The 69,233-nt window shown below is 50.8% G+C and overlaps 2 protein-coding genes across 5 annotated transcripts; both read left to right on the top strand.

Annotated features, from left to right (window-relative positions):
- Positions 1-10,689: 10,689 nt before the first annotated feature.
- Positions 10,690-44,066, top strand: SLC25A33 (solute carrier family 25 member 33). Of its 4 annotated transcripts, XR_016389087.1 has the most exons (9): positions 10,690-11,008; positions 20,035-20,214; positions 31,850-31,927; positions 33,479-33,547; positions 34,087-34,187; positions 36,155-36,221; positions 39,129-39,409; positions 41,129-41,197; positions 42,639-44,051. XR_016389087.1 is itself a non-coding variant. In XM_089901835.1 (8 exons), the coding sequence occupies exons 1-8, from the start codon at positions 10,953-10,955 to the stop codon at positions 41,131-41,133; spliced, it is 837 nt and encodes a 278-aa protein (XP_089757961.1). In that variant the 5' UTR covers positions 10,690-10,952; the 3' UTR covers positions 41,134-44,066. The 4 variants fall into 4 exon arrangements, 3 of the variants coding, with proteins under 3 accessions (XP_089757961.1, XP_089757955.1, XP_022454277.1); XM_089901835.1 differs by having other exon boundaries at positions 41,129-44,066; XM_089901829.1 differs by lacking the exons at positions 41,129-41,197; positions 42,639-44,051 and adding an exon at positions 40,599-41,094 and having other exon boundaries at positions 10,693-11,008.
- Positions 44,067-44,457: 391 nt separating this feature from the next.
- Positions 44,458-68,962, top strand: TMEM201 (transmembrane protein 201). The gene is made up of 11 exons (XM_022598559.3): positions 44,458-44,627; positions 51,491-51,611; positions 52,269-52,463; positions 53,690-53,866; positions 55,015-55,367; positions 55,848-56,051; positions 61,405-61,637; positions 63,737-63,808; positions 64,486-64,785; positions 65,606-65,743; positions 66,891-68,962. The coding sequence occupies exons 1-11, from the start codon at positions 44,515-44,517 to the stop codon at positions 66,986-66,988; spliced, it is 2,004 nt and encodes a 667-aa protein (XP_022454267.1). The 5' UTR covers positions 44,458-44,514; the 3' UTR covers positions 66,989-68,962.
- Positions 68,963-69,233: the final 271 nt, after the last annotated feature.

The raw sequence follows: 69,233 nt of genomic DNA, 5'->3' as shown, positions 1-69,233 counted from the left end.
AGGGGCCCCTGCACCCTTATTCCTTCAGTCTCCTCATGCCAAACATCCTGGCTACAAAGTTCAGCCAACAACTGAAGGGCAGTCGTGATTCCCTCTCCATAGACCCCCTGGAGTAATTTCTCGAAGTTTTATGGAAGACAATATGGCAGTTCCTCAAATAATTAAAAATAGAACAACCACATGATCCAGCAATTCCACTTCTGTGGAATACCCAAAAGAACTGAAAGCTGTCTGCAATCCTAAACAGACATTTATTTATACACCCACATTCAGAAAAGTCTTATTCACAAAAGCCAAAAGGTGGAAGCAACCCAGGTGACCATCAATGCATAAATGGGTAAACAAAGTATGGTACCATATTGTTCAGCCTTAAAAAGGAAGGACTGGCACTGCCCTGGGGGTCCAGTGGTAAAGAATCCACCTTCCAATGCAGGGGACACCGGTTCGATCCCTGGTCAGGGAACTAAGATCCCACATGCCATGGGGCAACTAAGCCCATACACCACAACTACTGAGCTCGCACCACAACTAGAGCCCGCGTGCCTCAAACTACAGAGCCCACGCGCTCTGGAGCCCGCGCTACAACTAGAGAGAGAAAACCCTCACGCCACAACTAGAGAGAAGGCCACACGCCACAATGAAAGATCCTGCGTGCCACAACTAAGACCCGACGCAGCCTAAAATAAATAAATAAATCTTTAAAAAAAAAAAAAAAGGAAGGACCGACAAAAACAACATGGACAAACCCTGAGGACATGATGCTGAGTGAAATAAGCCAGTCAGAAGAAGACAAATAGTGTAGGATTCCACATATAGGAAGTACTTCGAGCAGTCAAATCCATAGACAGAAAGTAGAAGGGTGGTTGCCAGCGGCTCTGGGGGGAATGGAAAGGTAATGTTTAGAGGAGACAGAATTTCTGTTTGGGAGGATGAAATAGTTCTAGAGATGGATGGGGGTGATGGTTGTACAACAAGGTGAATGTATTTAACGCCACTGAACTGTATTCTTGAAAAAGGTTAAAATGGTAAATCGTGTGATGTCTATATTACTACAATTAAAAATAAATACAGAGAATAACTTGGTTTTGTGTTCTAAACGTTATCCTTTGTGTCTTATCTTGGATTTGGAGGAGTTTTGTAGCAAAAGGTGTTTTGGGGACCTCAAATCAGCCGTATTTCCAGAAACAGAGGCTCTGGGACCAAGGAGTGAAGGGCCTTGAGGGTCCCTCGGTGTCCCTATCACCATCCCCTTTATAAACTGTAAACACGGTTGGTTTGCTTTGCGAGCCTGTTCCTCCCTGACTGTGTGATTCAGCCATGTCTGTACTGCTACAGACTCACGGGGCTTGAATCGGTGAAGTTTCGGCGTATGAACTGGGATGTATTCAGAATGTAAGTTGCTGCAAGCCAATCCCCAGACTCAGGGGGAGGGGGTGGGGGTGGGGTAAAAACAGGTCCTGAAGGTTGGAGTCCGTGTCTGTGCACACAGCCTGCCTGGTCTGGTGAGGACCTACCTCTCCATCCCCCGGCATCTCCCCTCCCCTGCTCACCAGCCCCCAGCCACACAGGCCTCCTTCTTCCAACTTCTCACACAATCCAAGCTCACTCCCACCTCAGGGCCTTTGCACCTGCTATATCGCTGGTGGGGACACTCACCCCAGGTCCTTACATGTCTAGCTCCTTTGCATCTTCCACATCTAGCCTAATGCCACTTCTGCAGACAGGCCTTCCCTGACCACCCTCTCCAAAGGAAATGTTAGATACTTAAAGCATTTACCATCACAGTGCTCCACTTACTTCCTTCGTGGCATTGGACACGAGGTTATAGTTTATTGTACCATTTGTTCCTTTGTTTATTGATGGTCTTGCCTAATGGAATTTGAGCTCCATGATGGGTGGGGACCACTTCTTGTTCTTATCTGAGTCCCTAGAGCTCAGATCAGAAGGAATTCAGCTAGAAGCTGTGAAAAAAGAAAAAAAAAATCAGACTTTTCATGATTCAGTGACTCCATTAAGTCCTGAACTGATTCCAGGCCTAGAAAGCAACACGTGGGTGGCGATGTCCTTCTGATGGAGACCATCCAGTGGGGCAGGTGAGGTGGGCTGGGGAGGATGCGCTGAGGAATCAGTAGACGGGCTTTGTCAATGTTCGTCCCCACCTGCCTATTCAATCCCCATCTGGAAGTGTCAAGTAGGTGGATATACCAGAACAAATCTAGGGAAAGGGTGGAGCTGCAGAGAGAAATTGGGAGTCAACACAAATGTCATATGGATGGTTTTTTAAGTCTTGGAACTTGATGACGTCACCTAGAGAGAGGGTTTGGCCCCCAATCACAGCATTGGGTGGCTTGGCTGTCTTTGAGCGGTAGGGACCACATTTAAAACACTTTGTCAACCACCCAGCACATAGCCTTCAGTGATGGGCATTGGGATCCCATGGAATCGGGAATGATAAGACTCAGGTCTCCTGTTATTTCTGTCCCTTACAATTTGTAGAGCTATCGAGATGCAACGTCTCTAAGCCTCAGTTTCGCCATCTGTAAAATTACTGTGGGGCACATGACTTACTTTATTTATCAATAATCCAACTACACTCCCCCAGTGCCCTCGCATGCTGGTGTTGGGAACGACCTGTCCCTGTCCTGGACCCCACAGTTTAGTGGGAGAGCTACAAGGAAGGAGTGGGCTGAGTCCCAAGGAAGCAGGAGGGGCCACTTCTAACTCTGAGAGAGGGTGTGTGTTGGGGAGATTCTGAATACCCCGATGAAGTAAACATTTTAAGCATCTTTTTATAAAAGAGGAAAGTCAGGTTCACTGCAGGTCACACAGCCCGTAAGTGGCAGAGCACACAGTGACATGCTCGGCTATCATTAGCTTTGATGCTCATGGCCATGGCCGTGGCAGCCAAAGCCCTCTGGTAATGAGAACCCAGCTTGTCTTCTTTCCCTACCCCTGCCTTCCTCTCCCTTCACTAGTAATAGATTTACAAATCAGCACAAAGAGGGGTGATCGATGGCAAGGTGGCTTACAGATCAGGGAGAAAGAATAACTATGCATTCTGCTGAGAGCCCCTAATCCAGTCCTGGGAGGTTGGAACATAGAGTCTGGAGCCCAACCACACTGGTTCAAAGCCTCTGTGCCTCAGTGTCCTCATCTGTAAAATAGGGACAAGAATAACATTCTCCCCTCACGGGGTTGTTGGGACAGTTGAGTGAGTTAATACAGGCACAGGTGCTCTATAAAGGCTACTAGGATTCTGGCTCCCTTTTGTACACCTGCCCCCTCCCTTGACCTGGGCCCAGGGTAACAGCAGCCCAGCTCTGCCCCACTTAGACTGTGGGGCTGCCAGGCCTGCAACCAGAGCCAGCTCCCCCTGGGAGGACAGCAAACGTGGGATAATTGCCAAGAGCTAATGAAGCCTTCAAACCCTGGTGCCCTGGTTCCCCCTCCCTGGGCCAGGCAGCCCAGGAAAAAAGCCCATTGAGAAGTCAGCCGTCAGAGCCTGAAGGACAGACCCAGGATACACAGGCACCTGTGCCCTCCTGCACGTCTGCAGGGACCCACCAGGACTCCACCCCTACTCTCATGTCCCCTGTCTACCAACTCCCCTGTGGTCCTACAGAGAGCCAGAGAGAGCTGTAATTTCCCCCAGTTCTGTCAGGTACAACTGAGCTGAAGCTGCCCCAAGAAAAAGAGCCCTTCTCCACCCAGCTTCCCCAAGGCAGATCCTCAGTGCCTTTCTCCTGTTTTGCTTACACGGGTGGGTGGTTTTCGGAGCAGGGTGAAGGGGAACGCTGGGGTCGTCACTGGGCTCTGACATCCGCCATCATCAGCGTTGGAGTTGGCACGAGCACCCTGGCTCTAGGCCATCTACGTAGGGCCCACAATTTTTTTTTTTTTTTTTTTTTTTGGCCCTGCCGCGCGGCTTGTGGGATCTTAGTTCCCCCACCAGGGATCGAACCCTGGGGCCACAGCAATGAAAGTGCTGAGTCCTAACCACTGGACCGCCAGGGAAGTCCCTGGGCCCCCACTTTAAAATCATAACTGGTTCAGGCTAGGCCAGGAGGGCCCAGCGTGACAGTCAGCAAGTTGGAGGAAGGAGGTAGAGGAAGCCATGCCCCCGCCAGCCGAAGGCTGTAACGGGAGTGCCCCCCCACTCCATTATATGTGGGCTCAGAAAACCAGCTGTCTGCCACAGGGACCACGGTCTGTATCCCCACCTCACAGCCATCCCTCACATGGTCTGTCATCTAAATAAATGCACAGCCCTTTCCTCTGCCCCCTATGTCCTGACCCTGCTCTAGGCTACCACTCTTTTCTTGTCTGCACCATCCAAACATCTCTCTGATTCTAATCTTCCGCCAACCAATTCTTTGACCACACAGCAGCCAGAAGCATCTTCTTCAGACGTCTTCTCAGGTCGTACCACTGCCCTTTTGAAACCACCACCCTTCAGTGGCTTCCCATTCCCCCCAGGATAAAGTGCAAAATCCTGGGCCTTATTGGTCTGACCTGGCTGCCCTCTCTCCCTGCCATTCTCCGACCCCATGGGACTTGTTTTCTCTCCAGGCCTCAGGCCCTTTGCCCCTGCTGCTCTTCCTCCATGGGCCATTCTCCCCCCTCCTTTTAGCCTGGTTCATTCCAGGTCAGTCTTCAGGTCTCCAAGAGACTGAAGCCCCAGGCATGCAGGACCCTATAAAATTCATCCACTAAGGATGCCGTGTGCCAGGCTCAGGTTTGCAACAGAGAAGCGGGCAAATCAGTATTTGTTGCATGAATGCATGAATGAATGAATGAGAAGTGTCTGCCCTGTTTCTCTCTCCTGCTCAGCCCCGTCCGCCTCAGTGGTTGGAAGCTGCTTTGGGTCTAGACACCGTTGCCTCTCCCTGTGGGATGGCTGCATCCACGCTGATGCTCCTGGCCCAGAATCCCTCAGATGTCAGCACAGTCAGCACTGGGTACCAGGTTGAGGAGAACAAGGGGCCTCTCCCCAGTTCAAGGCCCCACCCTGTGGACAAAAATCCAGACCCCGCTTCTCAAAGTCTCTCACCCAACAGCCTTGCCAACTGCCGGCAGCAGCCCCCTCCCCAATCAGTGTAGCTTAAACCCATATCAAGGGGCTGGGGAGCCAAAAAGCATGATAATAATGAGACTTATGTTTACTGGCAGTTTCTCTGGCCAAGGCACAATTAGCTTATGTAATCCTCTCCACAACCCTGAGAGGCAAGCACCGTTAGTATCTATCTCCTCTTTAGAGTAGGGGAACAGATGCTCAGAGAGGTTAAGTGACTTGCCCAAAGTTCTGGAACTTGAACCCACATGGCCTGACTCTATGTGGGTATGGTTAACCTTTGCCACCACTTGGTGGTAAAGCACTCCCATTCTGCAGGCAGGGTAGCTTGCTTAACCTCTCCTAAGCTCAGTTTGCTCAGCTGCAAAATGGGTATAATAAGAGGTCGTGGCTTGTTGGGAGGATTAAATGAGATAGCACTGGACCTGGCTAGCATGAATGCTCTTGCCATTGTCTCAGGGCTCTGTGACCTCAGGCAAAGTCCTCAGCCTGGCCGCCCTGGTGAGATAATACCCACCTCCCAGGCTTGATGGGAGGATGAAGTGAACCACTCCTCCACAATCCCTCATCCACCATCCTAAAATGCAGAAGGCCCCGCAAATTGGAAGCTAACTCCCTCGGCAGCAGAAGCTGACCTGGAGCCACCTCATGTGGCGGCAGACTCTGACCTTGCTGGATCCTGAAGCTATTTACACGGTGTTTTTTAATCCCACACGGTGTGACCATCCAGAACGGTTCTGTGCTTGCGGATGGAGTGCTGTCCTGGGCCTGGGGTGTCATCTAGCATGCAGTATATGCACCGTCCAGTGTTTCTAAAATCATCAGAATAGCTCTGACTTGTGACACACACCCCAGCGTTTTGGATAAGGGGTTGTGTTTATAGCAACCTCTGCACAAGGCTGGCATAGAGCAGGTGATCAGTAAATAACCGTTCTCTCTTCTTTTAGGGTTACACACGTCCTTAACCCTTCTCTCCAGCCTGCTCTGCTCTTTTAAATTGGAAATGACAGTTCTTGTGCATTTCAATGGATGCAAATAGATACCTGGTGAGAATCCTGGTCATAACTACTGTGTATTCAGTATTGATCATGGGTAGGGCTCTAAGCTCTTCATGTGTCCTACCTCAGACCACGTAGCTGGGTGGTTAAGCACATTCTCTTTGTTCAAATCCCAGCTCTGTCACTTATTAGCAAGGCCTGCTGTGTGATGACCTCCCCCCACCCCATGACATAATAAATGGGGATACAGTCATAGTTCCAACTGAAAGTGTCCTAGAAGGACTTAGGACAGCATGTAGCACATACTCAGTGTTAGCAGAATTATTATTATTAATCATTTTGAAGTACATACCATAACTAGCCTGGTTGAACAAGTGGGGTGACTGAGGCATGGGAAGACTGAGTAACTTGGCAGTTAGGTGACACAGTGCTATATTCTACTGCCTCTCAGAAGTCAGGACAAAGGGAGGAGTGGGAGGGAGGGAGGAGGGAAGAAAAAGGGCATTATCCACCCCGGCAGCGTCTGCCCAGCCGGACAGACTGTCCAGTCAAGTCCCAAGCTTTATTCAAAATATATCTGAAGCACAAGTCTGGGCCTCCGAGAATTTACATTTTACCGAAGGCGCTTTAAGGAAAGCGTCAGGAAAGAAACGGTCAGGAAAACGTGGGGTCGGGAATAATGAGCTCACAAAACATTTGGAAAACAGGTTCCAGCCTGTGGACAAGGAGAGGGAGACCCACTGGCAGTGGCTTATCCTTGCAGGAGCCAGAACAACACAGCCTTTCATTAATGAGAAGGCTTGGCTTGCAGAGCCTCATTAGGACTGTAACCAGAAACCCGGCTCAGGCTGAGTCTGGTAAAGAGAAAGGAAAGGAGGGAGAGAGGCTGCTGGCCTGTGTCCTTTGCCCCCAGTCACACCACCTGCCCCTGCTTCCCTCCAGCCCCCAGGCAGGCACAGGCCTTTCAGCATCTCCTGAGATGTGGGACCCCTCAGGAGAGACTTGTCCCTGCCCCAGGCTTAGACTCTGCGAACCTGAAATGCTCCTTACGAATCTCTGCAAAGAAATGAAATCTCAGGCCCTGGGGGTGGGATGGGTAGTGGGATGTTTTCTCAATAGTGTCCCTTTTGCAGAAAAACAAGGATTAAAGAAGCAATTAAAGGTTTGACAGCCAACTGTCAGATGAAGAAAGCAAAAAGAAACTGGTAACAGGTCAGCAGGAAGCCTCAGGACCTTCAAAACCAAAACCTCAGGTTTGGTTACCAAAAACCCAAGCAAGTCTCTCCTCCAGACCCCACCAAGTCTGGGAGCAGTCCACGTCTGAAACTAAGCAATGCCTAAGTGGATCTCCGGGGGGAACTATCTGTCTGTGCCCTTCCACATTTCTAAACTCGATATGATGTACACATACGCATTTATGTAGTCTGCCTTACTTTTTTCTTTTTAATGAATATTATTGAGATATAATTTACATACAATAAAATGCACCCATTTTAAGAGTAAGTTTTAATGAGTTTTGACAAGTGTGTATACCCTGACCAGAATACAGAACACTTTCATCACCCCAAGAAGTTCCTCTGGCCTCTTTGTAGTTAATCCCCTTCCCAGCCCCAGGCTCAGCCCGAGCCCCAGGCACCTACTGATATGTTCTCTGTCACTGTAGATTAGTTTTGCCTTTTCTAGAATTTCATATATAGAATCATGTACTCCTTTATGTCCAGCTTCTTTGTTGTTATTGTTGGGGTTTCCTGATACTATTGTAAATAAAATTTTTTTAAACTTCATATTCACACTGTTTGCAGCTAGCAAAAGAAGTATTTCTTTTTTTGTATATTGACCTTGTCTCCTTTGAGCTTGCTAAATTTACTAATTAGTTCTAGCAGTTGTTATATAGATTCCTTAGGATTTCCTAGTAAACTATTACATCACCTATGACTAAAGACAGTTATAATTCTTCCTTTCCAATCTTTATGCTTTTTATTTCTTTTTCTTGCCTCATTGCACTGACTACAACCTCTAGTACCATGTTGAATAAATGGCAAGAGCAGACATCTTTCCTTGTTGCCAATCTTAGGGGGGCAGGCATGCAGTCTTATGCCATTAATTATGATGTCAGCTGTAGGTTTATTGTGACACCCTTCAGCAGGTAGAGGAATTCCTTGCTCCAGTTTGCTAAGAACTCTTTTCAGGAATGGGTATCCTGTGTTGTCAAATGCTTTTTCTGCACAGAGTCGATACTCAATAAAAATGTCTTGAATGAATGAATGAATCAGATAGCTTCCTTGACATGGGGATCAAACAATGTATGCTTTTCAACATTTTGTCAGAAATGTCCAGACTTCCCTCTGAAAATGTCCCAGTCTTCTCTCCCACCAACACATACATCAGGGAACGAATGCTGGTCCAGCTCATTGCCACACGGCACAGCAACATGGCCTGGTAACCACAGCCACAGTCCCTTGGCTGAGCCATGAGGGATAGGAGAAAAAAGCACTCCATTTCCCCAGGAAGCAGGGGGTGGCTTCACAGAGAAGGTGACTTCTGAGCTGGTCTCAGAAAAGGTCCAGAGGAGTCTGGCCAATGGAGGAAGGGGACATCCTAAGCAACTGCATGTTCCAAGGCAGGGAGGCATGAAAGATTGTTGCATCAGCCACTAACTAGATGTGTGACCTTGGGCAAATCTATCCTGCTTATCCATAAAAAGGGAAGGAAAACAACAGGGCTGCCAAAGAGTGTGAGTATCCAATGAGATAAATACATGAAAGACCTTGCAAAAACTCTTAACATGAAGGCAGCATTACTATTAACAAGGGGATGGGGAAGCCTGTTTATGTGTCCAGCACAGCCTAGACTGACAGTCCTTAGGGAAAGAAGGAGGGGGCAGGGTGCTGCTGTGGTGTGAGAAGCCTGGGTCCCAGTCTCAGACACCTCTACGGGAGCACAGCCAAGATGGAGGGCTGTGCTCCAAGGATGGAATCTCCTTGGGTTTAGAATCCCACCCGGATGGGAACAGCTCCCTCCTGGTTAATAGGGTTGCATTACTCTCTCCTGTTTCTACTCATGCCTCATAAATCGTCTTCAGCTAAAACCAGCACTGACTTTCTGAGCAACTGAATCAAGGGATTTGGGAGATCCAGGAAGCATGAAGAAAAACCTTTCTTTTTTCCCTGCCTCCCTCATTTCCTTCCTTCCTTCTTTTTCCCCAAATATGGAGCACTAGTATGGCTTTCCCCCTTCCCAGGGGCAGTAATGGCTTTAATATACAGCATTCACTGTATTTGTATTTTGGATGACTGCTCCTAAGAGCTGTTTTTAAAGAGTCCTCCCAGCAATCAAATACCTAGCTGCTGTGTTTGCACACAATTTCCCTTCTGCTCAAGCTCTTGTTGTGTTTACACACAGGACATCTAGCAGCTTGGTCTGGTCAAGGTACTGCTTTTAGAAGCTCCGGGAGACTGAAAACAAAGTGTTGGTATATTCTGTACCTGGTGCCTCTGGAGAGGGGTGAGAGTGGAGGCCAACAGACTCAAGGGTTGGCCTGTGAGAGCAGGTAGAAGAGTTTTGTTACAAGAGACATGAGGACTTGAAACCAGCAGCAGCAGGGGAAGGAGCACAAAGAGGGGGATACTTTGGGAGAATTCCAGGAAACAGAAGTGCCAGGTGGACTGGGGTGGGGGGGGGTAGGGGAGAGACAGAGGAGTCCAAAGTAACAGGAAAGTTTCTGGCGTTGGTGACTGTGCAGATGATGGTGTCACCATCTTCCAGGACAGGAAATACAAGAAGCAGACAGGTTTGGGGGAGGGGAAGAATTAAGTCACAAGGTCTGTTCAGGACATTTATTCATTCGTTTCTTGGGCATTGCTAGTGGCAGATACCTTGTCAGGAAAAACCGTGAACAAAAGAAACAAAGTCCCTGCAATCCTGAAGCTTACACTCCAGGGGCGGAAGGACAGTTTACACAAATAAAACAACAAAGTAACTGCAGAAGCCTATGTGAGGAAATTAAGCAGAGTCGTGTGGTTGAGTGTGCTGCAAGGGGGGCCAAGGAAGGCCTGTGTGTCCAGACTTGGAGTTAAGTTGCCAGGCTGAGTTTGGCGGTGACCCAAGGACATACAAGCAGAGAAGCAGCTCGGATAGAGAAGCTCAGAAATCTGGGCTGGAGATGATCAGAAAAGAGGCCAAAAACCGTATCGCAGCATATAATGCTATTTCTAGAAAAATCAAAGATACACAAAATGATACCACGGGTACACTGGGGGTTAAGGCTATTTGGATCTTGTTTTTCCCCTAAACTGGGCGATGAATACAGAGCTGTGAGATGTCATATGTAATTTATATACTTTTTTACACAGCGTATCACAAAGTAAACTTGACTAAAAAAAGGGAAAAAGGCCAGGCGCAGGGTCTCACAACGCTCAACGAAGACCCCGTTTCTGTACCTCCCTCATCAGGGACCAGGCAGCCTTGGCCGGTTCTCGCTTCACGCGCATTGGCTCAGGCAGTCTCCCCGCCCATGTCCGCCCGCCAGCCAATGGGCGTGCGGGATCCGGGTCCACACCCCCGCCGCGCACCGCCCCGGGCCCGCGCCGCCTAGTGACGTCACGGCCCGGCCCCCGCACGTGACAGCGGCGCGCCGGGCTCCCGCTGGCCGTTGGGCTCCCGCTGACTGCCGGGCTCGCGCCGCAGAGGCAGGTGAGGCGCCTGTGGCCACGCGGCAGAGGGCGCGGGCCGAGGGAGCCAGTCGTGGGGGCGCGCGCGCATGGAGGCGGTGCCGGCGGCCGCCTGAGGACAACCGGGAGAGCGGAGAGGCCGCCTCGTGCATCCGTCAAGCCGCCTCGAGCCCGCGGCACCCGGCGGCTGCGGGCCGCGGAGCCGGCGCGGCCATGGCGACGGGCAGTCAGCAGAAGGAGAACACGTTGCTACACCTCTTCGCCGGCGGGTGAGTGTCCCGGCCCGACTCCGCGCCCCCGCCCCGCGCCCTCGGTGCGCCGGGGCCGGTTACCGGCCCTCCCGGGGCTGAAGCTCCGCCTGCCGAAAGAGGAAGTCCCGGCGTGGGGGTGGTGGGGAGCCCCGGGGGGAGCAGGGCCTGTCCCACCTCCTGGCCGCATCCCCAGAGGGTGATTTTACGCCGCGTGCGCCGCGCCCACGCCCACCCCCACCCCCATCCCCATCCCCATCCCCACGGCACCTCCAGCTTTTTCTCCTTTTAAACAGTTAGTGGCTGGTCTGACGAGTGTCACTCGGGGGCGGTCCTGCCTGGCCACGCTGCACTTAACGACCCTCTGCCTAGATTCTCCTCCTGGGCCTTTTCCCGAAGGCTCTGGGCGGTCTTGGGGATGCTTAGTTTGGCCCGGGAGTCCCTCAGGGTAGCGCAGGGGCGAGTTCAGATGGTCGAGAGGGCTGCCGGTATTGGGCATCAGCAGGGGCCTGGAAAGTGCTAGTGAACCGTGATGCAGCGGTCAACAACCTGTGGGAGAGCTGATGGGGGACCTCGGGACTAAGTGGAGTCGGGAAGGTGTGCTGAAATGCTTCTCACCTGCTGGTTGAAGCGTCCAACGTCAGAAACAACATTAAATCTAAGATGTGCCCTGTTTTGAAAGTATCATTAGCTTAATCGTCATGGCACCTTGAATTTTTTCAGTGGAGGCAACGTATTTTTAGGGAGGTGGGGTGGTAGGGGGTTAGGAAGGGAGCTGGTGTTTTTGTTTCTTTCAGAAAATAAAAGTAAAAATGTTTTGTATTAGTAATTTGTTTTCTTTTAATACAACCTTTAGGTCCTTTTGGAGTCTTGTAGATGTTTGGAGTCTTATTTGAGGACCTCACAGGCCTGGCACAGCCATTTTTAAGTGCAGGACATTCTGCATAAAGTAGAATTTATCCTGGATTATTATCTTGATTTGTGTATTTTAGTTGCAGCTTAGTGTTTTAGTTACTACCCAGATATGTTCCTTATTACAAACAAGTAATGGTTGAGAATTTATTTGCAAAAATGACCATGATGAAAGTGTTCCTGAGCGCTCTGTACTTTTTATCGTAGTGGATTACCCAGTTACGTTGTTTCTCCGGTCAGAAAATTGGTGGTTCTTCATACACAGGAACGATTTCTCATTCAGCTCTTCCCTATCAATCCCCCTCCTTTTGCTTCATCTCCCCCTTGATACTTACTTTGAGAGTAACACAAGGTTTGGGGAGGGATTCCTAAATTAAGACAGTACATTAATTTGTCATTGTGGGGAATTTTAAACAAGTTGACCATGTTATTTAAGTCATTTCTCAAGCTAAGAAGGATAGCTAATCATTTCCTTTTTAATGATTTTATACTCAGTGATTTTGATTTACAGTTTTTAAGTGAGGTGGTCTTTAAAAAAAGTCTTGTATTCCGAACTGGGAGAGTTACTTGCTCTGGAGCAGCCTCTGTGAGGCTTGCTTGGTAATTGATTCCCCTGTCGACATGAATCTCCCTACACGCCCTTCACAGTGCCCTCTGGGTGCTGATTCTCCTCCCGGAGCACCAGCCTCTTACCTTGTGATGGAGGAAAACTGCGGGAGCCAGCACAGCTCTGGACTGATTAAAACTTGGAGTTTATTAGAGGGGTGCCTGGGGCTATTGTAGTTAATAGGGTTCCTTTCCTTCATTAGCAGTTCGGGATTCCTTGCAGATATGCAAGAAAGAAAATAAATCTTCGAAAAGGATGCTTTCAGAGTAACTAATTGGATTTCGACTCATTCCCACTAGCCTAAAATATACTACTTCCATTTCTTTTAGGGAAAATCATTAAAGGAGCTAAGTATCAAATGGGTGTGTCATGTAGTGAAAATCAGTGGCGCAGTGGTCCCCCCCTGTGTGGTAGAGTGCTGTGTTGCTTTGCTCCAAGTAACTAGTTTCCACTGTTAAGCTGGCCTCTTTCCAAAGAACTGAGTACTTTCTTTGAAAAGGAGTCAGAGCCCCTGCTTTTTAAGGGGGGGCTCTGTGACATTTCTCCTGATTATTGACTAGCCGTTGGAAACTAACATCAAACAAGTTTAATGCTATAACTAACTAATGATACTGAGTAAATATTTTTATCAGGTGTAACAGGCTTATGAATAGTTGAAAATTAATTTTAGATCCTGGAAAGTAAAAACTACACCCAAAATAACTCACTGTCTTTTAAATTTCTTAAAAATTTTTTAAGCAGTTTTATGAGTTCTTTGCAAGGCAAAAATACTCATAAGTTAACCTGTAATAGGTATCTTTTTAACATAGTGTTGCCCTTTAAGAAAGAAGAGAACTGGAGGAGAAACACCCACAAACCAACACCTAGAAATAAGCACTTAAGAATCAGGTCTGTGTGTGTATATGTGCGCCAAATGTAATTTCATAGTTAATTTTAAAATAGGCTCCCGGGCTTCCCTGGTGGCGCAGTGGTTGAGAGTCCGCCTGCCGATGCAGGGGACACGGGTTCGTGCCCTGGTCCGGGAAGATCCCACATGCCGCGGAGCGGCTGGGCCCATGAGCCATGGCCGCTGAGCCTGCGAGTCCGGAGCCTGTGCTCCGCAACGGGAGAGGCCACAGCAGTGAGAGGCCCGCGTACCACAAAAAATAAAAAATAAAATAGGCTCCCATTCTTTATACATTGCTTCCTCCTTAGAAATATGTTGGGTTTTGATGGCAGCATGGTAGTGAGTTCGCTGAGTGTACTCCTAGTCGATCGTTACTGTTCTGTGGTCGCAGTGAAGAAGGTAAACACAGTTTCCAAGCCCAGTGACAGGGATTCAGGGAGGCTCTTACAGTGATTTATGACAGGGCTACCTAATTTATTCTGATTAAATAATTTCTTTCTGATCTTTCGTTGCTAATTTTTTGCCTTTATAAACTGGACATCCTTATGTGTACCTGTGTAGTTGTCTGATTATTTCCTTAGGATAAACCATTAGAAGTACAATTTCTGAGTCAAAACACATTTTTAAGGCTTTTGCTAGCTACCAGCATCTTCATAAGCCATCTCTTAGGGTGGTTTGCTTCTATGTGAGGGAACCTCATTCATTTGATGTCGATTTTTAGTATTTTTAGGGATTCTGCTGTTTTCTGCTTTCCTCCTATCGCAGAATCTGGGTAGTATTGTTGTCAAAACAAAAAACCTAAACAAATTTTTTTGTAAACCTGTCATTCCTTTTCTACTGTTTAAACCAGACCATTAAGAGAAACACTGAAATCCTCCGAAAGTGGCCCTTCTGTGTCTAGGCCTTATGTCTGTTGAGAAAAATCTCTTCTTAAACTTTCCCTATCAAATGACTTGGGAATTCTGGTTGTGCGTGTAGTGTTAGTGACGTCCTTCGCCTGCTGAACAAGCAACCAACGTGGCAGGGTGGCGATTCAGGAGAGTACTCAGCACCTGAAATAGCTGTGCGAAGCTGCCCTTAGATTAGAGGTTGATGGCCTCGATAATATGCATTAAGTCTTATTTTTATGGCATGGTTTTGTCATTAAATGTACTTACATAGCCTTTAAAATGTATTTTAATGGGGATACGGTATGTCTTTAAGGTTTTTAAAATATGTAACCTAAGATAATGTTCATAATTCAGTATTTCCCCCCATTACGGACAGCTGTCACCTGGTATACTCCTATACTGCCCTTGTCCCTGCCGATTTAATCTGTATCAGCTAATGGTCAGTTTTGAAGTGTTAGACACGTTAATATATCTGCTAAGGAACGATGTAGAGAAGATGCAAGATTTATTTGCAATGAAGAAAGAAGTTTTGATATAGTGTGCCCATTTATCTTATATAAGGCTTATATAAATGTATTAAAGCTATAAATTAACTTTGATTTCATCCAGTGTATTTCATATATGTGACATTTTAAAAAAATTTATTGTGTTTGGATGAAAGATGCCTGCTAGAATTTAAGCTTCATGAGGGTAGCACCCGTGTCTGTTTTCTTCACTGGTCCATCCTAAGTACACTGCCCACCCCGTATGTTAGAGATACTTCACTGATACTTGTTTAATGAGTAACTAATTGATGTGGCCTGTTAAATTGTCCCAAATAAAGAAAAGCAGTACTTTATTTGTGAATTATGAACATGGTTCTGTAGTAAGATTTGCTGAAACTGAATTGGCATAAGGTAATATTATTTTGGATTTGTGTGTTTGTGAAAGATAATGATTCTCTTCAGATTCAGCAGGTACTGTAGAGGTTTTTTAAATAAATTTTTTAATTTTATTTAGTTAGTTTTGACTGTGTTGGCTCTTCGTTCCTGCGCTCGGGCTTTCTCTAGTTTCGGTGAGCGGGGGCTACTCTTCGTTGCAGTGCGCGGGCTTCTCATTGCGGTGGCTTCTCTTGTTGCGGAGCACGGGCTCTAGGCGCGCAGGCTCGGTGGTTATGGCATGCAAGCTCAGTAGTTGTGGCACAGGGCTCAGTAGTTGTGGCTCGTGGACTCAGTAGTTGTGGCTTGCAGGCTCTAGAGCACAGGCTCAGTAGTTGTGGCCCATGGGCTTAGTTGCTCCATGGCATGTGAGATCTTCCCGGACCAGGGCTCGAACCCATGTCCCCTGCATTGGCAGGCGGATTCTTAACCGCTGCGCCACCAGGGAAGCCTACAGAGTTTTTTTATTCGGGTGCTGTTTCAGATTTTTTTTTCTAAATGAGGTAGAATATAGAAAATGGCATCTAAAGGATAGTTACCTGCATCAAAAAATACGTGTTTTGCTTTTACTGAGTGAATACAGAATTTGCATAATCAAAGTCTTCTAAGCCCTATGCTAGGTATTCAAATAAAACATTCCAGACAATTGTGTATAAAGAGGCACTCTTTTTTTTCAAGTAGTGACAATAGAGGTAGCAGATGAAAGGAGGAAATTACCAAAAGCTCCAAAGATTGGGATCACGGGGTGTCTGGCCGTATTATTAGTTAGTAGAATCCATATTGTAGTTAATGTATAAGCTGTGAGTCTGGAAACCAGTTTACTATCAGTTGGGTAGCAATTATAATAAAGAGCATCTTGGTCTTGGCTTTAGTGTCTAAAATGAGTGAGTGTATAGAAAACAGCTTCTTGTTGAAAACATCTAGGTTTTAAAATCCTCCTTGTTGCTTGAAACTCAGAGTTAAAAGGTAAAAATTTGTGTACATAATTTAAAAATTTTGTCTCTGATCACATAAAGATTGTAGATTAATGTAGTGTACATACTGTAGTAGTTAATAGTCCAGTTTTGCTCTGCTGTAAAGTGGAGGGGAGGAGTCTAATCCACAGGTGGAAGAAACAAGCAAGCCCTATGTGGGTAAAGGTAAACAGTTAAATACATCTTTATGTAATAAACACAAGACTTCAGTCCTGGGCAGGAAGAATGAGAGAAGGTAGAGAATGAGGGGAAGGGGAAGGAACAAGTAGTAAAAGATGAAAAAGGTGCAGAAAAATACAGGTAATGGGTTTTTTTTTTTAAGAAAATTAGGCAAATAGGTTTCAGAGAACAACTACCTCTTGTGGCTGCTTTGAGACATGTGTAATTTAACTGCTGAACAAGCAGCAACGTGGCAGGATGGTGATTCAGGAGAGTACTTAGCGTATTTTAGTGGTCCAGGATATGGGTATCCAATCAGAATTAGTCAGTTTCCTGACTGTGTGATGCCAGGACCACGTCACCATGAAACTCAATGTTGAATGTGACTTTTACTGCCTTCTGAGCATTGGCTACCCGGACCCTCAGCTGAACCTACTCTAAGACTTAGAAGGAGGTGGCAGAATTTGCCTGACTGCCATTGACCGCTGCACCCCAGGCTGTATATGCAGAGCAGAAAGCTTATGGTTGTCAGCATTGTGGCATTTGGAGTGTTGAGAGAGGCTTTTCCCGTCACTGTCCCCTTCCCTGTCACCAGCCCCTACTGGTCTGTAGACTGAGGGAGGTTGTGAGGCTGAGAGATGGGCACCTTGCTCTGTGTCCAGAGGCTTCCTGAAGGTGGGAGGCTGCTGCATTATCGGCCCATGCCAGCAGCATGAGAAGGGGCAGTGCGGTGTGCTTGAGAAGGACGTAGGGCTGACTTCCTACCCAGTGCCAGTCTTGTTGCTTCATGGTGGGTGTGGAAGGACACTAGTGGGCTCCATTGGCTTGGTGTCAAGGAGCATGGGGACCAGAGGAAGGAAGGACACCTAGTGCTGCCTGCAAGGTTCCCAGGCCAAGTTAGGCCAAAAGGAGGTTGGGGGCTGGACTGCTGGTGGGCCGAATACAGGGGTTCTCAGTGTCGGGGCTCTTGGGGAGATTGAGCGCCACCCCAGGGAGGCCTGCACACCATTTACACTGACTCATAACGTTCTCTGAGGCCACCAATATACGTAACACATGGCCAGGTGGACCCACAGCTAGACCTGGACAATTTACATAAGACTGCTTCTCTCCCAGTCCTCGTGCCCAGAGAGCCCTAAAAGGAAGGGAAGAAAAAAAAAGACAGAAGAGCAGACCAAGTCCCCTCAGTGTGTTCACGAGACTGAATTTGAACAGCTGCAAGGGTAGGAGAGGCAGGATTCGGTGGAGCACAGCTGAAAAGCAGTGCCAGGGAGGACTGGCCAACAGAGCGGAGGTCTACACCGTCTCTGAATGGAGATTCCTGAAAAGCTCCCTTAATGCCTTCTGCAGAGTCACGGTGGATGGGGCTTCATCCCAGCTAGTTGACCGGGTGAGGGTCCAGGCTAATATTGAAGGTCTTTGCATTGAAGAATTGAGAATTGACAGGACGGTTTTTTTCCTACAAAGAATATAATTTGTTGTACTCTGAAGTGCTTTGGACTCAACTTGACTAAATATCTCTAGAAAATTTGGAAAGCCAATCTAGAGAAGGCAGTGTTTTGATTCATATGATGTTATCTCCTCAGACTGATGAATGTCCAGTACATGGGGTTCGTGAAGAAAGAAAAAGCAGTTGAACTGAAAGATTAACGTTTAAAATTCTGCTGTGAAATGTCTTAAATTTCAGGAAGAATATTCTTTGGACAATTTAGTTTAATGTCAGAACTTGTCTTCTAATTAAGAGTATTTTCGTGAATTTGTATCCAACACAGCTTAATGATTTAAAATATCCTTTGGGGTGGCTTCCCTGGCAGTCCAGTGGTTTAGACTCCGCACTCCCACTGCAGGGGGCATGGGTTCGATCCCTGGTCAGGGAACTAAGATCCCGCATGCCAACCTGCATGCCAAGCTGTGCAGCCAAGAAAAAAAACAAAAGTCCTTTGGGTATTTTTCATCTAAGATTTTTTTTCCTGGTAGATGAGGAAGGGCTTAGCTACTCAGTTTACAGCTGGCAGTGCTTTCCCAGTTTTTAGTTGTTCCCCGCGATGCTGCGAGGCTGCCTCATCCCTCTTGTGGGAGAGGCACCTGGAGAGCCTCAGCTTGCCCTGAAGGAGGCCAGGACCTTTTCACCACCCCACCCCTGCCCTGGGCACGGTGTGTAATGTGTAGAACGGTGGCTGTGGAGTGAGTGTGGCCCACCATCCCCAGGAGGTGCCCGGCTCGCTATCGCTGGGCGTTCGCTTTGTTAGCAGGCACCGTCCGGCAGGCCATCCTCTGATCGGTGGCATTGGTGTGGATGGCAGTTGGCCGAGGTAAGGAGCACTGCTGACCTGGGGACAAACCAAAGGTGGTTGACCCGTGTCGTATTGGAACTTTTTGACTTTCTGATGAAAGAATTTACCCAAAGCTCTGTTTATTTTTTTATTTTTATTTTTTTTCAGCGACATGAAGTCAGGTTATTGACTTCAGATATTTCTTTATCTTACTCAGGAGCTTGTAAGTTTTCCATTGTTTAAAATGTTATACTGTTTTTCAAGCACATGGCTCTTTTTAAAAAATATTTATTTATTTATTTGGTTGCACTTGGGTGTTAGTTGTGGCAGGTGGGCTCTTTAGTTGCGGCACGCGGGCTTCTTAGTTGTGGCACGCAAACTCTTAGTTGTGGCATGCATGTGGGATCTAGTTCCCTGGCCAGGGATCGAACCCAGGCCCCTGCATCGGGAGTGTGGAATCTTAACCACTAGAGAAGTCCCGAACCTGTGCATTTTAATGCCAGGGATACAAAGATGAATACAACGCAGGTCCTGATCTTCAGTGTTTTCCAAAGAGTAGAACCTGTGTCGCTGGTGGTATGGGGGTGGGTTTAGATGGTACAGGACATTGTTACCTAGAACCAGCCCATCAGACGTGCAGTTTCGTGGATATTATTGTTTAAGAAAAGATGAAAGTAGGTATTCTAGGATAAATAGGTGAAAAATATTTAAATTTTAAGTTCAGGTAATATTTCAATATGAACAAATTGTAAAGGGTAGTTTGGGGAACGCTGACCCACAGAGACAGTGCATCTAATGACATCTCAGAGGATGAATTGATTAGTTCTGACTGAGGGAAACACAAGGACGTAATGATTAAAAAGTAAGCTTTAGTTTGATTTTCAATGGAGTCCAGATTAATCAGATTTTAATGAAAATCTGGGTTGTAATAAATACTGATTTTCAAAATAGTAGCATTACCTGAATAACTATTTTGTTTCACTGTGAAAAGATGCATTCTCTAGAATATTCATTGCAACATGAGAGTGAAATTGGAGATGACATGAACGTCTAACAGTAGGAAATAGGTTAAAATATTTTACACTGATAGAGAGGAATAGTATGCAACCATTACAAATGGTGGCGTAGGTGTCTATTGACGTGGAAAGACATTCACGATATCTAGATAAGAAGAAAAAAATGTGAGATTGAAAAACCACTAATGAAAAGCCCTAAAGGATGTACTAACGTGTTAACTAACAGTGGTTATCTTTTTAAGCTGCTGGGATTTCAACTAATTTTTTTTTAAACTCTTGGTATGCTCTAATTATGAGATGAACATAGGTACCTTTTTTTTTTTTTTTAACAGAGAAAAGTTCAGTTTCCCATTTCATCTGTGTACAGAACAGTTACAGCTTTTCTGATGCTGTTGTGATTTCTTCTCTTACAGGTGTGGAGGCACGGTTGGTGCTATTTTCACTTGTCCACTAGAAGTCATTAAGACGAGGTTGCAGTCTTCAAGATTAGCTCTTCGGACAGTCTATTATCCTCAGGTTCATCTGGGGACCATCAGCGGAGCTGGGATGGTGAGACCGACGTCAGTGACGCCTGGACTCTTACAGGTTCTGAAGTAAGTTCAGTGGCAATTCCAACTCCTACCCCCAGTCCCCCGCCCCCACTGTCAATGCAGAATGTTTATCAGGCCCATCAGATGGAATGTTCTGTTTGTACAGGCTTTGTCCAAATTTAAGAATTAGGTTTCTGTACCAATACCTTTGAACTTTGACCTTGCTCTCTTGGCCTGAGGGCTCCCTGTGTGCACGTGATCAACGTCCAAGGACAGTTAAAGTAAACCTAACAAAGCAAACCCAACATCCATGTTTAAACTGTTGCATCAAAGTGTTGCTCTTGCCCCAAATCTTCTGAGGGCTAGCGAGAAGCTCTGAGGTGGTAGTGAAATTAAAATTTTTTAAATTACACAAGAGGAGGGTTGTGAATATTTTAAGAGGAATTAATATGGAAATAAAATGTTGCAATTTTTTACTTTTTATTTGGAAATAATTTTACATTTATAGAAAAGTTGAAGTATATATTTAGTAAAATGGTCTTTAAAATTTTTGTTTCATACCTAGGCTATCTGCCTAATTTATTATTTTTACTGCATTAAAATATCTCATTTGTTTACAAAGTAGCTAAATATTCTTAGGTCAAATTTGGCTTATCAGTCTCTATGTGTAAGGCAAAATCAGTAATTCAGAAGAGCGCTTGGCAACGTCTGCGTTTTAGCTTAGGGCCTTGTGCTTTAAAAGAGATGTTCAGTGAATGATAGTTGACTTTGACTACGCTGACATTCAGAACTCTAGCACTGACCATTGGGAGAGCATGGGCGCAAGAGAGACACAGCTGTGTATGAGTGTGCGTGTTTAATTGGGAAGTGTTAGAAAAAGACGCAGTACAATGGAAGTGCTCTGTCGTAATAACCACAACGCTTCGCACTTTGGGCAGAATTCTGTCACATTTTAGATAAGGCAGGATGGATTGGAAAGCACTTAATTTATTTTTAGGTACGTTTTGTTTGTAAAACCGACTTCTGAGTCACTCAGGCACCCATGCCAAACACACGTATGAGGGTGCATCCAAGCTCGGGCAAGACTGGGCAGCAGGGCCAGCTGCCAAGGGCAAGGTCCCAAGTGGGAGAACCAGAAACCCAACTCGGGAAAGAGGCGGCTGCTACCCAAGACTCGAAGAGAATCTTTTTTTTTTTTTTTTTTTTTTTTTTTAATTGAACGCTGAGAAAGGTTGGGGAGGCACAAAAGGCAGAAAGTTAGGGGCAGGCGCAGGGAAGGCGGAAGCACAGAGACGGGAGGCACGCTTTGCTCTCAGTAAGGAGAGAGACAAGCCCGTTTCCTCCAAAAACATGGCTCTGAAGACACCCCATCTCAGTTCGCCTTTTTATAAGTGTAGTCACTAGCAGTGTCTCAAATGACGCCTTTCTTCTGAGGAACTTAAAATGCTTTGGACCTAGTGAAACAGGTAATTTGCCAACTCTGCTAACATCCAAGGTGAACTTCCTCTTACATGCTTGCCAACAACGCATGACTAGTGGATTCATCTACTTACTGTAACTGGGAAACTCTTGCCCGGAAGTTGAGGGTGTCACCGGGGCCAAGCCCGTAAGATAAATGGGACTGCTTCTCTAGTTCAAGTGTTTCAGGATGCGTGTTCTGCGCCCCTAGTACCTCTGTCTCTCTATCTCCAATAAATCTCTCTCCATGTATGTTTTTCCCCAGTTAGGACAATTGTTTACTAAAATGTAAACCAAAGGGGAAGAAGAGCCTCTCCATCTTTTAAAACACATGAACAGTGCCCCCACCGCTCGCAAGACAACCCATTTTCCTAAGTGGTCTGGTGAGAGACCTTGCCCCCTGCTCCATCCTCAGGAGCAGCGGAGAAGCTTCTGCCCAGATGCCTCCAAGGCCCATGCCCCACCCCCCAGTAAAAGCCAAAGCTACTTCCGGGGCCTGCCGGTCTCAGCACCCCTGTCACCCACCCTTCCTATTACTTCCCTGACTTCACCTCCTCGTATTTCCCCTCCCGAACCCTTTCGGCTGCATCAGCCTCCTCCTGTCCCTTTAAAAGACTGGGAACTCTGGAACATTCCACATCAGGGCCTTTCTACTGGACATTATCTGCATGGCTGGCCCTCAGTTGTCACCTTTGCGGGAAGGCCTTGCAGTGACCATGCTGTTGAAAACAGCCCTTCCATCACGCCCTGTGCCTCCTTCCTGCTTTATTTCTATCCACAGCACTCACCTCTATCCAACACACAGTGTAGTTTACTTATTTATATTGTTTCTTTTCTCTCCCTGCCCCCACCAGAACGGAAGTACCTCAGAGGCAGGGACTTCGGTTTGTTTTGACCACCAAGGTACCCCCAAGCACTGAGAATGCCGCCTGTCACACAGCAAGAATTCAGGACAAATAGAACATGGCACACCAGTAAGATACTGAATATAAAGAGCTTAACACACAGTCCTCCCCCCACTGTGTAAATAATAAATATTAGCTGCTATCATAATACATACTTTCTGTACTTTTGAAGCATAAGAATTATAACTGAGTTTCTTGGTAGCCAAGGCAAAAAGGGGACTCTCGTACTACATAATTCTCATCTGGAGAAAGCCCATGTGTTATTTCCTGTTAATCAGTCCTGAAAGCAGCCTGTTACCCAGTACTTACATCAGACAGTGTACCAGCATGAGAAGCATATCTTTTAGGATGCTTTAATGGAAGGTGACTACTTTTCACTTTACCACCACCCTCCTGGCTCATCTGGATCATTGGACTGCTTTCTGATTCTTCCACTTATCACCTCTAGGCTAGGGCAGAGCCAGCTCTTTATCCAGGAAATAGTAAACCGAGGACAGAGATCCAGGCCTTTTCTCTATGCCACAAAGCCCATCAAGGTTGTCTGTTCACAGTTTTAGAAGCCGTTGGGTTTATCAGATGATTATTCATTTAAAACTAAGCTGCTTATTATTAGTCTTACTCTTCCAAGAAGTACTGCATTTATCTTTTTTTTTTTTTTTAACTTCTTTTTATTTATTTATTTAATTTATTTTTATTTTTGGCTGCGTTGGGTCTTGGTTGCCGCTTGCAGGCTTTCTCCCGTTGTGGCGAGCGGGGGCTACTCTTCGTTGTGGTGTGCGGGCTTCCCTTGTTGCGGAGCACGGGCTCTAGGCACGTGGGCTTCAGTAGTTGTGGCACGCGGGCTCAGTAGTTGTAGCTCACGGACTCCAGAGTGCAGGTTCAGTAGTTGTGGCGCACGAGCTTAATTGCTCTGCGGCATGTGGGATCTTCCCGGACCAGGGCTCAAATCCGTGTCCCCTGCATTGGCAGGCGGATTCTTAACCACTATGCCACCAGGGAAGCCCAAGAAGTACTGCATTTAAAGACTTAGCAGACAACAGAATTTGTGTACAGGAAGTTTATTTTTCAAAGTACAAATCAGTGTTTGCTTGTGTCTCGTGTTAGGTTAACCTATTAGAGAAAAAATATTCTCCAATGGAGCATCAGTTACTGTTATATTTTGAATATAGTTACTTAAAAAGAAAAAAGGCAAGATGTTAAAACAATTAGGCTCTCAATATTAAATTTACCACGGGGTAATTAATAATCCTTTTATTCAGGCATCTGCCTTAAAATGTCTTAGGACTTAGTCTTCTTTTTTTTTTCCTAATCAGAACTCCTGTTCTTTAAACTACTTCAGGTTACTTTGTTTTTTGAAGTACCTCTTTGAAAAGTAATATGTTAGTGAGGTCGTTTCTCTTTTAAACACTGATGGGTTCAGATGAGAGCTTTGTCCTGGATTGGTCAGTGGTATGCATAGTATGATCTAAAATAGTGAAGAGAATGAAACGCTCCAAACAGGACTCTAATTTCTTTCTGCATTTCTTTCCTAAATGAAAGTTTCTATGACTGTGGGAAAATTAGTCTGAGTCCTAACAAGCTGAGGAGTACCATTTATAGTAGGAACTTGATTGTTCCAGAAAAGTTTTGTAAACATCCAGCTAGGTTAGCAGTTTGAATTACGTAACAGATTTGAGTTTTTGCCCACTGTTAATATGCGTAACTATGGAGACAGCCTTTCTGCAGTTCTTAAAAGGCCTGAGTCACTTGAGGATATGCGTTCCCTACTGCATTATAGATGAGCGGCTCCCAGCTCCCTGGAGCCAGAGATTCCCTTAATTGTGTGTAGGTGACCCCTGGGCCGGCTGCATGGTGAACATTCGTGGGGACCAAAGATGGAGTCTGAACTTTAAAAATTGTTGAATGTATTGACCGTTTGAAATCTTTTACATGCTATACTATAAGGTGTAGGTCACTTCAGGGTGTTATTTGAGAGAAGTTTTGGTTGAGAGAGCCTGGCTTTTTAAAAGCCCAATCCTGTTTTGAGAAAGAGTAACAGTAAAGTATTTAAAGTTGAAAACACTAAACTCTGATGCCTGTATTAAGGACCAAATGGCTTGGTTTTGGCCAGTGTGAAAATGCACTGAAACTCCGTGTCCTTCATTTGGAGTGTTAGGTTTACAGAAACCCACGAATTGTCTTTACCCCAACCCTTGTTTCGTGGCTTTGTGGGCTACAAACATGAGTTCAGTATTTTTATAACCTATGACCTATAGCTTTTTTTTAAGAACTTTTTTTTTTAAATTATTTCTAACTTACAGAAAAGTTACAGGAACAGTACAAATAACTTGCTTATATACTCTGCCTCAGGTCACTTTAACATTTTGCCACATTTGCTTATTTGTTTTTGCTCTATATACATACAGGTTTTTTTTTCTGAACCATTTGAAAATAGGTTACATTGCATTATGTCCCTTTACCCTTAATTCTTTAGCATTTATTTCCTACAAAAAGGATATTCTCTTAAAACCACAGTACAGTTTTCAAATTCAGGAAATTTAATATTGATGTACTGCTTTTTAACTAATCTACAGTCTATATTCCAGTTTTATCATTTATCTATTGTTAAGCGATTGATTTAGCACAAGGGTTAAATTTTGTTTTAAAACTCTGTTCCTACAAATATGTCTTCTGTTTTCAAGAACTTTTTCAGTGAGGCTTTCTGGGTTTTTTTTTGTTTGTTTAACTGCTTTATTAAGATGTAATCTACATGCCATACAATGTGCCCACTTAGAGCACACAGTTCTCCTGTTGTAGTATGTTCAGAGTTTTGTGCACCCATCACAACAATTCTAGAACGTTTTCATCCCCACTATAAGAATCCCCTAACCTGTTTGCAGTCACTCCCCATCCCTAGGACCCCAGCCCTAGACAACCAACTGCTAATCTTCCTTCTGTCTATATAGATTTGTCTCATGGATATTTCATCTAAATGAAATCATACAGCATATGGCCTTTTGTATCCAGCTCCTTTCACTTAACCTACTTTTTTTTTTTAAGATTTATTTATTATTATTATTATTATTTTTTTGGCTGTGTCGGGTCTTAATTGTGGCACACCGGATGTTTGTTGTAGTGTGCGGCTTCTCTCTAGTTGTGGCTTGTGGGTTTTCTCTTGTCTAGTTGTGGCGCGCAGGTTCCAGAGCATGTGGGCTCTGTAGTTTGTGTCATGCAGGCTCTCTAGTTGAGGCGCGCCATCTCAGTAGTTGTGGCGCATGGGCTTAGTTGCCCCAGGACCTGAACAGATATTTGGACACTCACATTCATAGTAGCCAAAAGGCAGAAGCAGCCCAAGGGTGAACAACATGAGGGGCATCCATATAATGGACTTATAATTTAGCCTTAAAAAGAAGGAAATTCTGACACATGCTATAACATAGATGAACCTTAATGACACTGTCCTGAGTGAAAGAAGCCAGTCAGAAAAGGACAAATACTGTAGGATTCTACTTGTATGAGATCCCTAGAGCAGTCAGATTCATAGAGACAGAAAATAGAAGGGTGGTTGCCAGGGCTGGGGTGGGGAGATGGAGAGTTAGTGTTTACTGGGTATGGAATCTGTTTGAATTTTATTTTATTTATTTTTTTAATACAGCAGGTTCTTATTAGTTATCCATTTTATACATATTAGTGTATACATCTCAATCCCAATCTCCCAATTCATCACACCCCCGCCACTTTCCTCCCTTGGTGTCTATACGTTTGTTCTCTACATCTGTGTCTCAATTTCTGCCCTGCAAACCAGTTCATCTGTACCATTTTTCTAAGTTCCACATATATGCGTTAATATACGATATTGGTTTTTCTCTTTCTGACTTACTTCACTTTGTATGACAGTCTCTAGATCCATCCATGTCTCTACAGATGACCCAATTTCATTCCTTTTTATGGCTGAGTAATATTCCATTGTGTGTATGTGCCACATCTTCTTTATCCATTCGTCTGTCGATGGACATTTAGGTTGCTTCCATGTCCTGGCTATTGTAAATATTGCTGCAGTGAACATTGGGGTGCATGTGTCTTTTTCAATTATGGTTTTCTCTGGGTATATGCCCAGTAGTGGGATTGCTGGGTCATATGGTAGTTCTAGTTTTAGTTTTTTAAGGAACCTCCATACTGTTCTCCATAGTGGCTCTATCAATTTACATTCCCACCAACAGTGCAAGAGGGTTCCCTTTTCTCCACACCCTCTCCAGCATTTGTTTGTAGATTTTCTGATGATGCCCATTCTAACTGGTATGAGGTGATACCTCATTGTAGTTTTGATTTGCATTTCTCTAATAATTAGTGATGTTGAGCAGCTTTTCATGTGCTTCTTGGCCATCTGTACGTCTTCTTTGGAGAAATGTCTATTTAGGTCTTCTGCCCATTTTTTGATTGGGTTGTTTGTTTTTTTAATATTGAGCTGCATGAGCCATTTATATATTTTGGAGATTAATCCCTTGTCTGTAATTTGCAAATATTTTCTCCCATTCTGAGGATTGTCCTTTCATCTTGTTTGTAGTTTCCTTTGCTATGCAAAAACTTATGTTTCATTAGGACCCATTTGTTTATTTTTGTTTTTATTTCCATTACTCTGGGAGGTGGATCAAAAAAGATCTTGCTGTGATTTATGTCAAAGACTGTTCTTCCTGTTTTCCTCTAAGAGTTTTATAGTGTCCAGTCTTATATTTAGGTCTCTAATCCATTTTGAGTTTATTTCTGTGTATGGTGTTAGGGAGTGTTCTAGTTTCATTCTTTTACATGTGGCTGTCCAGTTTTCCCAGCACCACTTATTGAAGAGACTGTCTTTTCTCCATTGTATATCCTTGCCTTCTTTGATAGATTAGTTGACCACAGGTGCATGGGTTTATCTCTGGGCTTTCTATCCTGTTCCATTGATCTATATTTCTGTTTTTGTGCCAGTACCATATTGTCTTGATTACTGTAGCTTTGTAGTATAGTCTGAGGTCAGGGAGTCTGATTCCTCCAGGTCCGTTTTTTTCCCTCAAGACCGCTTTGGCTATTCGGGGTCTTTCGTGTCTCCATACAAATTTTAAGATTTTTTGTTCTAGCTCTGTAAAAAATGCCATTGGTAATTTGACAGGGATTGCATTGAATCTGTAGATTGCTTTGGGTAGTAGAGTCATTTTCACAATATTGAGTCTTCCAATCCAAGAACATGGTATATCTCTCCATCTGTTGGTATCATCTTTAATTTCTTTCATCAGTGTCTTATAGTTTTCTGCATACAGGTCTTTTGTCTCCCTAGGTAGATTTATTCCTAGGTATTTTATTCTTTTTGTTGCAGTGGTAAATGGGAGTGTTTCCTTAATTTCTCCTTCAGATTTTTCATCATTAGTGTATAGGAATGCAAGAGATTTCTGTGCATTAATTTTGTATCCTGCAACTTTGCCAAGTTCATTGATTAGCTCTAGTAGTTTTTGGTTGGCATCTTTAGGATTCTCTATGTATAGTGTCATGTCATCTGCAAACAGTGACAGTTTTACTTCTTCTTTTCTAATTTGTATTCCTTTTTCTTCTCTGATTGCCGTGGCTAGGACTTCCAAAACTATGTTGGATAATAGTGGTGAGAGTGGACATCCTTGTCTTTTCCTGATCTTAGAGGAAATGCTTTCAGCTTTTCACCATTGAGAATGATGTTTGCTGTGGGCTTGTCAAATATGGCCTTTATTATGTTGAGGTAGGTTCCCTCTATGCCCACTTTCTGGAGAGCTTTTATCATAAATGGGTGTTGAATTTTGTCAAAAGCTTTTTCTGCATCTATTGAGATGATCATATGGTTTTTCTTCTTCAGTTTGTTAATATGGTGTCTCACATTGATTGATTTGCATATATTGAAGAATCCTTGCATCCCTGGGATAAATCCCACTTGATCATGGTGTATGATCCTTTTAATGTGTTGTTGGATTCTGTTTCCTCGTATTGTGTTGAGGATTTTTGCATCTATATTCATCAGTGATTTTGGTCTGTAATTTTCTTTTTTTGTAGTATCTTTGTCTGGTTTTCGTATCAGGGTGACGGTGGCCTCATAGAATGAGTTTGGGAGTGTTCCTTCCTCTGCAATGTTTTGGAAGAGTTTGAGAAGGATGGGTGTTAGCTCTTCTCTAAATGTTTGATAGAATTTACCTGTGAAGCCATCTGGTCCTGGACTTTTGTTTGTTGGAAGATTTTTAATCACAGTTTCAATTTCATTACTTGTGATTGGTCTGTTCATACTTTTCTATTTCTTCCTGGTTCAGTCTTGGAAGGTTATACCTTTCTAAGAATTTGTCCATTTCTTCCAGGTTGTCCATTTTATTGGCATAGAGTTGCTTGTAGTAGTCTCTTAGGATGCTTTGTATTTCTGTGGTGTCTGTTGTAACTTCTCCTTTTTCATTTCTAATTTTATTGATTTGAGTCCTCTCCCTCTTTTTCTTGATGGGTCTGGCTAATGGTTTATCAATTTTGTTTATCTTCTCAGAACCAGCTTTTAGTTTTATTGATCTTTGCTATTGTTTTCTTTGTTTTTATTTCATTTATTTCTGCTCTGATCTTAATGATTTCTTTCCATTTATTAACTTTGGGTCTTGTTTGTTCTTTCTCTAGTTCCTTTAGGTGTAAGGTTAGATTGTTTATTTGAGATGTTTGTTGTTTCTTGAGGTAGGATTGCATTGCTATAAACTTCCCTCTTAGAACTGCTTTTGCTGCATCCCATCGGTTTTGGATTGTCGTGTTTTCATTGTCATTTGTCTCTAGGTATTTTTTGATTTCCTCTTTGAATTCTTCAGTGATCTCTTGGTTATTTAGTAACGCATTGTTTAACCTCCAGGTGTTTGTGTTTTTTACGTTTTTTTCCCTGTAATTGATTTCTAATCTCATAGCACCATGGTCAGAAAAGATGCTTGATGTGATTTCAATTTTCTTAAATTTACTGAGGCTTGATCTGTGACCCAAGATGTGATCTATCCTGGAGAGTGTTCTGTGCGCACTTGAGAAGAAAGTGTCATCTGCTGTTTTGGGATGGAATGTCCTATAAATATCAATTAAATCTATCTGGTCTGTTGTGTCATTGAAAGCTTGTGTTTCCTTATTTATTTTCTGTTTGGGTGATCTGTCCGCTGGTGTAAGTGAGGTGTTAAAGTCCCCCACTATTATTGTGCTACTGTTGATTTCCTCTTTTATAGCTTTTAACAGTTGCCTTATGTATTGAGGTGCTCCTATGTTGGGTGCATATATATTTATAATTGTTATATCTTCTTCTCGGATTGACCCCTTGATCATTATGTAGGGATCCTTGTCTCTCGTAACATTCTTTATTTTAAAGACTATTTTATCTGATGTGAGTATTGCTACTCCAGCTTGCTTTTGATTTCCATTTGCGTGGAATATCTTTTTCCATCCCCTCACTTTCAGTCTGTATGTGTCCCTAGGTCTGAAGTGGGTCTCTTGTAGACAGCATATATATGGGTCTTGTTTTTGTATCCGTTCAGCAAGCCTGTGTCTTTTGGTTGGAGCATTTAATCCATTCACGTTTAAGGTAATTATTGATATGTATGTTCCTATTACCATTTTCTTAATTGTTTTGGGTTTGTTTTTGTAGGTCCTTTTCTTCTCTTGTGTTTCCCACTTAGAGAAGTTCCTTTAGTATTTGTTGTAGAGCTGGTTTGGTGGTGCTGAATTCTTTTAGCTTTTGCTTGTCTGTAAAGCTTTTGATTTCTCCATCAAATCTGAATGAGATCCTTGCCGGGTAGAGTAATCTTGGTTGTAGGTAGGTTATTCCCTTTCATCACTGTAAATATGTCATGCCACTCCCATCTGGCTTGTAGAGTTTCTGCTGAGAAATCAGCTGTTAACCTTACGGGAGTTCCCTTGTATGTTATTTGGCGTTTTTCCCTTGCTGCTTTCAATAATTTTTCTTTAATTTTTGCCAGTTTGATTACTATGTGTCTCAGCGTGTTTCTCCTTGGGTTTCTCCTGTATAGGACTCTCTGCGCTTCCTGGACTTGGGTGGCTATTTCCTTGCCCATGTTAGGGAAGTTTTCCTCTATAATCTCTTCAAATATTTTCTCCAGTCCTTTCTCTCTCTCTTCTCCTTCTGGGACCCCTATAATGTGAATGCTGTTGCGTTTAATGTCCCAGAGGTCTCTCAGGTTGTCTTCATTTCTTTTCATTCTTTTTTCTTTATTCTGTTCTGCAGCAGTGAGTTCCACCATTCTGTCTTCCAGGTCACTTATCCGTTCTTCTGCCTCAGTTATTCTGCTATTGATTCCTTCTGGTGTATTTTTCATTTCAGTTATTGTATTGTTCATCTCTGTTTGTTCTTTAATTCTTTTAGGTCTCTGTTAAACATTTCTTGCATCTTCTCGATCTTTGCCTCCATTCCTTTTCCGAGGTCCTGGGTCATCTTCACTATCATTATTCTGAACTCTTTTTCTGGAAGGCTGCCTATCTCCACTTCGTTTAGTTGTTTTTCTGGGGTTTTATCTTGTTCCTTCATCTGGTACATAGCCCTCTGCCTTTTCATCTTGTCTGTCTTTCTCTGAATGTGGTTTTTGTTCCACAGGCTGCAGGATTGTAGTTCTTGCTTCTGCTGTCTGCCCTCTGGTGGATGAGGCTATCTCTGGAATCTGTTTGAGAAGATGAAAAAGTTCTGGAGATGGATGCTGGTGATGGTTGTACAACAGTGTGAATGTACTTATTGCCACTGAACTATACACTTAAAAATGGAAAATGGTAAAAAAAACTATGTACCACAGTAAAAAAGTTTTTAAAGAAAAAGCAGGCACAGTATTCTCTTTGAACCTGAGATACTAAGCGTTAGCTTTAAAGAGCAGTCATCGTCCCATGAAAGTTACTGGATTCTTCTGTTCCTCATTTCCCTGTTTAGGGCTCTCCTGTAATAGGCAAAGATCTAGAAGATAGGTTAGAAATAAGGAATAAATCCAAAAGAAATACCATCCGAAGAAATTTCTCAACCTGTTTCTCAGTGGATCTTGTCATAACAAGGACATCATTTCCTGTATCAGACCCTTTGCTGCTCTCTGCCTTCCTAGGATGTCGGTGGGTAGTGCAAACCCTGAACACCTTGCTCCTGCCTGAACAAGGGAGATTTTGAAGCATGTTTTTTCACTGTAGTAATGAAAGCAGTATTCATCGGTCTTCTGATTTTGTATTGTAATATAATCAGATAAGACCCTGGGCTTTTGTAAACATTCTGTTCTTTATTCAGGGAGCTAATGTGAAGGCTGAACCCTTATCATTTTGCACAGGCCTTGCCTAACGTTTTTAAAGATACATCTTTTCTCGTTATTCAGGTCGATCTTGGAGAAGGAAGGACCAAAGTCACTTTTTAGAGGCTTGGGTCCCAATTTGGTTGGAGTTGCACCATCAAGGTAAGCATTAATCGTCCAGCTAGCGCACCGCATACAGTATCTAATACGCTGAGTCCTTTCTTACTGGAGGGGCAATACCGCTAGATGTCTAGTTTCTTTTTCTGTGGGGGATTTGCCAAAGTGCATCTGACATATAGAAGTAGTGATAACTGTTGGCATGTCTTGCAGTGTGTGCGTGAGAAAGAGATTCTTAGTTATTTTATTCTTAAGTTGAGAATTATTCTGCTCCCATCACGTGGTGTCTTCTCTGAGTGTTTGCTACTCTAAGTGTGGCGTGTGGTCAGCAGCATTGGCATCACCTAGGAGCTTGTTAAAACTACACGATCTCAGACCACACCCCGGACCTACATCAGAATTTGCATTCTGCCAAAACGCACAGGTGATTCATATGCACTTGGAAGCACTGATCTAAAGCAATTTTAAAGGCTTCCAAGCTTACTTTATTTAAAAAATTCTTATTTGTGTTACAAGGTTTAATTCTCTTTAAAGCTTATTTGAATATATCAAGCTGCATTGTCCCAATGCAGTATCCCCTGGTCATGTGGGGCTACTTAAATCAATTAAAATTAAAAATTCAGTTCCTTGGTCTCACCAGCCACATTTCAAGTTACTTAGCATTCATATGTAGCTAGTGGCTCCTGCATTGGAGAACATAGGTATAGAACACTTCCATCTCTGCAGAAAGTTCTTTTCGACAGTGCTGATACAGAGGATAGGCGTGTGTGGATATGAAAGTGAATGTCTCTGCGTGTGTGTGTGTGTGTGTGTGCGCGCATAGCAGCATATCTCTGAAAAGTAGGTAAGAAACTGCTTCTAGAAATTGCCTCCTGGGAGGGGGAGCACAGTGACAAGGGTCACTTATGTGAATCCACATAGTACTTGAATAGACTTTAAGCAAAATTCATCTTTATAACAAAAATGAGAATTTTGTTTTATACAAAGTTAAGACTAAAAGCTTCTAGAATACTTGCATATCAGTGCTCCAGTTTATACGCAGATCTCCTGAGGATGTTGTAAAAATGCAGAGGTCCAAGAGGGAGGGGATATAGGTATACACATAGCTGATTTACTTCATTGTACAGCAGAAACTAACACAACATTGTAAAGCAATTATACGCCAATAAAAAAATGCAGATTCTTATTAAATCCTTTTGTTCCTTTGGAATTCTGTAGCTTATGTGTATAATCTATTGAAAATATAGAAAATACTAGTCTGTGAGGTTATATGAGGTATGCATTGTTAAGAGAAGGCAAACATACTGCATATATGTAGTAAATTTTTTAAATGGAGTCAGATCTACTTGTGGACAGTGCTAATTTGGTAACACCTGTCAATCTGATATAGAGTCCTGGCCACCACACCCATTTAGAACAGTTGGGACCTAGAAAAAAACGAAAGACTGTTTTATAACACATTCATGGTATGTAGTCAGGATCCTAAGTTGAAAAATACATTCTGCAATTGATCCATGGGCCAGCTGAAAAAAAGCATTTTCCCTGACATTGCTGGTGAAGAAGCAGGGAAAATCACAGCCAGGCTCTGCTCTCCAGCCCCAACAGGAGAGGAGACAGAAGCGGAGAAGCAGACAGAGGCAGAGAAGAGAAGACCGGAGAGCCAAGGTGGGGCGCCCGCCACCCCCAGCGGTCCCTTTCTGGGGCTGGGAGCACGTCAGTGGAGGGTGCACTTGATGAAAACACGTGTGCCACCGTACATGTTCCTATGTGATCCTGAGTCATCAGGAAAAAAGTTCACAGTACATCTGACATACTCATTTTGGTGTAAGGCAGGACAAGTGTGGTATGTTTTAGAAATGTATTATAAATTTTAACAGTTGTGGTATATGTTGGTGCTTAAAAGGATTGGCATTCATCCAGGATGAAGACTGTAAACGGACTTTGTATGTATATTACCAAAACCTCATTTTCCTCAGTTGTTTTGGGCACTCCCATCATCATTGAGTACTTTCTGGAGGGCCAATCAGGAGCTTCCTGAAGATGCCTGCAACAGGTTTTGGTTTTTAGCACAGATTAGGTCAAGCTTTCGGTTACATGTTAACTTCTTTCCCATATTGCTAAATTTTTCAGGGGTTGTGGAAGGACATACATATTATATAGCGTCGAACCAATGTCTTGATAGCATTCTCTCTTTGTTCTAACAGGGCTGTGTACTTTGCATGCTACTCCAAAGCCAAAGAGCAGTTCAATGGCATTTTCGTGCCTAACAGCAATACTGTGCACATTTTCTCAGCTGGCTCTGCAGGTATGTTACCGTAGTGAGTGGAGATGAGTTGCTCACTTTGCTAAAGCATGTGTTGTACCAAACAGCTTTCTCCAGGAATTAGAAATTACGTCTCTGCTTCTTTTGCATCTAAAATCATTTTCCTAAAGCTTTATGTTAGAAGTGACAAAACATGAGTGTTTGAGAGCGGTTTGTAACTTGCTTCCGTTTTCTTTTACCCTGAAGCTTTTTATTCTCCCTCAAAATTGACATGTTCTCATGCATGCTACTGGTTAGTGTGATGTATCTTTTAAAGGAATATTAATGTGTTTTCATGCCTTTTTATTACATTATTTTCTAAAGTTCGAGCTGCTTTTTCTGTGGCTCCCGACGGTGTCTAGCCTACCCTGAGTACAGTTGGCACTTCTGTCCTTAACAGTTGGATTCTATGATGAGGGCTCAGGGCTTGTAGTGGGATTCTTGCAGTAGGATCAGTGATAGATTAGGTAGCTTCTGTTCTTTTTTGAGGGAATCATTCCACCTACCATGGAAAATTCACAAAAGGATTTTTTCCCCAGGAAATACTTGGCAAAAACATGGACGTGTAGATTGCTGAGAGAAGGCTATGTCTTTTTCGATGTAAATTTTATGTCTATTTAAATAGAAGGGTGTTTTAGAGAATTAAGTTGGCATTTTATGAAAACTTTCTACCCTCCAAGTTGTACGTATCAGTCTTGTCCCTGTTACTCCAAATAAAAGTACTAGTAATCCATCTGAATAGTTGCGGATAATAATTTCTGGACCCCAAATGGGAAATGACATTAGCAGAGCTGCTTCACAACAAGAAAGGTGTTTTACAGAATACGGAGCTCTGAGAGGAGTGCGTGGGGTTCAGAGGAGGCCAGGCTTCACTGCCAAGGCCGATAGGGAGTTAGCCATACGCGAAAGGCTGTGCCCTAGTTTTGTAACTTTTGCAAAATTAACATAGAGGAACCTTGGTAAATAAAACAGACCTGGAGGTAGATTTTTTTTTTTAATGAAGTCTTTAATTTGCTGTTTTAAGGAGCTAATGTTGCTGTTATTGTTTTTTGTTTTGTTTTTTTTTCCTCCTTCCTGGTAACATTCAGTTTTTTGGGTTTTTTTGTAATTCTAGTATAGTTGATTTACAAAGTTTTGTTAGTTTCAGGTGTACAGCAGAGTGATTCAGTTTCTTATGTATATACACACACATATATATTCTTTTTCAGTTTATTTTCCATTATGGTTTATTATAAGGTATTGAATATAGTTCCCTGTGCTGTACAGTAGGTCCTTGTTGTTCATCTGTGGAGGGAGATTTTTAAACCACTATCTAGGGTCCTATTATCTAATCAATCTACTTAGGCTGTGGAGGGGATGAGGTATTCCAGAAGACTCACTGCGTGTCAGGTCAATACTGCTTTTTTGGTTGGTCTGGAATGATTAACAATATTAAGATGGAGAAGACTTACTTTAAAAACGGTTACTATAGGCAGATCAGTCTTAAAACTTTGATTTCCTAAAATGGTCAGGTATTAAAATGTTGAAGTTTGGATTCAGGTAAATGGAGATTTAGTTTCTTCTATTTTAAGTTATATATCAGGTACCCTTTTGGATAAGATCAGCAACTTTTTAAAACAAATTATTTCTGAACCTGAACCTTTCAATTGAGTTTTAGAATAGTTTCATATATGTTTACCAATGGAACCACATTAACAGGAATATCAACAGCACCACCTAGCGGCTGAATGGACTAGACAGGGCTCTAGAAAATTGAGAGATAAATGTTAGGTCCTACATACCAGTAGATGTTACATTTTAGGGGACTATAGCTTCCATCTGTAGTATGGAAATATAACTGCTTCCTACCATCCGTTTTTATTATTAAGCCATTGAAAGCCTGATTTCAAAGTTTATCACATGGAATAGACAGCTTTAATAAACATTGACTCTGTTCACTGATAACATTTTCTATTCTTTTTTTCTTCCAGCTTTTGTCACAAATTCCTTAATGAATCCTATATGGATGGTTAAAACCCGGATGCAGCTAGAACGGAAGTAAGTTGTTAATTGTTCCTTCCTTAATATAAGAATTCTTAGGGCTTTTTTTCTTCCACCAGTTCCAGCTGTGGAGTGAGATTGTCCTTAGCCATCCCCATCCTTGTTTTGTCTGAATATAAGCATATGTAGAAACTCCTTTTGTCTTGAGGTTGATACTGCCAAGCCTTGTGGGGAGACAAAGGCCAACAGAAATAACACACAAGGGGGTGTCGAAGTTCGCTCAGTTGTGGCCCCTGATCTACAGGGTAGTCGGTGGGTCTCTGCTCCTGGATGACCCCACCGCCCCCAAGTTGGAGTGCTGCGGGCTCTCCTCCAGGTGGCCTCGCTTTCAAGTGGGAAGATGCCAGGAAGGGCAGAACAGCAAATGCCCCTGGTCTCAGAAGGGGCATTCTAATCTCCAAGGCCCTCAGATATCCAAGATTCCTGTGCTGAAACTAGCCAGGGATTCTTGGGATTTTTCATGCTGTGGGTTCTCTTGGCAGTCTCTGGTGAAGGCTGCAGGTGCTTTTTAGAACAATATTTTTAAAAGCAGTGAAAACCAATTATTGAAATACAGTTATCAGTGGTGTTTTTTTTAATTGCAATATAGTAATATAATTCTTTAACACATTAAATAACAAGATCAAAGAGCATCCCCATAACTACCGTAATTTCAAGTTAGTGAAGATGGTAAATGATGCTTTGTGATAGGATTCTAAGAACCCTTCTGTTACTAGGTTGCCTAGAAATGTTGTGTGGGGCGCTGGAAACTTCCAGCTAGTCCAGCCTAACCTTAAGCTACCCAGTAAAGAAAGCAGGGGAGAGAGCGAGCAAGTACGCCCCCTGGAAGTGGAGCTGGGGTCTGCCTTAGCTTGTTTTTTCTCTTCAATGACCCCCATAGCCTCTGAATTGGTCTTTGATTCTGTGTTTCCCCTAATCCATTCTGTCTGAAAGAACCTTCTAAAATGCATCAGGTCTAATCATTTTGAATAGATTGCTTGCTCAGAATCCTTCGATGAATGTCAGTGACTCTCAGGGTCAAATCCTCGCTCCTTGGCTTAACATTCAAGGTCCTTTGCGATTTTCTAAAAATGTCATGTGCTTTCATGCTTCCATCTCCCTGAATCTGCCGTCCCCTCACCAGGAATCCCGTTTCCCCTTCTTGTCCCTCAAGAACACCTTGTCCTGCAAGCTGCAGACCAGTGTCCTCTCCTGGAAACCTTTGGCAATTGCTCCCAGTTCCAGGTGTTCACACAGTGTCCTAATGTCACTTCTGTTTAGCAGCGGATAAATGCATGAGTCAGCTGAGAGCCTTCCTTTATACGCATTCTTTTAAATCTGGCTGGAAATGACCCGTGCTTAGGACATTTGAAAGCCGTGTTTGTGTGGGCTCTGTTAACATAGCCCTCAACAATGAGTATTTGTTGCATGCTTCCTGTGCAACTAGTCACAGCAGAAACAGCAGGGAATAAGACATGGGCCTTGCCTTCCAGAAGCTCACAGCTTTACAGAAAATAAAGAGAATTCTAGGCTGGTGGGATAAGAGGCCTGAGGTGCTCCAGGACCCTGGAGGGTCCTTAATGCAGTCTGGGCAGGACGTGCAGCCAGGGAGGGGCTCTTGTGGCATCCACCCTCCCATCTACAGGATAGCCGGTGGGCAGCGGCAGGTGTGAAGGTGCCTCAGGCAGGGAATCTGCTGTGCAGAAAATCTGAAGGCAAGAAAGCATTGTTCATTCCGAGCTGCAGAAAGAAGGGGTGTGTCCTGCATGCAGATGTGCTGGAGAAGGAGGGAGGTGCAGGGAGATAAGACGGGAGAAGCCAAAAGAGAGGGCCACATCCTTAAAAGCCCTGGGGAGGAATGGGCATTTGGACTCGGCTTTATTTTGAGGCAGCAGTGGTTCGGGGGGCCTGTCTGTCCTCCGTTAGAGGATATTTGGCAATGTCTGGAGATGTCTTTATCCACTTAGGTGGCATCTAGTGGGTGGAGGCCAGGGCTGCTGCTAGATATTCTACAACGCATAGGCCCGCCCCCAGCGGAGAATTACCTGGCCCCAAATACCTATAGTGCCAAGGTCGAGGAGCCCTCCAAGGGGGTGTTAAGCAGGGGAGCGAGGTGCTTGGCGTTTGTGTCACAAAGGTCACGCCAGGTAGGGGGTGGGGCTGGGGGGCCCAGGACACTGGTCTGCTGCCCCACAGGGGGGCCTCCCACGTGCGCCCACTGTGAACGCTGTCCAGTCCTGGGATTCTGTTTGTATCCTGGCGGTTTATGAAAACTTCCTGTCATGGGGTAGGAGCATCCAAGCCAAAGGCTTTTTAGTTATTGTAGAGTCTATTCTGTTCATAATTTTACAAATGTAGAAATAATGGAATCAAAATACACCCTTTGGAGACTAGAACGATAAGAAAGAATACTCACACTCACCACCCTGTCGGAATGTTGGGGAGTTTTTCCTTCAGTATTTTCTTAACGCATATGTGTACAGTAATCGCAATTATACTTTACATGTAATTTTGTCCGGCACTTCCCCATATCTGACTGCCTTCACAACTGTTTTAATCTAGTATATGTACCACGGTTTACGTATCTGTCCCCATGTGTAGACGTTGGGATCGTTTTGATTCTGTTGCAGTCGTATTTTCCTCTGTGATGAACACCTTCCATATAGCTCTTTCCAGAAGTAGATCGAAGACCCTGAGCACGAGTCTGTGACCCAGTACAGGTGCACGTCCCATCCTGTGGGCCTGTCGGGTGTCCCGGCTGATGGGCCTGGACTCACAGCAGGCCGGGCTCAGCCAACCACAGACCAGGGGAGACTGTGGCACCCACCATGCAATTTCTCTTTAGCTAATCTTTGTGACTCGGTGCAGCAGGCGGGCTCCTGAGCATGTTGTCGTAACGGCCTCTCGTTGGTCTCCTTTGTGCAGAGTGAGAGGCTCCAAGCAGATGAACACGCTCCAGTGTGCTCGCTATGTTTACCAGACGGAAGGCATTCGTGGTTTCTACAGGGGACTAACTGCCTCTTACGCTGGAATTTCAGAAACCATCATCTGTTTTGCTATTTATGAAAATTTAAAGAAGTATCTGAAAGAAGCTCCCTTAGCCTCTTCTACAAACGGGACTGAGAAAAACTCCACAAATTTTTTTGGACTTATGGCAGCTGCTGCTCTTTCCAAGGGGTGTGCTTCCTGTGTCGCTTACCCCCATGGTAGGTTTTGCTTTTCCTTCCGGAGCAGGAAAATAGCCATCAGTTTGTGTCAGTGTATCCAGACCTCCATAGCTCAGGTGGACGTGCAAGCACCTGCAGGTGACAGGGTAGCTGAGCCCAGCTCGGCTGGCTTCAGCTCACGTATGCAGCTCACGCGGGCAGTGGGAGCTCCGCTTTACTTGGCACAGCAGATTGTGGCCAAAACTCGGCTGTGTGGAATGTGGGCCCTGGGTTGTGGAACTTCTGATGTTTCCAAAGAAGCCAAAAGTCTGGATTTTATTTAAAATTCCTCAATTTAAAAAAATGATGTAGGAGCCAAGCTTTAAAAAAAATTTCAGCTTCCATTTTGAATGGAGTGCTGAGGAAAACTACTTTGGGTAAGTTTACTGTTTAAGGAATTAATAATAGACCTAATGTTCTACTGAACTACTTTTAAAAGAAAAAAAAAACAGCTTATTTTATTGTGCCATGAAAAACAGGTTTTGTTTTCAAACACCCGCTGCACTGTCAGCTGTGACAAATGCACATGGTCAACTTCTCACAGGTCATTGAGCCCCCGTCATGTGCTGGGGCACCGAGCAGCCCCACGGGCTTGCAGAGAGGGGGTTGGATGCTTCCCGGGTCACGTGCCCTGAAGTCCGCTTGACAGGCAGTCACAGGTGTCATGCTGTGGGTGCCAGGGTGAGGCAGGGCCAGGTGGGCAAAGGGTATGAAAAAGGAGGAGGCTGGACGGAGTGGAGAAGGATCCTGGTAGGAGGAGAAAGTTGGGGAGTACATGGAAAGAAAGTTTTGTTGGAGATGTCACCATATGTAATACAAATACACCTCCAGGGAAATGACAGTGTTTACTTCATTGAGAGTAGAAAACCGTGAACTATCTTAAAATTGAGTCCCATTCAAACTAAGCTTATTTTTTAAACCCCTAGAAGTTATTTGGTACTTTTGTATGTATACATCAGTCTTGGGACAATTGACCAATTCCCTAATTGACCAATTCCCAGAGTTAGAAAATGTTCTGAAAAGAACTTTTCATTGTCTCTCTGTGACTACCCCAGCCAAATAGAGCTGAGATGGCAAAGAGCCATAGCTGTACATTAACGTTTATAAAGCTGTGTGCTTCGCGTTCTCTACACATACTGCTTGGAAGTACAGTTCATCTGTAGCCTGAAATGTGTGTTTCTCTCTGCAGAAGTCATAAGGACACGGCTCCGGGAGGAGGGCACCAAGTACAAGTCTTTTGTCCAGACTGCTCGGCTGGTCTTCCGGGAAGAAGGCTACCTGGCCTTTTATAGAGGACTCTTTGCCCAGCTCATCCGGCAGATACCAAATACTGCCATTGTGTTGTCTACCTATGAGTTAATTGTATACCTGTTAGAAGACCATGCTCAGTAACAGACCATAAAATTGTGGTCTAGAAGAATAAAACTGAGAAACTCTAGAGAATTTTTTTTTTTTTTCCATTGATGTGTAGAATGTTTGAGACCGAAACAGGAAAGGCCGTAGAATATCTGGCTTGTGTCACCTGTTGGACATTTCCTTTTGGATTCATGCTTTCTGGAAGGTTTATTTTCATTAACGTTAACAGTTAATTATAACTTTTGGTTGTTTTTGTTTTGTTTTGTTTTAACTTAAGAGAATTCAGGATAAAGCAGCCAGTAAATTAAATCATGGTATTTAAGTATAAATTTGTTTTGTGTCCTCTTTTATGTCCGCCCATAGGGTAAACTGTAGCTAAGGACTTCAGTGAAGCACAAGCCTAGAAACGCAGAGAAAAACTATCAAGTCAAGGTACAGTTGTTTTCTAATCTGACTGTAAGATCCTGCACTGTGGGACCGGTAGGAAGCGTCACATCTTGATGGCACAGGGCAGACCAGGACAGACTTCCCAGCTAGTCTCCAAAAACCTTCCACAGATTGATCATTTAAGCTTTCCAGCTGCTGAGTTTAAAAAAATAAGTACAGCTTCCTGACACTAAATATTTTAAACTATAAACCTTTTCCAGAAGTTATCCTCTATCCCCAGTTTGAACCAAAGGCAAGAGTTTTGTTTGTTTGTTTTGCGTTACGCGGGCCTCTCTGCTGTGGCCTCTCCCGTTGCGGAGCACAGGCTCCAGACGCGCAGGCTCAGCGGCCATGGCTCACGGGCCCAGCCGCTCCGCGGCATGTGGGATCCTCCCGGACCGGGGCACGAACCCGTGTCCCCTGCATCAGCAGGTGGACTCTCAACCACTGCGCCACCAGGGAAGCCCGAAGGCAAGAGTTTTAAAGAATGGTTTACCAATTACCTTGGCCCTGGATGTACTTGCCCCAGTTTAGCCTGGTCAAGCCCAGGTCCCTTGTGAGAGTGTCAGAGGGCAGCCTCCGAGTCAGCTGTGAGTGTGGAACGTGGCGCGTCTGCAGCCCTGTTCTCGGGGCTCCACCACTGGAGAAGAGGGGCAGGGAGCACGGTTGACTGCCCACCCCTAGGGGAGTGCTCTTTTATTCTGACAGGAGGCATTGGTGTTGTTTAAATACCCTAGAATTTAAGGTTAAAAAGTTAAAATCCTAGAAATGAGAAATCACCAGAGTTTTAAACCCCCCCTCATTTTTAAAGGAAATTTAATAAAGGACAGAAAGATAATAAGACAGAAGGCAGGTAAGATAGATGGTCTTCCCATGAACTCTTCCACTGGAATTTGCATATACTGTACATTAAGGTTATTTTTCAATCTGAATATCTAGAAAGATACCTGATTCTAATCACTGATGCACTGTCACATCAGATTCAGTGGCAGATACTCTGGTAGGGATGAGAAGAGGTTATTTTCAAATTGAAATACAATTGAGTTTAATTCTCTTCACCTTTGGTCATAAAGGAGGTCGTTTGGTGTTTTTGAGCGCCCTCTAGCGTAATTTGCTACAACTGTCAACACTAAATGGAAGTCACAATAAATGACTTTAGTCCAACTTCAGTGATTCTACAATGCGCGACAGCAAAGATATTTCTATTCCAGAAGCTCATTTTAACTGTTTAATAGTGGCACTTAGCAACACCTTCCTATTTTAATGCTCATACGAAAGCCTGAATTTTTCCTCAAGATTTTATCTAATATGAAGGTCAAAAGTTAGGTTGCTTAATATTCACTAGTTGGGTATGAGAATTATTTGGAAATAATTTTCACTTATACATTCTTGAGGTAATAAGTTTGACATTAAGCTGGTATAATTTAGTTCTCTGCTTCTGCACCAGGGCATTGAAATGAAAGAAACGTTGAGTACCAGAAGTAGGAAGAGAACAAGCAGGAAGAAAGTGATGCTTCCTCTGTAAAGGGGCTTACTGGATTTTAAAGTGGCATATATCACTGAGCTGTTAATGGAAAAATCCCATGATTGATTTCTCTCTTTTCCACAAGCTTAGTCACTGACATTTCACCATTTTTCAGTAGTCATACGTATAAGACTTTTTAAACCCTTATTGCTTATCCGTGTGTGCCATGCACTGTGCAAGGTGTTACTTTCTCATTTAAATTCATTCTGACAAACTTGTGAGGCACGTATTACCATCATGCACATTTTACAAATGAGAGAGGCTCTGAGGCTTGCCTGGCTCGCCGGAGATAAGTAGTAAACTGGAACAATCGTGGGTTTGTGCTGCTTGCTGAGTAGATGAATGTAAGGTGGAAGGGGCATCCGAGCCTACGCAATGATCTGACTCTGGAGCTAAGGTACAGCAAACCATTCCATTCAATTCACTTAAGGCTTACGATTCCACCCCAGTCAAGGTGAGCTTCTAGCCATGCCCAGGACAGAACTGTTGGGTGCATTCTTTGTCCACATGGATCACAGAGCCCTTCCTTTGAGTGGGACGTTCTGCAGACAATCTTCCTTGGAAAGAGAATGGCGCTTAAATACAACGCCTCACATTTTGAAGCGAAGCTTCACTGCTATTCATTCATTTGTGGTGAAAGCAGAAATGAAGCGAAGGAAAGCCTCTACTCTGACACTTAACTTACAAGAAAGTGGAGCGTCCAGGCAGACTCTCATCACTGCACAGGCTTCGTGCCCTGCCCCCTTGTCTGCAGTTCCTGGTGAAGGCACAGGACTAGGATGTGGGACAGATCAACCAGCAACAGGAAACAGGAAACATTTGCTGCTAAATCACCCATCACTGTCCAGGACGGTAAGGATTCTAATGTTGACCTCAAAAAACACGAATAGTTGTAAAACACTGAAATAGATACTGCGGAATTAAATACAAATATTCCCAACTTGAGCTTCTTTTTTTTTTAAGTTATAAAAGTAATTTAGCACAAACCAATAATACTAAAACACTTTCATGAAGTGAATCTTCACCCCCCCGAGGTAGCTGTTTGCAGTTCAATGTTAACCATCGTCTGTTCCAATAAACAGACACATATTATAGGAGTTTATTCAAACTTAGGTATTATCAAAATTAATGTGCATGTTGCTTTTTTTTTTAAGTGTTTCATCCCTCTAGGCCAATACCTATAGCTCTGACATTCTAATAGTTGAATTACGTTCCGTAGCATGGCTGTCCCATGATCTAGTTACCTTCCTCCCTATGGCGGGAGTGGGCGGGGTTCATGTTTCTGCAAACTAATTTTTTGACCATTGGAGTGGCTTCAGTGGAAGCGGCTTAAGAAGCTCCGACTTGCCGTAAAACAGCGTCGCGCGCATAGGCCCGGTTTGGCTAGGCGTTGGGAAGACAGGACTAGCCAGGGAAAGACTTATTAGCCCGGGATGCTGAAGTTGGGGCGCCGGGCGAGCGAAGCGGGAGCGGAGAAGGGCCGGGCCCCGCGCCACCTCCCCCCTTCGGCCACGGGAGGGCGCGCTCTGGCCGGTACGGCGACTTCCGCTGGCGCCCCGCCCACCAGGCTCGCCCCACGCTCCGATTGGCTGCGCGGCGGGAGCGCGCCGAGTCAGGGGGCGGGCCCGCGCCGGCTACAAAGCGGCGAAGGTCACGGCGGGAGGAGGCGCGCGCCGCAGCTTCGCGTCCCGCCCGCGGCCTTCGGCCCATCCGCCAGCGCCACCGCCGCCGCCTACCGCCTGCCGCCTGCCGCCTGCCGCCTGCCGCTGCCCACAGCCCATCGCCCGCGCCAGGAGCCATGGAGGGAATGAGCGCGCTGCTGGCCCGCTACCCAACGGCCGGCCTGGCCGGCGGCCTGGGGGTCACGGCGTGCGCCGCCGCCGGCGTGCTGCTCTACCGGATCGCACGGAGGTGAGTGCGCGCGGCCCACGCGGCCGGCTAGTATCACGCCCGCGCCCCTGCACCCGCACCCGGCCTCCGCCCGCTGTCCTCCCAAGCCCGCCGGCTCCGGGGCCGCCCGCGCCTCGCTGTCCGTGAGCGCGGCGAGGCCGCGGCGCGGCGGTGGGGCCCGGCCCGTGTGTCCCCGCGCCGAGACCCACTGTGCACGCCGCGCCCCCGGAAGGAAAACCGGGCTGGGGATCCCCAGTCGGGAAGCGGCTGAGGAGTGGGTTGGGGGACCCCAGGAATGTGGGGCGGGCGGGGACAGCCAGCGCTTGACGTACGAACTTCCTACCCCGCCGAGATCTGCGCTGGCCCAGATGCAGGGTCTGCAGGGCCCCCAAACCCTGCGGGAGCGTCGAGCGGGGGTCGGGCCTTGCTCCTTTCCGTCTTGAGCCCCGATCCCTGGTCCTCAGGGGCACGTTGGGTCGCGCGAACACCGGCCGGTGGTTTCTGAGGCGCATACGCTGTCTCGGGCGTTGTTCTAATCTCACATAAGCCCATTTCAGAGTCACAACCCCTGCTCTGTCTAGAGAAGCTGAGGGACAAAAGAGCTACATAAATTGTTATTAATTAGACGAGTCAGGGTGTGAGCTGAAGTATCCTGACCCTGGAGCCTGCATCCCTGACCCCCGGGCTCCACAGCCTCCAAGAGCAGGCAAGCCTGACGTACTTCAGAGGTGTTTAAACCGGGCTGGGCTGCCCAGCGGGTTCAGTGGCGGCTCCCCACCCCCGACCCTGGCTCCGAGATCATGCTGACCCCACTGTGCACAGCTGGTCTCCATGGTCAGGGATAAAAGCTTAATGGCCTCTTGCTTCAGGAGGACCTCAGGGGCAGCCCCGCTGTCAACCCACTTGATCCACCTTCCCAGGGGATAGGGGAAAAAGGTGGGGTTGTGAGAACATTCTGGAGACAGAATGGGTGGGCTTGTAGCTTCAGCAGGGGATGTGGAAGCGCAGCTCTTAGGTGGGAGAAGCGAAGGAACTTGCCCACGGTCACTCGGCAGCAAGTGGGGGAGCTGGGACTTGAACCTGGAAGGCATGTCTGTTCTTCCTTAGCCACCACCGTGTACTGCTTCTCACCCAAAGGGAAAAGAAGTGAGGGTGACTGAGTCACAGGCTTCCTGGGGGAGGAAGGGGTAGGAGGAACATCAGCTGTGTCTGCAGGATGAGCCAGACTGGCAGGCTGAGGAGGGGGTGGCCTCAAGGGGTCCCTGACAACGCACAGCTCTACGTGTCCCAGCTTCTGCCCAAAATTTGGAAGCTGGAGGGGCTTTCCGGACCAACTGGTTCAAACCAGTTATCTTATGCACGAGGGAACTGAGGTGCAGAGGTGCATGCCGCTTGCTGTTGCTCAGATTCCCAGAGCGTGTCGACAGCAGAGGTGTGTCCAGAGCCCGGTTTGCCTCCCAGTTAAGCGGGGGCAGGGAATGTCAGCCCAAGGACCAGAGCCTGGGCCAGGTCTTGTCTCCAGGCTTTGCAGCTCTCACTTGTGTTGGTGTGGCTAGATTCGCACTGGGTTTGCTCACTGTGCCTCAAGCTCCCGTCTTGTGCTGCGGCTGTTCCTGGGGGTCCCGTCTCCCCACCTGGGCTGCCAGCCACAGCTTTCCCTCTCCCGGAGACAGGAGTCTGAGGCCTTGGTGCAGTGTTGGGTGAGCTGCTTCGAGGGGAGCCAGGAGGGTACCGGTGTGGCGTGACACCAGAGTCGTGGTGTGGCATTGGGACCTTTTGATTGAGAAGGACCAGGCCTTTCCCAGGAGGCTCTGAGATTCTACCAGAGCGCTGGCTTTTGTCTGGGGGTCATAAATTAGCCACTGTCACAATTCAGAAGCAAGACCAGGCTGAGCCCTTCTCCCTCTGTGGGGGAAACGGTGACAGTGAGGAATGGCTTTGGCCATGGCGTGGGTTTCGAATGACCCTGGGGAGGGCATGTGAGGAGAGTTGTTTCTGGAAATGGACTTGGCCGGCTGGGTGTTTGGGGGCTCAGCACAGCGATGGAGGGACCTGGACGGAGGATCGGCCGGGGAGCAGGGGGAAGAGCCCGCTTCTCTGAAGGGCTGCGGTCCCCAGAGCCTCCGGCAGGGCCAACCCTGGCTTCCCACCCGCGGAGTCCTCTTGACCGGACTGTGTGTTATGACCTGGCGTGGGGCAGGAGCTGCTGTTGGCCCCATTCTACAGATGAGGAAACAGAGGCCCAGGGAGATTGGGCTTCCTGCCCTATGACACCAAGTTGCTAAACGGCAGAGCCCTGCCTCACTCTGGCCCTTCAGCTCCTAACCAAGCCTCGTGCTCTGGGTCCTCACTGAGCAACTTGGCTGTCACTCTGCACCCATAGGAGGCCAGGTGGAAGCCCCAATTACACTTCCCCAGGCTGGCGTGCCCTGTACCCAGGCAGTCTTGGTGGCTTTCTGTGCCTCCCCCACCCAAACTCCCACCCCCAGGCTCTGCCGCTTGCCATCGTATCCATCTCCTGCCAGCACATCCCTACTCAAGACCTCTGGAGGCCCCCGTAGGTGGTTATTGGATTGTCCACTTTCTGGTGTTTGGAAACAGAGAGGATGCCGCCTCCCAGGTAAAAGAGTTAAGCCTCGGCCTGGCGTCCAGGGTCCCTGGTTCCCGCTCACCTCTTGCCAGGCTCTCCTGGTGCTGCGCACTCTGGCTGGGGGGACCCTGCTCTCCGCACGCATGCCGGGTGCTGCCCCCCTTGCCCGCAGTCCATCTGTTTGAGGGCCACCTGCTCATTTGCCTTGCTGGCCGGCAAACCCGTTCTTGAGGGTGATGGCAAATGCACCACTTGTTGGCTCTCTCCTATGGCACCTGTCACCAGCTGCCCTGTGAGGTCGTTGTTCTCGTCCTTGTGTCCGGGTCAGGAGTGGAGAGCCTCGCTTGTCTCTGCCTCCCTGCAAGCCAGCGTGTGCCCAGCCAGCGCTGTGCTGAGGGACCGGTGTGGTCCACTGAGGGCGGATCCGGGCTTTCTGTCTTGGCGTTGGCTGGACTGCTGTGGGCCTAAGTGTGATTCGCCTTGAGGCTGGCACGGGCGGCTGGAGGCCCGCTGGGTCCTGGTGGCACTGAGTTGCACATTGTGCCGCTGTCCCACTGCCCAGGAGGCTGCTCCTTGGATTCTCTCTGGTGGATCGGACAACACTCAGGGCACAGAGGAGCAAGTGAGGAGCCGTGTGGGGTCCAACAAGGACCCCTCGCCTATGAGTCTGTCCTGGGATCCCCTCGGGGCCCTGTTGGAGGCTGACCTCTCGGCCCCCCAAGGGAACCAGCCTGACTCTCAGAGACCATCTTCCAGACCCCGCCAGGCCAGCACGTGGTGCGCAGGGTCACAGGCTGTGTGCCAGACCCTCTCGGGGAACTTCTCAGGGCCTGGCGGAGACTGGTGGACGCCTGGGCCTCCCCCAGATTCTGAGCACACCCCCCCGCCCCCCAACAGGGACTGATCCCCATCAGTGTCTCTTCCATGTGGCACAGTGCTGGGCTCACAGCAGGTGCCCACCCTCTGGCAGGGTCCTGGACCGAGGGCCTGGAGCTGCAGCCCTCAGAGAGGTGGGCCAGTGGTGGGCTAGAACTGACACCCCCCGCTCCCACCAGACCTGTAGGGCACGGCGGGATGCCAGGGCACGAGCTCTGTTGTAACTAACTGTCCGTGTGTGGGGCTGAGGGGGTGATACCATTGTTGGGAGCCTGTGTTCATCTTTTCTTCCCCATTGTGGGTTTGGGGCTTGTGGAGGGATGGTTCCAGAGCATGCAGCTGCCCCTGGCTCCCCACCAGGGGCCCATCCTGCCCTTGGCTGCCTCAGGCCTCCTCCAACCCCCGCAGAGCCTGAGAGAGCTCAGTACACAGGTAGCAGGAGCTGGGTGAGTACCTTCCAGACCCTCCCGGCCGCTCACCCTCTGGGGCCCAACCTTCCACCTGAGGTGGCCTGGCCTGGACCCACCTAACTTGCTCCTGCCTGTGTCACAGGGACATTCTGTCTTGTCCCCTCAGATCTTGTCCACCACGAAGAGTGGTTTGACCCAGAGCCTCACTGGGGATGGAGGTTGTTGGCTTGCGGGAGAAGCGGGTGAGGGATAGGAGGGGAGCAGGCTGGAGGGGCTTTTCCCTGAGCAGCAGCGGAACCCCGGCTAAGCGGGCGCAGAATAGGCTGACCCAAGGGCTCCTGCGTCAGGCCTGGTAGAGGTGGGTGCAGGCCCAGAGGCCAGGCCTGCGCCGTGGCTGTGGGGACAGTACGTACGAGCTGTGAGGTCAGCCGTCAAGTGCAGCCCGCGAATGTGAGTCACTTCATCCACGTGTCTGGCGCGTGACGCTTCCGGCAGGCGGCAGCGGCGCTGGTGCTTGAGGAGCTGACATTCACACCCAGCTCCCCGTAGCTTTGCTGGTCCGTCTGCCGCTCACAGGCCTGCACGCGCTTTCAGGGCTCACCCCTTGGGAGCTGTGGGAGGTGACTTCCTGGCGCGGGGACCCCATCTGGCCAAGGTGGCAGGCAGCTGCTCTGTCCGCGAGAGAGGACCCTCACCCCGCCAACCCTGGGCAGGGATTACCAAGCCAGAGCCGCTGGCCCAGGGACCAGGACTTATCCCCAGCCTCCCCTTCCTGCCACCTCCTTCCAGGCCAGGCTCACTTCCCTAGCAACAGAGCTGGAGGTTCAGGGTAGAAATGATGACTTCCTGGGCGGGAGGGGCTTCATGCCTGGCCCCCTGGACCAAAGCTTCAGTTCCTGCTCGCCTGCCACCGGTCGTCTTTATTCCCTTCCCATCTCTCTTTATTCGTGGGCTGCCAGCTCTTCTGCTGGCTTCTTTCCAGAGGCGGGGTGTGGTGCGGTGAGCTTCTGGGGTGAAGGGGGCAGAGGGACCCATCACGAGGACAGCAGGACCTGGGGGCAGAGGGGAGAGGTTTTCCGGCCTGCCTCGTCACCCCTTTGGACACACCACTGTGCACTCTAACAGAGAAGCCTGTAAAGCAGGTACAGATTAACAAAGAGAAAGCCAAGTGCTTAATTGCCCAGGAATGCCAAGTGCCGGCTTCTCAGCAGAGCAGGTTCCCATACCGCTAGCCGCCTCCTTCCACTGCTCTTTGCCTGAAGTCCAGTGAAGCTGTCAAAACGCCTCCGCTGATCACCTGCCCAGCTCAGTGCTTTCCTAAATTCTCTCATTTGGGGAATGGACATGGCAACTACCAAGCAAACCCCTCCAGTCCCAAGAATCTAAAACGATGTGGGCGACAGGTGGCAGCTGCTCTCCTGGGGACTTCTGTGAAGCCCAGGAGGTGCCTTCCATCCGATCCCCTCGGCAGCCTTTTGTGGGCAGGGATTATCATTATCCCCCTTGGCCAGATAAAGAAATGACTTTCCCCAAAGGCCACACCATGACCACGAGCCGCGCTGCCCAGTGCTGCTGTTTCTGGGCCTTGCCCTCTGGTTCAGTGATGCTGAAGACGTGCGGTCCCTTGTCGTCCATTCTGAGGGCCTTGGCCTGAACTGGAGCTGCAGGTGCCCTCTGTGGACCCTGGGACCCTTCCTTGCAAGGTCTGGTTTCATGTCCTTGTCTCTGTCCGGGCTTTCTCCTCCCCTCCCCTGCCCTCCCCGTGTAAGCTGTCATTTATTGGGTATTTAGCTGGGCACTGTAAGCGCTTCCCACACTTGACATGTCTTGTGCCCAGTCGACAGGTGAGAAGACTGAGGCTTGGAGAACTCTAGTAACCTGCCCATGGTCAGTGCAAGGGCAAGGCCAGGAAGCATCAGCAGTGTCAGAAGCAGCAGCTCTGTTCCCCGGGGAGCCAGCCTTTCTTCCAGGCCCCTGACAATCCCGGGGACAGGGTAGTGACACAGCCAGCTCCCTGCGTTGCGAAGCACCTTTACGTGTCTTGTGTCATTGGGTCCTTGTAACACGCAGATGCCCTGGTTCTGTGATCGCTCCCACTTTGCAGATGTGGGCCGAGGCTGGGAGAGGAGAAGGTGGCAGAGCCGGACGCTCTGGCTCGCAGAAGGTTGGGGCCGTGCTGTCCTGTGGACAGTAGGGGTGTCCGTGTGTGGTATGGCTGCCCATCCCAGCGAAGGCCCAGGTGGCACCCCCAGAGCTGGAGGTGGACCCTGGGGGTGAGTAGGGAGACAGGAGTGGCAAGGCCAGGACCCCAGGGTTCAAGCAGCTGCCACCTGTTGCCCACATTGTTTTAGATTCTTGGGACTAGAGGGGTTTGCTTGGTAGTTGCCATGTCCATTCCCCAACCCCCTCGACACACACACCCCCAACAGCCAGGGAGATGGATGGACGGCCCTAGAGCACAGATCCGTCGGTGTCTGGGCCGGGATTATCCTGCACACCCCACCTGTCAGCACACATGTGGCCGGCAAGGGCCACTGTGGCCAGCCTGTCCTGTCCCCCTGCTGGGGAGGGGTGGCCCCAGGCTGAGCAGCCTTCTGCAGTCCCTACCCCTTGGCCTCCTTGGCCCTCGCTCTCCTGGGGACGTCTGTGAAGCCCAGGAGGTGCCTTCCATCTGGAAACTCCCCAGGGAGCACCATTTCCGCATCCTGGGAACAGGCCCAGGTCTGCGGGCCTTGCGGGGATGGAGGGTGGTCCTAGAGCCTGGTCCCTGTCAGCCCCGTGGCCTGGCTGGCCCTGGGTTCTTGGTGCATCTCCAGCTCGGGGGAGGCTTGGCCTCAGAGGCCAAGGAGAAGCCCAGGTCCTGCCGTTGGACACACAGCGTCCTGTCCTCCTCCGCCTGCCTGCATCTCCAGCTTGGGGTCCCCATCCCGCTTCCCACATGCTCTCCCTGGTCCCCTGTCGCATGGGTACGGAGGTCTTCCCGCTGATTCCACTCTGCTCGTCCACAGGATGAAGCCGACACACACCGTCGTCAACTGCTGGTTCTGCAACCAGGACACGGTGGTGCCCTATGGGAACCGCAACTGCTGGGACTGCCCCCACTGCGAACAGTACAACGGCTTCCAGGAGGTACGGCCCTCCCATCCAGGACCTGTGGGCCCTGGGCCCTGACCCTGGGCCCCTCCTTCGAGGAGGAGCAGACAGGCTTGGGCAGCTCGGGTGACTTGTGCAAAGTCCCAGCTCCGAAACTGGCAGGTTTGGGTTCAGACCCAGATCTTTCTGGCTCTGAAGCCCAATCTCTACCTTGCACCAGGCCGGGGTCAGCAGGTTCTCTGTGGGCCGGGCAATGAGGAGTTCAGGCTTTGCAGGCCACATGGTCTCTTGCGACTGCTCGGCACTGCAGAGCCTCCACAGACATGTGTAGCGCGTGTGGCTGTGAATAAAGCCCAGGAAAGCTTTATTCACAGACGTCGGCAGCCAGCCCATCGCCAGAGTTTGCCAACCCCTGTGCCAGCCCCTGTTGGGTCCTGAGGAGGGACACCAGGTGGGAGTGTGGGCAGGGGGCGGGATCCAGGCTGCACCCTCAGTGTATCGCCTGTGTTGGGGGTTCCCGTGAAGTTTTTTTGGAAGAAGAGCTTCTGCGTTGCACGTAAAGCAAGGGAGTGTTAGCGATCCACTTCCGTGGAGTGTGGGCACGCGGGCCCTCCGTCCGGCCCCCGAACCCGTGGGGAGGCTCTTGCCCGTAGGGAGGGGTTCCCCCTGACTCAAGTCCTCCTCCCCCCCTAGAACGGCGACTACAACAAGCCGATCCCCGCCCAGTACCTGGAGCACCTGAACCACGTGGTGAGCGGTGCGCCAGGCCCCCGAGCCCCCATGCAGCCCCCGCAGTGGGTGAGCAGCCAGGTGCTGCTGTGCCGGCGGTGCAGTCACCACCAGACCACCAAGATCAAGCAACTGGCCGCCTTCTCGCCGCGCGACGAGGTGAGCGGGTGTGGGAGGGGCTGGGGGTTCGAGCAGTGGAGGGGAGGCCCCTCCTCACCCCAGCCCCGTGCTGGCCCTGTGTTCCGCGTGTGTGATCTAGTCCATCTCAGCTGCCACTCGCTTCTCGCTCTTTCTGTCTCGTGTCACTGCTGTGGGGACCCCAAGCCTGGGAGCATCGTGGAAAGCCCAGCTCCTGCCAGCCCAGAGGGCTTTGTCCCTGGGTAGGGGGAGGTAGGGTCCTTGGGCTCCAGCTTGGGGCCCTGTTGGACCATCCTGTCCGTGTCCCTCTGAGTCAGTCTTAGCCACTGGCTGGCGGGCAGTTTGCTCTGGAGTTGGTGGACGATGTCCCGGCTTGTGGGAGAGGAGGGGAGACAGGTGCTGCCGAGAGGCTTGGTGTTAGGGCTTTGCCTCCCCCGGGTCCACCGTGGAGCCCAGCAGCCTTGTCATCTAGCTGATGTCACCTCACCCAGTCTGGGGGTTCCGTGACCTCAGGAGAAAATCCCAGCTGAAGCCCAGAGACACTGACTTTCCCAAGGCCCAGCCTGGGAGTGGGGGAGAGAGGGAAATGGAGGTGAGCTGGGGCTGGGAGGGGAGAGGCAGGGAGGCTGCAGAGAGAAGGGCAGGCATGTGCGATGAGGCAGCCAGGGCACCTCTTCTGGCACATTCAGTCCCAGCAAGAGATCAAACTGATAACCCTCCCGCCCTCCCCTGGAAGCAGGGAGGGAGGGGCGTGTTGCTGCATCTCTTGGGGGAGGAGGGGTGGGAGGGGACTCGAGTCTCCTGGGCTGTTCCTGAAACGTAAAGGCCCTTTGGTTTCTGCTAGGGCCCTGGCCCGGCCAGGGGCTCTCCAGTGTCTTCTAGACCACTGGGCTTAAGGGCGGAGGCAGCCCCACCTCTCAGTTGTCCATCTGCCCGCGTCCAGGTGGTGTCAGCCCAGAGCTACCTTCCCCCGTGGGTCACCTGCCTTCCTGGAGCTCTGGAGTCCGGGAGCAGGGCCTGAAGCAGGGGCCACGTCCCAGACTCTGGCCTCAAGGTGCGTCCTTCGGAGCGACAGAATTGGCTGGAGTGTCTGCTGTCAGCTGAGGGCCCTGCTGTGTCCCGGCCTCTGGGCGGCCCTTATTCCCAGCCGTTTGTCCTGTTGGGCAGCGGGGGAAGCAGGTGCAGATTGGGGACGACTCGCACACGGTCGCCCCCTGGAGACCCTGAGCCTCTGTCTCCCTCTGCAGGGCAGATATGACGAGGAGATCGAGGTGTACCGGCACCACCTGGAGCAGATGTACAAGCTGTGCCGGCCGTGCCAGGCGGCCGTCGAGCACTACATCAAGCACCAGAACCGCCAGCTGCGCGCCCTGCTGCTCAGCCACCAGTTCAGGCGCCGGGAGGCCGACCAGACCCACGCGCAGGTCGGAGGGGCGTCCATGGGGCACTCCAGGCATCCCAGCCCTTGGGTCTGTGCAGGAAACCCCTTCCCAGAGGGCTGGGCCAGTGACTGGGGGGCAGCTCTGTAGAGCTGAGGCCCTTTTCCCTGGGGCAACAACTGTCCCGTGGGGCCACATCCCAACCTGTCCCCAGACACGGAGCGGAGCAGGGGTCCTAAGGAGAATGTTAGTTATTTGCGTGCGTGACAGGGGTTTCTGAGCTGCCCTGCTGAGCCTGGGCACCTGCCAACACCTGTGTGGGTTCCTCCCAGCGCCTTCGTGGTGGGTGCTCTCCAAGGCGCCATGGAAACCAGACTTGGGGAGGTTAAGTCACTTGCAGAGGGCCACGTACCTGGTGTGTGGTGTCACCAGGATTTGAGCCCAGGACTGGCTGGCTAAAACCACCGTTAATTTTTATCACTATACTCAGATGGTGGAATGTCCTGGCTTAAAAAAATGTGATATAAGTAGCAAGTGGGTTTAGAAGTAAAATCCGTCCTCCCCAGAGAAACTCCCACCCACCCCCTGGGTCCCCGGAGGTGCCCTCTGGTTGTGGCCATCTAGCTGACTGGTTGGTGTGTGGTTTCCAGTCTGCAGCCAGGCCCCCGACCACACAGCCACGTGCCAGCCACGCGCCCACTTGCACAGTGGGATGCTCTGACCCTTGCTTTCCTCCTCTGCACCGTGTTTCCAGACTGAACAACTTACTGCTGTTTTTTTAAACTTAATTTTGGCCAGAGTTATCTGTACACTTATTACAATTCCAGTTAGAGCCGCAGTAGGAATTTTTTATGAGAATTTGAAAACGATTGAAAAAAACATACTTGAAAGAAGAGGTCACCATCACTTCAAAAGGGTTTCTGTAGAGAATGTGGCAGCACGGCTCTTCCCCACACAGGAGCTCGCAGTGGGGTGACGGCCCAGAAATGAGACAGAGTAATGGGACCCAGTGGTGAACCAGAAACAAAGCCAAGAGGGTGTGAGAATTTAGGGCGTCTCTGATCATCAGGAACTGGTGGGTTCTTCGGCAGGTGGGCCCCGGCCAGACCCCCGTGCACAGAGTGGGCACCAGGATGGGTGTCGGTGGCTCTGTCCCTCTTGCCGACCAGTCTCTCCCTCCCTCCCTCCCTCAGAGCTTCTGCTCGTCCGTGGTGAAGGCCCCGCTCCAGGTCATCGTGCTCCGAGCCCTCGCCTTCCTGGCCTGCGCCTTCCTGCTGACCACCGCGCTGTACGGCACCAGCAACCCTTTTGCCCCGGGGGCGCCCCTGCCCCCGGCCCTGCCACCTGGTAGCAACGGCTCGGCCCCGCCTGGCAACAGCACAGCCCCTGGGACCGAGGGCTGGCGGCAGCTGCTGGGCCTGCTGCCCAAGCATGCGGCGGAGAAGCTGCACGAGGCCTGGGCCTTTGGGCAGAGCCACCAGATGGGCGTCGTGGGGCTGGGCCTGCTCACCTGCCTGCTGGCCATGCTGCTGGCCGGCCGCCTCAGGTGCGTGGGGGGCAGGCGGGCGGGGCACGGTGGGAGCAAAGCTCCAGGCTGGAGGGGCGGGCTCTGAGGGGCCACTGGGGCCACAGCGCCCCGCTGCCCCACCTCAGGCCCCTCATCTGCAGAGGGCTGAGGATAACCTGCCTCACGGGCTGTGGAGGGCCGAGTGGGCGCCCTCGGGCCTTTGCTCTGCTTCCCCGTGCGGTTGCAGACCCTGTACCGAACGGTGTCCACATCGTCTCCCAGTGACTCTGAGGGAGGTTTCTTAGCCCCATCGTACAGACTAGAACACTGAGGCTCAGAGAAACACTGACTCAGAGTCACGCGGCCTGTAACTGTTGGAAGCGGCATTCAGAGGCCCACGCTCTCCTCATGGCCCTGGGTTCTGTCCTCTGAGCAGGGCTGGGGGTGGATGAAGGTGGCAGAGTGGGAGGGGTCACCTTATCCCGCCTCGCTGGGCCCTCACTCCCGCTCTCCCCGCAGGCTCCGGAGGATCGACGCCTTCTCCACTGGCCTGTGGGCCCTGCTGCTGGCGCTGCACCTGGCTGAGCAGTACCTGCAGGCTGCCTCGCCCAGCTGGCTGGACACGCTCAAGTTCAGCACCACGTCCCTGTGCTGCCTGGTGGGCTTCACAGCAGCCGTGGCCACGAGGAAGGCGACGGGCCCACGGAGGTTCCGGCCCCGAAGGTCAGAGAAGCAGCAGTGACTGCGGGGGGAGGACAGACGGACGGACAGGCCCAGGGCTTTGCCCGCAGCGCAGACAGTGCCCCTCTGTCTTGCATCTTTCTTACCTGCCTCACTTCCGGCCCCGCCCAGCCTAGGGCCCCCGGTCCTGGCCCAGCCCCTCCACTTCCCTGAGGAGTCAGGCCTGCCCCCTTTCCTTTCTGGCTCCACCAAGCCATTCCCCAGCCCAGGCCCCCAGCCCACCGAGTGCTCCCTAGCTGCTCACTGCCTCCACCTCTCTGGCCAAAGACCCCCTCACCGTCCTGAGCCTGGAACACGGGCAGCGCCCATGCTGCCTGCCTCTGACCCGTGGCTTCCTGCTTTCAGCTCCAGGCACCCCACACTGGCCACGGCCCTTTTCCTGGCTCTGACACCACGGGAAGAGGGTTGCAGGCCTGCTGCCTGCTTCTCCTCTCACCTTGCCCCACCTCTGGGCCCCCTGACATGGGTTGGTGATGGTGGCTGCAGGCTGGGCCCTGGCCGCATGGCCTGACCACTCGGGCTGCTTGGCATGGGCAGGTGCTGCTGAGCCGGGGCCAGAGCAGAGTCGCCTACCTCGTCCCACCGTCGCTTCTCTGGTCTGTCCCTTTGGTCCTGCCCGTTGCCCTGTAAGCCCCGTGGAGCTGGTGAAACCAGGAGGAGACAGGGCTGCCCCCTGGGTTCCCTGCTCTGAGACCCTGTTATCCCTCAGCCTCCTTCCCCAGGAATGGAGAGTGCAGTTCTTAGGCCCAGACAGGCCTTGACCATGAGTGTGTGGGGCGAGGCCTTTCTCAAGGTGGACAGGAGGAAATCCTGCCTCTCCTGTGGTCAGCAGGTATCTTAACAGCCAGGCCGTGGTGAGAATTGGCCCAGGCTGGGGGAAGGTCTAAGCTCCAAATACTCTCTCCTTTACTTCTCTATCTTTTGGGCACCACTGTGAGCCAGATAGGCAGAACCTGGGCACACACACTCTGCCCACTCTCCTGGGAAGCCCCTGGGTTCTGCCCTCGAAAGGCAGGACCCTAACCTTTATGGCCAAGCCCTCCACTCATTCCCTGCAGGGACTGGGGTTCAGGCTTCCTGGGCCGAGGCGGCCCTGATTGGCAGGCAGCGCAGGGCCTGAACTGCTCTCGTTGGCCCTGTTCCCTTCCCCCCATACCAGGGGTGTCCCCAGTTTCCTCCTCTCACCCCCTTCCTCCAGTATGATGCCTGGGAAGTGTTCCAGCTGCCCAAGGTTAGCATGGAGTAAGGAGCCCAAGGGACACGCAGGCCCATGACAGCAGGTCATTGTCACCTTGTCCCTCTCTGGCCTGTCACTGCCCTCCTCCTGGCCCCTAGAGCCCCTCAGGGAGGGCACCACAGCTCCTGCTTCCCACTTCCCTGTAGGGCAGCCACAGACCCCACAGGGCTTCAGCCTCGCTCTCCCTGGGCCAGGCCCTGCTGTGCCAGCCTGCTTACTGCCTGTGGGTGGAGAGCTGGACCCCTCTCCAGGGCCCCTGAGTGCTGACCTTGGCGTGGATGTGCTCTGGAGGCTGACGTGCCGTCCACGTTTTGAGGCAGTTCCCAGCCTGGGGGCTGCCCTCCCAGGGCCGTGGCAGGAGGCTGGACCAAGGCCGTGCGCCCCTCCAGGGCCCTGGGTCCTGCAACTCCTCGCTGCAGGCACGAGCCCCCTCCAGGTGTGGCCCCAAGTGCGCCAACCCCTCCGCTGTACACATGGGAGCCCAGGGAAGGCAAGAGCGGATCACACGCGTGTGCGGGTCACACTCAGGAAAGGGCGGCCAGCTGGCTGAGCCTGAGGGGCAGGTGGAGTGTGCCCGGCTCAGGCCCCTCGCAGAGCCCCCGGGGAACAGGAGTCGTGCCCAGGCCCCTCCGTCCTCGGGTTCTCGGGCTCCGAGGCAGCCACCCCTCGCCACTCACCCCTCGGCGCCCGGGTGGGGAGCGCCTGGGTGGAGCGTGAGATGCAAGGGCGCTGACGAGGCAGAGGGGGAGTGGGCTGGCCGTCCCTCGGCCCGGCGGCCAGCCTCGGGGAGAAGGCGCGGCGGGCGCCAGGCGGGGAGCCAGTGTCTGTTGGCTGTGCGTGCCCTGCCCTCTGGAATCTCCTGTTCTCAAGGAAGCTGGCAGCGCGATGCTAATTACTGTTTTTCTTGGTGTTGAGTAGAAGCAGGACATCTGTGTGTACGTGTGTATTTAAGTTAAATTATTTATAACAACCCTAACCAGCTCTCTTGCTGGCCAGGAGCCTGCTGAGCAGATGTCACTCCTGCCCTCTAGTGGGGACGGAAAGACACCTTCATGTCACTGAGATGGAGCTCATCGAGGAAGGCTTCCCGGCCTCTTTAGTGTTTGGTGTGATGTTTTAAAATCACCCACCTGTCCCTTAAAGTTTCATTACATAGAGCATATTCCAGCACCTTCCGACATTACTGGCGACAGCTGAGGAAGTGCGGGCACCACTGGGATCGTGGCTTATTACCTGGGAACGTGTCGGCCCTGCTTGGGGCCTCTCTCCCCTCCGCTGGGGACGACAGTCAGACCATCTGGGATCAAGGGGCCGTCTTCTCCCTCCAGCTCTGGGGTCCCCGCCCCAGGCCGAGCAGGCTCACTCGTAACGCTTGCCCAGGAGCCCGCCGGGAGGGGCCCGTGTCCCTTCTGCCTGCAGCTGTCACCGAGTGTCCCGTCCTCTCTTGTGCAGACGTGGATGATTGTCTAGTGATCCTCCAATTACTGTAACCGCAACTCCCGGCCATAGATGTAGTGTTTTTGATGCTGTATTTTCAATAAATGCCTCCGGGGCCCTGCTTTGACCGGTGGGCGTCAGGCACCACGTCTTTTCTGGTTTTTTTCTTTCACGTTCCTTCAGAGGCTCCTGTGCCGGGGGCGGGGGCTTCGGGGGACGGGGGTGCCCACCAGAGCCAGGTTTGGGAGCTGGCAGCGTGGGCACCAAGCGGCTCAGGGCCCACCATCCTCGGGCGCCCTGCTGGCTCGTGCTTCTCCTCGTCTCCATAAACTGCTGCTTAAAATGCAGTCCTCTCTCCTGTTGTTCCCGGCTTGGCCTGGGATTGGCTTGGAAAATCAAAGGTCCCCCTCAGTGTCAGATGGGAGGCAGTGCAGCCAGCCGCCCGCCCCCTCGCTGGAGCCCCTGTGTCCCGGCGGACACACAGAGTTGGATCCGGGCCGGGGCCTCACTGAGATGGGATTTGAAGGCACAGGCGGTCTGGGCGGGCCTCGCCAGAGGAAGTGTCGGTCCCTGTGCAGCGCTCGGGAGCCTGGCGGAGATGGGGCTCCTTTGACAGGGGCCTCCTGGGGCCTGTCTTCTGCGGAACCAGGACAAGGGCTCACGCTTGGCGCTTCACAAGGATCTGCTAGTTGGGTGATGCCACTGCATGTCCCAGTGAGAGGGTCAGACCACAGAACCGTCTCCCCCTCGGTGCCACCATTTTTAGTAGCATCAGAGATTGGGAAAGCACCTGTACCGGGTGGTTGAGAGACTCAGGTTATAAGCTCTGGGGCAGCCCCAGGTGTGAGCAGGATCTGGGAAGCGTAGGAAAGGGCTGACAAGACCCAGCTTCTCCTGGGCCCAGCTGGCCACCTCTGAAACCTGCAGCCCGACTTGGACCCTCTCCTCTTACTTGCCGATTACTGCAGGTGGCCCTCGGCCGACTCGCGGCCTGGCCTGGCCTGTGGGCTGCCCGGTGGGGCGGCACAGGAAGCCCAGCGCAGGCAGAGTCGCGCTGCCACCCGCTGGAAGGGCCCGGGCGTGCCCGCCCCCGTGGCCCACCTGCCCCGCCCTCATCAGGCTGCTTCTGCACAGGGCGGACGGGGTCCTCTGGGAGGTGCAGGCCCCAGCAGGGGGCGGGGCTTCGTGCGTGATTGGAGCGAGTTGGCCAAAGGTCCCAGCGCACCTTCACCGCCCTTCACTGTCGTGCCGAGTGTCCCCCAACCTTGCAGGCCACTCCTCAAGGTCGTCTGTCCTGCCAAACGGTATGTCATTCTAAAATGACAGCACAAAATCGTATCTTGTATTTAGAGGCAGAACCTTCCGCAGGCGTTTTGGGGGAAAGGAGGTGTAGGGGTCAGACAGGCTTAGGCAGGATGGGTCAGCGGGTGGAATGCAGGCGTGTCCAGCCTGGGGCCAGCCAGGTTGCCCAGACTCCGCCGTAGATTTGCTTGATTTCCCCGTGTCCCCCAGCCACTGGGCCCCGGCCTTGGTTCTGAAGTCCAGGTGGCTTCCTGGTGCTTTGGAAGGCTTTAAGGAGGCCACGCGATTCTCCAGGAGGGCATCAGCTGACCCCACACTTTCCTCATAAAACTTGTTTAAAGAGAGGGGCAGGGATGAGAAATAGGGAAATCAGTGGCGTGGAGATATTGGCCAGCGGTGCCCCGAGCTCAAGGTCGTGGTGGGCACGGGGTGGGTACCTTAGGCAGCCCCCCGGCTCTGCTGCAGGGACTGAGCCCACCTGCCCGTCCATCGGCACCTTATCCATGGGCTCAGTTGTCCCTTGGGGACCGAGGTAAGGCTGGACCTCCTGCAGCTCCGTCCAGACGGCGGACTAATCATGTATTAACTGTCTCTGTCCCTCCCCCTCTGTAATCGGTTGCCTTAATCAGAAGCATGGTTGACATTCTGGCTTGGGGCCACCGGGTCCTGTTGTGTGATCTGTACCGTTCTCGAGTTAAAGAGACACTGTCACCTTCCGTCTTTCGGGCAGCCTTGCGATCGTTACGGGTCTTTCTAAGTTCAAGTTGGTGTCCGGCCAGAGCCTCTTCCCAGAGATTCCCAAGCTTGGCTGCCTTCCGCCCCGCTCTTCCAGGGGCTTTCGAGGAGTGTCTGAGACCAGAGGGCAGCGGCAGGACTCCCAGGGTCGGGCCCTGGGGAGCAGGGGCTCCCCGAGCTCGGCCGCTGCTGGGAGGCTCTGGGCACCAAGCGGGTAGCGGCGCGGAGGAGCCCAAGGCCGTCGGCCCAGTTGAGCGGCCAGCGCGGGGCTGGGCGTTTTTTGCTTCGAGGTGAAGGGTTGGCGTGAGGCTGGCGAGGGCGACAGTGTCACTTTAATACCGAGACTCGTAGTGGACCTAGTTTGCTGTGAGGCTGAGGGGGATCGGAGGGGGCATGCCGGGAGGGGTGGGTCACGCTGGCACCTCCCAGCCACCCGCTCCTAATGGCGTGAATGTGGTCGGACTGCTTTTCTGCTGCAACTAACACACGCCTCCTCTGGGACCCCGACTCGTGCCCCACCTTGCACCGTGGGAGGGGAGGGGGCCCGCCGTGCGGAGGCCGCTCCGGGGGCCCCCGGGGCTGACCCAGTCCCCTCTCCCATGCCCGCTGGGCTCTCTCTCGCAGGTACTTCCCGGGAGACTCTGCCGGCCTCTTCCCCGCCGGCCCCAGCCTGGCCGTCCCCTGCCGAAGCGTCGCAGGCCCCTCGCCGGCTCTGTTCATCCCCGCCCCGCCCGGCTTCCTGCCACTTGCCAACCAGCAGCTGTTTCGGTCTCCCCGCCGGGCCTCGCCCTCCTCGCTGCCCGGCCGCCTCAGCCGGGCCCTCTCACTGGGAACCATCCCCTCTCTGACGCGAGCAGGTAAGTGGCGCTTGGGCCGTGGTGGGCAGCGCGGGGCTGGGGGCAGCCGGGCTCGGGGACTCTGGCTGAGCCCGAGGTGGGTGGTGGTGCTTCTGCTGTAGAGACGGGCGGAGCTGGGTTCAGACCCTGCTGTGTCCACTCACTGGCTGCCTTAGCCAAGGGGCTTAACCATGCTGAGCCTCAGTTGCCCTCAAAAAAAATTGAGGCCCGTGGTGGAACCCACTCTGTGGGTGGTCGTGAGGGTTAAACCGGGTGGTGTATTTAAAGTGCTTAGGCATCCGGTGGGTCCATGTCCCCTCCCGTGGGGTTTTGTCTTTTATCACCGTTCTCACCGTTATTATTAACTGCCGTTGTTTTGAGACACTAGGGGCTGGGAATTTTGCCCCCGGCCTTTCTGTGTGGTCCACAGGGCCGGGATTCGGTTCAGGTCTGCTACATTTATGGAGCCCCGGAGTGACCAGCACCTGGTCCCTGTCACCGGAGGCTTTGTCTCATCCCTCCCCTTCCCCAGCAGGGTCTTCCGTGACGACCCTCCTCACCTTGGGAAGCCACCCGGTGCCCACGGGGTTTGCTTCACCCTCGGGGTGCGGCCTGGGGTGCGGGGCTGTGCGGCAGGATCCAGCCTCTAGGAAGGTGGGCGGCATCTTGGTTAAGCCGGGCTTGCTGACGTGCAGTGTCTCTCTTAAGCCCCTGAGCAGCTCCCCCAAGCAGGGGGCTCCCCCTCCAGTCCGACACCCCTCTGGACCTGTTTCCCTCCGGGACTCGCCCAGCGTCTGCTGTGTGCAGTCCAGCGTCCTCGTAGGTAGAGGGTGGGCCACAGTGCAGGAGACACGGCTCGCTGGACACAGCTCGTGAGCTGAGCGGTGGGTAGTGTTTGAGGCCTTCAGGCTGGGATTGAAGGGGTGAGAGCCCTGAGGGGTACGGAGACCTGGACTCCAGGGACTTCTGTGTCACCGAATGTGAGCCGTGATGCTGGCGGAGGGTGGCTGCCGCCTGCCCTCCTCTGGAAATGGCTGTTCAGCAGAGTTCCTGAGCCCGTGGCCGGCAAGTCCCAGCTCAGGCCCTGGGGCTGACGGACAGGGCCTCTGCGGGCCCTCCATGAACAGCAGCTGGAGCCGGGGGGAGGGGAGCAGAGTGGACATGGAATGCCCTGGACCCAGGGACCTGGAGGGCCCGGAAGCTGGGCCCTTCCCCAGAAGAGTGTTCTCTGTGTCAACAGGCAGCCTCCCGGTTGCCCTGGGAGGCCCGAGGCAAGGGCTCAGGAGGCCCCCTGCCCCGAGGGTGGCAGAGCAGTTCTGTGGAACACAGGCTGGTCTCAGGGTGGGATTCCGGAGTCTCCATTGCTGGCGCGGGTCCTTGGCTCAGGTGTCAGGAGGCCCTGGTGGTCCGGGGCACGGGCACAGTACCAGGGTCCATCTTCCCGTCTGTCTCTCTGCTCTACTTGCCTCTGCACCTCTCGCTGCAGGCCTCACCCCTGCGTCCCTGCAGCTCAGCCCCAGCAGGAAGGCCCCTCCCCAGTTCTTGAAAGGACTCCGGCTGTGCTTGGGCCACGTGGCCATCCTCACACAGTCACTTGGGGGTTGACCTGGGTCTGTGTCCCCGGACCGGTGGGTGGAAGGGGCAGGCGGGGCTCTGTGGCCGACGGACCCCTCAGAGCCCTTCGGGCAGTGGGGCAGCAGCCCCCACGCGGGCACGTGGAGGCCGCCGGCTCTTTCCACGCTCGGCTGTCAGCAGGGCACTTGGGGGACCAAGGGGCTCATGAGATGGAGCCCCTGCCCTTGGGGTGCACTTGGCTGAGGAAGGGGCAGCGGGCTCTGCGCACCAAGGCCCAGCGCAGGTGGTCAGGCGACGGGTTAGTGGAGCAGGGCAGGGCTCCAAACGGCTGAAGCAAAGAAGGCGCAGGTCAGGTACCGGGACGCGACGTCCCGTGCGGCCTGCTGTGGGTTTCGGCCTCCTCATCCGCGAGGGGGGAACGTGTCCTCGTGAAAGCTCCACACGGGTGATGGTCTTGGCAGAGCAGCTGTGTGAGGGGGGGAGGGGGCTGGAGCCCAGGCCCTGTCTCCGCAGGGACCTGTGTTGCCTTTCTCTTTCCTCTCCAGACTCAGGGTATCTGTTCAGTGGGAGCCGCCCACCGTCTCAGGTGTCCCGATCCAGAGAGGTTCCGGTTTCAGGTGAGGAGGACAGAACGCCAAGAGGAGTGACCGGGAAGCCGCCTGAGGCAGGGCAGCGCGTGGGCCGGCGTTTCCAGAGCGTGTGCAGGGCGGGACAGCAGCCGCATTGAGCGTGAGCTTTGGGGTCAGACGGGCCCCCAGAGGGGGTCACGTTTAAACCCCAACCCTGTGCCTCCCAGCTGTGCAGCCCTGGGCAAGTGCTTCACGCCCTGTGCCTCAGTCTCCTCTTCTGGAAAATGGGCGTGAGAGTTTCTAGGATCAGCTACGATGCTGTCGTCCTTACAGTGGTGACGGATGGAGGCGGCACTTGGGGTGCCGGCGTCAGCGGGGTTCAGGGTCGCTGACCTCAGGTCTCCAGGGTTGGTTTCTCCCCGGGCCTTGCTGTCAGCTGAGGGAGGAACCAGGGGCTTTGGATAGAAGTCAGGGGGAAGGGGGCAGAGGGGGCATGGCTGAGGCTCCGGGATCCTCTCCCCTCTCTCGGGTGCCTGGTGGGGTGCAGGCCCCTCCTACCTCAGTTCTCAGCAGGGCTCCCCTCTGCCCCCCAGTCTAGGCCCAGCCTCGCCTTTCTCCCTGGGTCAATACAGGAAAGAGCCCCAGGACCACAGCCGGTCCTATAACTAGAGCAGACATTGACACGATATTGTCATCTTTGTTTCTGTCATCCTCCCACCCTCCAGATTACTTCTCTCTGCTGTCGGGGAGCTGCCCCTCCTCCCCCGTCCCTTCCCCAGCGCCCTCCGTGGCTGGCTCAGTGGCCTCCAGCTCTGGCTCTCTGCGCCACCGCAGGCCCCTCATCAGCCCTGCCCGGCTCAACCTGAAGGGGCAGAAGCTCCTGCTGTTCCCGTCGCCCCCTGGGGAGGCCCCTAACACCCCCAGCAGCTCCGACGAACACTCGCCCCGCAATGGCAGCCTCTTCACCATCGAGCCGCCCCCCGTCCCACAGAGGCAGCCGGCGCGGGACACGAAGCACACCGTGGGTACGGCCCTCTGACCGCCCTCTCGGAGGCAGGAGAGCCCGGCGGGCCGTGGGAGGCCTCTGGTCAGTGTGCAGCGGTGGGGACACCGTCAAGAGGTCACACGGGGCCTGTCCTGGCTCTTATCTGACTGTGTGGCCACTCTCCCAAGTCCAGACGTCCCTGGCCTGGCTGGCCTGGCTTCTGGTGACCTTGAACCCTCCAGGACGTTGCCCTTTTTCGGCTGATTTTATTTTCTTCTTTTGCAATTGACCTGGAGGCTCCTCTGTTCCTTGGGATGGGTCAAAAGTGCATCAGGCTGCATCTGGTTGCAGATGTTTTTGTTTTGCTCAAATGAAGTTTTTCCGCAAAGCATTTTAGAATTTTTAAAATTAGGCCTCAACCTTTAAAATCTAGAACTTTCACATGAATGTGTGGATTTCCTGTGTCTCGTATTATATCAGAAGATCTGGCCACGCTGGGCCAGACAGGTAGAAGGGCAGGCTGAGGTCCCACGCCCCAGCCTCTGCCACTCCCTGCCCCACTGACCTGCCCCCTCCACAGCCTCGCTTGTGGCCGTCGTCTTCTACCGCCTGGCGGTGTTTGAGTTTGTTGCTCCTGATCTAAAGCCAGCTCCCTTCACGGCAGCTACACAGACAGAACCTGAATGAGGACCTGGCCTCCCACTGCCCACTGCCTGGGGCGGGCCGAGCAAGTTGGGACCGGGAGGGCTGGCTGGCTGGCCGCGTCTGAGGACCATCCTGGGATTGGAGGTGGAGCTGCCCCGCGTCTGTCCCTGGGGGTGAGCCATGAGCTCCCACTGAAACGCCCCTTCTCCCTGCAGACATGAAGTCAGCGCCGGAGGGGGGAAGCACGTGCAGCAGCCGCTCCATCAAGAAAGAGGACGACTCGTCCCGGTCGTCCTCCTGTGTGGTGGACACCACCACCAGAGGGTGCGCGGAGGAGGCCCCCACCTGGCGAGGTCTGCACCCCGTGTGATGTGCGGGAGGGGGGCAGGGTAGCGCGGGGTCTCCGGGTCTGCAGCCACCTCCTGAGAGCTGTCTGAGAACAGCCCCTCGAGGGCTCTTGGGTGACAGAAGAGGGGGAGATGGCCCACCCGAGGCCCCCTGGACCCTGTCTGTGACAGCATCCCCACTCAGATTAGGGTCTGCATCTGTGCTCTTACAGGAGCCTCTGGCCACAGGTGGCTCTTTACATCTAACAGTTAAAATGTAATAACAATAAAAATCTACTTGCTTAGCTGCACCAGCCACATTGCAGGCGCTCCACTGCCGCGTGTGGCCTGTGGCTGCTTGACTGGACAGAACAGATACAGAACACTTTCACCTTTGGAGAAAGTTCCCCGGGAGGGTGTCAGCGTGTGCGCCCTGGGGGCCAGTGCAGAGGCTGCAGGCTGCGCAGGGCACTGAGTTGCCTGGGTTCAAATCCTGGCTCCTCTGCTTGCGGGATGGGGGCGGGCTGTGACGTCAAATTCCAGTTCAGTGTAAAGCCCAGCAGTCAGCTCCTGGTACCCCCCTCCAGATGTGTGGGAGACATGTATGTTGACAGGATTTTCCTGTAATGATCATTTTGAGCTGACTGGAAATGGGTGCTGCTCCCAAATCAGGTGGGGTCTGGGATGTGACCCAGCAGCATCAGCTTGGGGTGGGGGACCCCAGTCAGCAGCTTATCGCCTTTGAGGCCTGGGCAGGGTACTCGTCCTGTCCTGTCTGTAAAGCTGGTGTACCCCATGGCAAGGTGCAGGTGTGTGCCACCCTAGCCCGGTACCTGCCTGGTGGCAGAGGGTCAGGAAGAGAAGTATCTTCAAGGAGTCAAGACTTGGGAATTCCCCGGTGGTCCAGTGGTTAGCACTCCGCTTTCACTGCTGAGGGCCCAGGTTCAACAGCTCGTCAGAGAAGTAACATCCCACAAGCTGCGGGGCACAGCCGAAAAAAAAAAAAGGAGTCAGAATTTAACCAAGTGACCCCACGTTCCCGGGTCTTTTCAGATGGGGAGGCCTCTGGGTGCCCGGAAAGAACTGGGGTGGGGCCTTAGCCCAGGAGCACCTCCCCTGGGGGCGGGACCTCAGCCCCACATTGCTCACAGGTCTCTCGTTTTCTCTCTGGAAGGTCGTTTAGCCCCCTCGCTGATCCGGGGCCTCCTGGCCGTGAGCTTGACTGTCAACGCCCTCTTCACCTCGGCCTACCTGTACCAGAGCCTGCGCTGACCCGCGGTCCGCAGCCTCCCAGCACCCAGAGAATCTTGGAGGGTGCACCCAGGTGCATGCCGCTTCCACCACTGCCGGCCTCAGCCCTCCTCGAGGGGCTGCCGCCTCCGCCCTTTTCTCCAGGGCCCTGGACCTCGCCAGAGGGAGCCCTGGTCCCGGAAGCCTTCTCCCCACCTAACAGACTGTGGGGCTGGGCATGGTCTTGGGGGTCCCAGCCCTCCCCGCCCACCTCTTTGGCTGACATCAGTTGTGTGTTTGGTGCTGACACTCTGATCCTGAAGCCAGGGGTCCCCGAGGGGCTGCATGACCCTGGGGTCCCTCCCCACCATTCAGCCCTGCCTGGCGGGAACGCCACGACTGCTGTGACGGGATCAGGAGCTGTGGCCCTGAGCCCGCAGCCGCGGGCTATGATTACACCTTTGTACTGTACCCCTCTGTCCCGTGGGCCGCCTCAGGCTCCCTGGGGGAGGAGGGAGGGGAGGTCTCCAGCCGGGTGGAGGATAAACCTCCCCTGGCAGGCCCCGTTGAGGGCCAGCATCTTTTGACGTTGTCCTGCCCCTTCCTGTGGGCTGTGGGCTATGCCTTCCCTCTGGCTCTCCTGGGCGGGCAGGTGAGTTTCCTGCCCAGGGCCCCTCAGAGTTCCTGGGTCTCAGGGGCCCAATTGGACTAGTGTAAGCACCACCCCCCAGACTCACTTCTCCCTGCTTGTGTCCCCATTTTATTACCTCTGGTGACCTTCCCTGGCAGCAGCCCTGCAGCCGTGAGAGCACTACCCAGGGCCCGCCCCGCCCCGTTTCCAGGCCCCTCCCTCATGCACTGTCCACAGGGGCCTTGTTTGACCCCCTCAGCCTGCAGGTCTCTGGTGAGACTGGACCCTCACGCCCACCCTCAGCATTCTGCTGTCGCGGTGGGCTCAGCGCGACCTCTGTCTCCAGGCCACTGTGGCCAGCCTGCTTCCTACCCCACGCCCCTTGGTCCTGCCACTGCCCTTCCGACCGATACGGCAGGTCTGCCCCCTACACCTGCCCTTGTGCTGGGGTCCCATCCTGCCCCCGAGAAGAGGAAGGATGGGTCTCAGTCTGGCACAGGGACCCTCAAGATGCCGTGAGGAATGAGAGACTGCCTGTGGGTGTCAGAATCCCCGTCCCGCTGCCCTGGGCCCTGGACACAGGTGTGGGGCTGTGTGTGTGTGTGTATGTGTGTGCGTGTGTGCGTGCACACTCGTGCGTGTGTCAGTGCACGCGTTCGTGCCACTTCAGGAGGAAGCAGCAGCCTCTGTGAATTCTGAGACTCATTGTGGGGAGGCTCATGACGGCAGGGGAAGGGTCTTCACTCTGTCATTCAGGGATAAAGTTTAATTTTATTTTTCTACACATTTTTGCCAGGCAAGGCGTTCTGCTGGGAAGCAGGATGCCCCCAGTCCTCCCTGCCGGGGAGGTTTAGTTTTATTAAGCTTTGGGTGCTTTTTTAGTAATTTTTTTTTTACCATGTGGGGAAGGAGGTTGCTCTGACATCCCCCCACTCCTGAGAGCTACTGTTTCCTGCCCTACCCCTCACCCCAGAACGGGGGGAATTGGGGTCCAGGGGCCACGCCACGTCCCAGACTCCAGCTGCCAGAGATGGTTCCAACTCGGAGGTGGTGCCTCTTGGCCTCCATTCGTACCGTGGGCGTGGCCGTCGAGTTTTTTAATTTTACTGTTTGCCTAACCAAGCCAAATTCCATTCCCGAATACCCTTCCTCTCTGGCTCTGAGGAAGCCCTGACTGAGTGCCCAGCCCCCTCCTCTCGCACCTGGGCCAGCCTGGCCCCTCCTGCCCAGGGCTGGTGGTCCTAGCGCCCCCCAGGGGCAGGGGAGAGGCTGGGCGGGGAGGGGGCTGACTTACGTTTTCTTTCAAACAAAAAACACAACCTTATTTTTCTTTACAAAAGCAAAAAAAAAAGGAAACCAAAAAAGATACCAACCTTTGAACTATACCTCAGTCTGTCTCGTCTTTATTCTCTTTGGGCAGCCCAGGCCTTGGATTGGGGGCCGGGGCGGCGGCAGGGGAGCCCGGGCTGCCGTGGAAGTGATTTCACTCGCTTGTTTCTTGGATACAGAGCCCGGGGTGGTGGGTTCTGAGTGGCAGTGTCCCCAGAAGGACTGAAGGGTTTGAACAGGACGTTATCGGCCTGGACTGGCCTGGGCGGCGGGAGTCTCCTGAGCAGAGACGGGAGGCTCTGGGCAAACAGCGTGAGCAGGGGCTTA

The sequence above is a fragment of the Delphinapterus leucas genome, chromosome 1 (genome assembly GCF_059928025.1).
Source record: "Delphinapterus leucas isolate spDelLeu-1000000601 "Yukka" chromosome 1, BTC_Dleu_Yukka2, whole genome shotgun sequence".
Taxonomy (NCBI): domain Eukaryota; kingdom Metazoa; phylum Chordata; class Mammalia; order Artiodactyla; family Monodontidae; genus Delphinapterus; species Delphinapterus leucas.
This window is presented reverse-complemented; position numbering and strand designations above follow the sequence as displayed.

Bases quoted from the DNA above. Each gene is read 5' to 3' on its own strand.
- SLC25A33 (XM_089901829.1), top strand. From the start codon at position 10,953: ATGGCGACGGGCAGTCAGCAGAAGGAGAACACGTTGCTACACCTCTTC. The intron at 33,548-34,086 runs GTGGGGCGCCCG...TTGTTCTAACAG, and splicing joins GAGAAGACCGGAGAGCCAAG to GGCTGTGTACTTTGCATGCT. The intron at 39,410-40,598 runs GTAGGTTTTGCT...TTCTCTCTGCAG, and splicing joins CTGTGTCGCTTACCCCCATG to AAGTCATAAGGACACGGCTC.
- TMEM201 (XM_022598559.3), top strand. From the start codon at position 44,515: ATGGAGGGAATGAGCGCGCTGCTGGCCCGCTACCCAACGGCCGGCCTG. The intron at 61,638-63,736 runs GTAAGTGGCGCT...TTTCCTCTCCAG, and splicing joins CCCCTCTCTGACGCGAGCAG to ACTCAGGGTATCTGTTCAGT. The intron at 63,809-64,485 runs GTGAGGAGGACA...CCCACCCTCCAG, and splicing joins CAGAGAGGTTCCGGTTTCAG to ATTACTTCTCTCTGCTGTCG.